This window comes from Theropithecus gelada, chromosome 1 (genome assembly GCF_003255815.1).
Source record: "Theropithecus gelada isolate Dixy chromosome 1, Tgel_1.0, whole genome shotgun sequence".
NCBI lineage: Eukaryota > Metazoa > Chordata > Mammalia > Primates > Cercopithecidae > Theropithecus > Theropithecus gelada.
The window spans coordinates 192,652,876-192,724,964 of NC_037668.1; the positions used below are offsets into that span (position 1 = coordinate 192,652,876).

General features: G+C 39.7%; 3 pseudogenes across 1 annotated transcript; 2 read left to right on the top strand and 1 right to left on the bottom strand.

Annotated features, from left to right (window-relative positions):
• The first annotated feature begins 8,466 nt into the window (after nt 1-8,466).
• On the top strand, nt 8,467-10,148 carry LOC112613313 (annotated as a pseudogene). The gene has a single exon (XR_003116940.1). The product of XR_003116940.1 is annotated as a T-complex protein 1 subunit alpha pseudogene (transcript).
• A 7,187-nt stretch (nt 10,149-17,335) lies between these two features.
• On the top strand, nt 17,336-22,635 carry LOC112633377 (annotated as a pseudogene).
• A 10,511-nt stretch (nt 22,636-33,146) lies between these two features.
• Nucleotides 33,147-33,620, bottom strand: LOC112613331 (annotated as a pseudogene).
• Between the last annotated feature and the right edge of the window lie 38,469 nt (nt 33,621-72,089).

Consider the following 72,089-nt stretch of genomic DNA (forward strand, 5'->3'; position numbering starts at 1 on the left):
ATAAGGCTTTTCCTCCTAACTTTGCTAACCTGTTTTCTATCCAAATTGCCTGATTTAGTGATTATAGATGGTCTTTTCTAATATTGTTTGTCTAATCTGAAGAAAGTCTGACATTTTGCCTCCTAAAATGCCAAGAATAAGTTTCTCGAGAAAGATACGTATTCTCCTGAAAGGACTTATTTAAATGTTTTGGCATCATTTCTCAGTAAATATGTACTCAGTAGCAAAGAATAAATGAATAGCTTCTTGGGACTCAAGCTGTTAGTAATACAAATAATAGTTACCAGTTGGTGAATGCCAGGCAGCCTACTGTAATTTACATCTGTTATTTCTAATCCTAAAAATAATGATGTAATACAGAGAGTTGTTTGAATTTAACTTTGGATGAATTCTAAGAAATGCTGCTCTTGCAGTGTCATCCATTATACTACAGAACTTTACACCACAGTGTAGCAGAATCTCAAGGTGCCAGCTGTGAGCTCCCAGGAACAAATAGTTGAACTTGTGTTCCCAGTTAAGGAGTTTGGACCTTACCACGGGGGTAGGGAGAGGGCTCTACAATCATTTTTTTCCCTTTTTGTTTTCTGGGTTTCTTTCTTCAAACTGACTATGGTAAAACTTGGTTTGGTTGTGCAAGAAGAGTACTGTGTTTATTCACATTTATTCAAATTTGGAAATATTTTTATGTAAAACATTTAATACTTAAGCTAATCCTATGAGATAGGCATTAGCCCTCACTTGGTAGAGGAGGAAATTGGGGCCCACAGGGTTAACAAATTAGACACAGAGCTGCTAGTAGAGCCCAGGCCTTTTGACTCCGAGGTGACATTGAGTTAGAACTCCATTTGTCACCTGGCTCCGATAAGCCTATGCTCAGACTGGCATATTCTAAAGTGGTATTATGAGTTTCAGGAATTAGTATTATCTCAGGGTTTGTAGCCAATATTCCCCAAAGATTTAAGGATATTTTTCAGATAAATGCTTGCAGGTCCATTTGGGTAAACTTATGGAATTTAAAGGTCACTATGATTGAGCATTCTGGCTTACATAAAGTATTTGTTTATAAGGTCCTGCTTTTTATTTTTGTAATAAAAATCACCCTAAAATCTCTCAGTTTTGTCCTTGAAGGCTCCCTGGTCTATAAGTCAGAGTTAGAGATCTCTGAGTGTCAGGCCACTGATTGCTACATATATTTCATGGTAATTGCTAGTTATCCTCACCTCCATTTAGAGGCTAGTTTAGACTGTCCAGCTGGCAGAGTGGCAGGGTTAGATTAATTTAGATTGAGGAGGAATCAGAAATGTAGGAAGAGGGAAATAAAACTGACTTTCTCAGGGAGTGGGAGGAGAGGAAGATGATTTACTAGCTCAAGACCAAGTATAAACAGGGTCACAGTGGATTCAGTGTCAGTCTAAGACCTCCTAAGGAATTTAAGGGGCATGGTAACTAGTCTTGAGAATATAGGGCTGAGTCAATATTGGAAATTTTTTTTTCTTTCTAAGGAAGATAGACTATGCTAATGGGAAAGCCATACATATGATGAATTTATATATATTCATTTGGAAATAATATTGGAAAAACTTTTTTTTTTTTTTTTTGCTTTCTAAGGAAGATAGACTATACTAATGGGAAAGCCATACATATGATGAATTTATATATATTCATTTGGAAATAATCAGAGAGAGAGCTAATCTAGTGTGCACGAGAGAGAGAGCGAGAGAGAGAGAGAGACAGAGAGAGAGAGAGAAATTTGAAGCTGGAGATAGGGATGCATAGGGACATGGAGAGGGAGAAGGAGTGGACCATAAAGTGGGGTGCTACATAGGGGAAGGACCAGAGCAAGAATGCGCTGATAGCATGATTGTCTGAAGGCTGAGAATAGAAATGTTGAATAAGGATTTTTAACATGTCTGCTGTAGTGATGCACACTTTATTAAGCAAGAGGAAAACATGACCAGTTTCATAATTTATAGTTCTTCATAAAAGAAGAATGTTGAAGACTGGGCGCAGTGGCTCACACCTGTAATCCCAGAAATTTGGGAGGCTGAGGCAGGAGGATCACCTGAGGTCAGGATTTTGAGACCAGCCTGGACAACATGGTGAAACCCTGTCTCTACTAAAAATATAAACATTAGCCTGGAGTGGTGGCAGGCACCTGTAATCCCAGCTACTCAGGAGGCTGAGGCAGGAGAATCGCTTGAACCTGAGAGGCAGACATTGCAGTGAGCAGAGATTGCGCCATTGCATTCCAGCCTGGGCAACAAGAGCGAAACTCTATTTAAAAAAAAAAAAAGAAGAAGAAGAAGAATGTTGAAATTAAGTTGCTAATAATACAATTGATAATGTATTCTGTCTTTCCACTTGCTTACGAAGTTGAAGAAATACAGTGATTTAGGTTTGAGAAGAGAAAATAATTTGGAGGATAAATTTGGTTTTGTCTTAGGTGACCTACACTTGAACAACAAAGAATAATGAGTACTTCCGTTTCATGCAATATGGTGGACTAGATTATCCATTACCACCTCTTCCAGTGCAAAACACCCAGAAGTGCCAGACAAAGTACAAGTATCCTTTTCAATGCATAGTCGAATTTATAAGGAAGAAAGGAAAAATCCCAGGGCCAAAACTTGAGGGTAAAATGAAAACTTGAAAAGGTTGTAGGTCTCAAATGCTTGGGGTTTAATGGCTTCACAAGGCCTTAGGTTCAGTGGAAATGAAATTGAAATGCCAATGCATAGAGATCTACAAAGGCAGCAACAGTAGTTAACAGGGAGAACTAGAAAATGACCACTTTTGGCTGGACGCTGACCTGAAGAAAAGTGTTTCTTAATTAATGAATACTAGTACTCTCACATAGTTTTGAGGTTCATATTTGTATTGTCCACATGCTCTAATAACATCCAAATGAAGAAATTACCATACATGCAAATCTTTGGATATCTGGTAGTAGCAAATGCAGAATCTCTCTGGAAGGAGTTACCCTTAACCCAGGCCCTACAAAACATCCACAGAATTAACTGCTAGGAATTCCAGATATTGGGATTATTCAAGCCTTTAAAATAGCTGTGTTCAAAATGAATAAATATATCAATGAAGGAGTAAAAAAAAAAGAGAAACAAAGCTCGACAAACAGAAAAGCTAGGTATATTTGAAAAAAGAATCAAATAGAACTTCTAGAACAATATAGTAGTCATTGACACTAGAAACTCAAAGGAAGAGTTATATAGCAGATTAGATGAAGCTAAAAAGAGAATCAGCAACTTAGAAAGTTAAAATCAGTAAGTTAGAAAGCTTATGAATAAAGAATAGTGCACCAGAAATTATTAAAAAGAGATTCTTTCTTTGGATAAATGAATACATCTTTTTGGGTTATATTGGACTAGAAGATCTTTATTCTCTAAGGTGACTTTTATACATTTCTGTTCTGATCCATGCTATATTATAAAGTCAGGCTTGCTTGTATGTTTTTGTATATGTGTATGTGGAGGCCCTTCACTGCAACTCTTGTATATAGCTGGCAAAAATGGGAGATCTCATTTGTGGGGGATCTCAGAGGAGTAACAAGAAAGAAAAAAAGGAAAAAGAGATAATGAGAATGGATTTCAGACTCTGAAAGAGGAGAGAATTATTTAGGTATTGAATATATTTAGAACTATTTTATTAGCTCAAAGATAAAGTGATGTTAAGAAAAGTGAAAATGAAATTTTCTGGTAGTAGTAGACATGATATTGATTTCTCTTACCCTGTCATTGGCCGATAGATACCTAAAGAAATGTGGGTGTCCCGAGCGCCTCAGGAATATCTGGAAGGGAAAACATACAGCCTGTTTTCAAGAGTGTATAGCAAAAGGAAGAGTTGGAAAGTGTAATTAAATGATGATAACTTTAGTTTTTCCTATTTTGAAATTCTCAGTTAGTGTACATAATACACTACCATTTGTAAAAAGAAAAAATATGTAATGCACATAATTATATATGCATGTAACATACAGGAAACTGGTAACAATGGTTGCCTCTAAAGAGGGAAACTGCATGCCTAGGGAACAGTTAGGAATGGGAGAGAGGCTTATTTCTCATTATATGTCAGTAGTTCTGAAACTTTTTAGTTTCAGGGCTCCTTTAACTCTTAAGAGTCACTACAGAGCCCCAAGAATTTTTGTTTATGTGAGTAAAATTCCTATCAATAGTGTATTAGAAATTAACACAGAAATCTGAAAAATATGTATTTACGGATTCATTAAAAATAGCAATAATAAACCCATTATTTGTTAACATAACATTTTACATGAAAAGTAACTGTATTTTGTAAAACAAATACTAGTGAAAAGAGTGGCATTGTTTGATGTTTTTATAAATCTCTTTAATGTCTGGATTAGGAGAGACAGCTAGATCCTCATGTTTGCTGCTGCACCCAGTCCTTTGTGATATCACACATCATGGTGCCTCTGAAGAACATTATTGTGCAATTTTGAGAGAGTTAGAGTGAAAAAGGCAAATAGCATCTTAGCCTTATTATGGACATACTTTCATCTTGTGGACCCATGGAAAGGGTCTTGGGAACCCTGTAAGGGCCCTGGACTATACTTTCAGAAATGCTACTGTATAAAATCTGTTTGAATTCTATACCTTGTGCATGGGCCACTGTGTCAAAAATACATGCAAAGTGCATAGACACAAACATACATAACATGCGTAAAAGGTGCTCTCTTCCAGGCTTTCTGGAAGGCAAAAAGAAAAGCAATTGGAGATTGGTACAGAACAGGTGTACCACAGTTTTGATGTCAGTAATACTATCTCCAGCTTTCGAAAGGGAAACTAATATATAGCTATTTATTATATAGAGCATTTATTGAGCGCTTACGATATGCCAGGCAACGTGTCAAGAATTCTACATGTTTTCTCTTGTTTAATCTTTTTTTGAGCCAATGTGAAAGGTGCTATTATTTTCTTCACTTTACAAAAGAGAAAACAGACTTAGAGAAGTTCAGTAAATTGTCAAGTATCATGCAACCATTAGAATCTCAGAATGTCCAATTCGAAAGCACATCACTCTCAAAAACTGGTCTCTGAATGGTTTTCTAATCCATCCTTCACTTTCATTCAATTCTGAAAATCATTTTTTAGCGTGAGAATAAGGTGTTTTATGGCTTTAAAATATGCTCGGTAATATGAAATAGGTTTCTTTTCTTGATATGTGAATAAAGTTAATGGTTAATGAACAATTTTCTACCATATTTCAGTTAAAAATTTAAAAATATCTTCTCCTCAGCTCTAAAAACCTGATATTTTAGTCCTGAGGGATAATATCAGGCTAGTTAGGACTCTGAACATACAGCTGACTGAGGCACTTGAAAACACAGCAATGATCTCAACTGACTATCAGTTTCAGGAAAGAATCTCTTAACCTGTCTTTAAAAAACATTAGCATGTTCCCCCTGCTTTAATGCATCTTTGCTTCTATAACAAAATACCTATGACTGGGTAGCTTATAAATAATAGAAATTTATTTCTTACAGTTCTGGAGGCTGGGAAGTTGAAGATCAAGGTGCTGACAAGTTCAGTGTCTGGTGAGGGCTGCTCTCCTTCCAAGATGGTACCTTGAATGCTGTGTCCTCATATGGGGAAAAGACTGGCCATTCCCTCCAGCCCTTTTATAAAGTATTAGTCCCATCCAAGATGGTAGAGCCCTCATTGCCTAATCACCTCCTAAACGTTCTCTTAATACTGTTGCATTGGGGATTCAGTTTCAACATGAATTTTGAAGGGAACACAAACATACAAATCACAGCATTTCATTGCTGGTTCTCCAAAATTCATGTCCTTCTCACATACAAAATACCTTCATTCCATCCCGATAGCCCACATGTCTTAACTCATTCCAGTGCCAACTCAAAAGTCTAAAGTCCAGAGCCTCATCTAAATATCATCAATATCAAACATGGCTGAGAATCCAAGGTATATTTCATCCTGAGGCAAATTGCTTTCCAGCTGTAAACCCATGAACTCAATCAAGTTAGGTGTCTCCAAAATACAAGTAGAACAGACATTTCCATTCCCAAAGGAAGAAATAGGAAAGAAGGGAGGAGTAATAGGCCCCCAAAAAGTTCAAAACCCCATGAGACAAATAGCATTAAATCTTGAGGCTTGAGAATAATCATTGACTCCATATCCTGCCTTCTGGACACACTGGGGTGGGGATTGGGCTCCCAAGGCTTCAGGCAGGTCCATCCCCATGACTTCACAGGGTGCAGCCCACACAGCTGCTCTTGGAGTTGGAGTCAGATGCCTACAGCTCTCTCAGGCTGATGTTGCATGCTTATGGCTCTACAGGTCTCAGGGGCAGCCCTGATCCCACTATGCATTACCCCACTGGGGGCTCTCTGTAGTGGTCCCAACCCCATGGCTCTCTGGACATTGACCTAGTGGGGACTGTCTGCTGTGGCCCCACTCCCATGGCTCTACTAGGCATTGCCTTAATGAGGGCTCTCTGCAGTGGCTCTGACCCCACGACTCTATTTGGGCATTACCTTGATTGTGGGATTTCTGTGGTAGCTGTTCTCTGTCTGGGCCTTGAGGCTTTCTGAGGCATCCTTTGAAATCTAGGTGGAGGTAGCTGTGCCTCCATAGCTCTTACACTCTGTGCACTTTTAGAGTTGACATGCACAGACACTGCAATGTTTACCACTTGTGCCTTCTAGAGCAGTGGTCTAAGCCACCTCTGGGCCCACTTGAGCCACAGCTAGGGCAGTTGAAGAGCACTGCACCAGAATGTGGGGAACAGAGACTTGAGGTAGCCCTGGGCATGAGCCCCAAGGTCCCACAAGCCCCTCATTTGCCACTGTTCTGCTCTAAAGGTCCTCGAGGCCTATGGACACTCTGGGCCTGTGATGTAAGTGGCAGCCTTGAAGATCTCTGAAATATCCCTGGGGTCCTTCTTGCCTTGTCTTGATGAATAACATTTGACTTCTGTCCATCTATACTAATATCCTTATCAAACGGTGACCTGGCCATACCCTAGTGTTCTCTTCCTAATATACCTTTTCATTCTTTACATGACCAGGTGAGAATTTTCCAAATCTTTAAGTTTTGCTACCCTTCTGATGATAAATTCTTTTTTTTTTTTTCTGAGACAGAGTCTTGCTCTGTTGTCCAGGCTGCAGTGCAGCAGCATGATCATCATGGCTGACTGCAACCTCCATCTCCCAGGTTCAAGCAATTCTCATACCTCAACCTCCCAAGAAACTGGGATTACAAACATGTGCCACCATGCCTGGCTAATTTTTGTATTTTTTAGTAGAGAAGGGGTTTCGCCATGTTGGCCAGGCTGGTCTCGAACTCCTGTGCTCAAGTGATCCACCTGCCTCGGCTTCCCAAAATGCTGGGATTACAGGCGTAACACAAAATCTCTACTAGCTTGTTCATGTAATAACAATTGCTGCTGGGTGCCCCTAACATTACAGAAACATTACATTGTGTCAATGACTTGCTCTGCTTTTTCTCCGCATATAACATCATCGCTAATGTTGTGGCTGTTATTAACCTTTTTAGCTATAGTGTGATGTGTACCTATTTTTTTTGCTGAGAGGGTTGCAACTTTGAATAATATTTCTTATAGTTTTTTCTTTTCTCTGTCTTTAGGGTTAAATAATGCTTTCTTCCTGGAAGGCATTATTTGCCCTTGTTATGAAAACAATTCACTGGTGTTTGGAGATTGTTGGAAAAGTTTTGATGACCTCCTGCCACTAGTTGGTAAAATTTCATAACAATTGATATCACTAGGGTCAGAGATAAATGCATCAAGAACCCAATAAAATTCATTGTTTGGAAAAAGGATTCATTGTCCTACTTCCTGTTTATACTTCCCACTTTTAGCTGCATGAGAAAAATCATTTTACCCACAGAGTCACTTATCCCAGCAAATGCAGATTTATTTAAAAAATTAGTACTAGAGTCCTGTTTGCTATTTATGCTTCCAGTTATTTTGAGTTATATAATTTATAATGCTGATTTCAGCACTATGACTATACTAAAACCAGATTTGAACTATATACCCATTTTTGTGAATTGGGATATAAGGCAGCAGAATAGAAATAATAAAAATTTATATTTCAGGCCAGGGCAGCCGGGAAGTGGGTAGGGCGGTGTTACCCAGCAGCTCCGGGGGCATCGCTCGGGTACGCTCCAGGCCGTCGCAGCCACTGCCGTGATCGGCCAGGGGCCGCGATACTGGTTGCTCGCGGTGTGAGCAGAATTCGATGTGTATCACTGCCGGGAAGATGGAGGGGCTTTGTGCGTGTACCGTGACCGCAGCACTGGGGAAGCGATCCGCTACCAGAATGAAATGGGTTTCGCTGTGTTGCCCAAGGGGTTCTCGAACTCCTGGCATCAAGCTGTCCTCCTGCCTCGGCATCTCAGTGTCGGGATTACAGGTGTGAGCCACAGTGTCCGCCCCATTTAGACTCCTATTATGGCTGCAGCTTCCATTGCCAATATTGTAAAAAGTTCTCTTGGTCCAGTTGGCTTGGATAAAATGCTTGTGGATGATATTGGTGATGTAACCATTACTAACGATGGTGCAACCATCCTGAAGTTACTGGAAGTTGAACATCCTGCAGCTAAAGTTCTTTGTGAGCTGGCTGATCTGCAAGACAAAGAAGTTGGAGATGGAACTACGTCAGTGGTTATTATTGCCGCAGAACTCCTAAAAAATGCAGATGAATTAGTCAGACAGAAAATTCACCCCACATCAGTTATTAGTGGCTATCGACTTGCTTGCAAGGAAGCAGTGCGTTATATCAATGAAAACCTAATTGTTAACAGAGACGAACTGGGAAGAGATTGCCTGATTAATGCTGCTAAGACATCCATGTCTTCCAAAATCATTGGAATAAATGGTGATTTCTTTGCTAACATGATAGTAGATGCTGTACTTGCTATTAAATACACAGACACAAGAGGCCAGCCCCGCTATCCAGTCAATTCTGTTAATATTTTGAAAACCCATGGGAGAAGTCAAACAGAGAGTGGCTATGCCCTCAACTGTGTGGTGGGATCCCAGGGCATGCCCAAGAGAATCGTAAATGCAAAAATTGCTTGCCTTGACTTTAGCCTGCAAAAAACAAAAACGAAGCTTGGTGTACAGGTAGTCATTACAGACCCTGAAAAACTGGACCAAATTAGACAGAGATAATCAGATATCACCAAGGAGAGAATTCAGAAGATCCTAGCGACTGGTGCCAATGTTATTCTAACCACTGGTGGAATTGATGATATGTGTCTGAAGTATTTTGTGGAGGCTGGTGCTATGGCAGTTAGAAGAGTTTTAAAAAGGGAGCTTAAACGCCTTGCGAAAGCTTCTGGAGCAACTATTCTGTCAACCCTGGCCAATTTGGAAGGTGAAGAAACTTTTGAAGCTGCAATGTTGGGACAGGCAGAAGAAGTGGTACAGGAGAGAATTTGTGAGATTGAGCTGATCTTAATCAGAAACACCAAGGCTCATACATCTGCATCGATTATCTTACGTGGGGCAAATGATTTCATGTGTGATGAGATGGAACGCTCTTTACATGATACACTTTGTGTAGTGAAGAGAGTTTTGGAGTCAAAATCCGTGGTTCCCAGAGGAGATGCTGTAGAAGCAACCCTTTCCATATACCTTGAAAACTATGCAACCAGCATGGGGTCTCGGGAACAGCTTGCTATTGCAGAGTTTGTAAGATCACTTCTTGTTATTCCCAATACACTAGCAGTTAATGCTGCCCAGGACTCCACAGATCTGATTGCAAAATTAAGAGCTTTTCATAATGAGGCTCAGATTAACCCAGAATGTAAAAATCTAAATGGATTGGTCTTGATTTGAGCAATGATAAACCTTGAGACAACAAACAAGCAAGGGTGTTTGAACCACCCATAGTTACAGTTAAGCGTTTGAAATTTGCAACAGAAGCTGCAATTACCATTCTTCGAATTGATGATCTTATTAAATTATATCCAGAAAGTAAAGATGATAAACATGGAAGTTATGAAGATGCTGTTCACTCTGGAGCCCTTAATGATTGATCTGATGTCTCTTTTATTTATAACAATGTTAAATGCAATTGTCTTGTACCTTGAGTTAAGTATTACACATTAAAGTACAACAAGCTGTAAAAAAAATTATATTTAACATAGGTAAGTAGTAGCACATAAATATAAGAACATATTCATGAGAAAAAAATGGGTCTCAGTTGATTGATTGTTAGTAGCAGTGACATGACATGTGCAGCCCTTATATTGTATATGCATCTTGTTGGAACATTTGAAAAAAAGAATATGGCAACATTTCTGTCAGTTGTATATTAAAAATTTGTTCCATCGCTTTTTTCTCTAAATTTGCCAGAGCACTTCCAGACTCCTTAGTAGATTGTCAGGGAACACCACTGGTTTGTGTACCTTTGAGGGAAGACCACTACATATGCTCTGCTGCTGGAAGAGGGGATCAGGGTCATGAAGGGAATCATGTGGTGGGTGAGGGCAAGGATGGTTCCTAGAATTCGGTGCTGTTTATAAAATAAATGTGTTTTTTTGCTTTAGAGCTACTATAGTAACTCTAAGAAGGTGAGAGCAATACTGTTTACTGCTCTTGGGAATACCTTTAACAACCTTTGTTCTCCCGCTAACATACACAAATGTTTATTTTTAGTGGGGCTAACCTTGACCTGCTTCTCCTGATCTCATTTACTCTACTGTATTTTTTATTTTTTTCCACAGTGCTTATCATCTTCTAATATGCTACTTTATTTATTGTGTTATCATTTATTTTCTATCTCCTTCTAAAATGTAAGTATCACCAGGTAGGGATATTTGCTGATCTTTACACTGATGGAGCAGTTCCTCACACCCTTTAGCATGCAATATTTATTCAATGAATGAATGTACTGAAAGCCAGTTATGTGTAAGCAGTGTCAAATGCATCAACTCATTTTCTTCTCACTTTGACTTACATGAAGTGGCTAGTATCCCCACGCCTACCAGAAAATGGGGGGTAAAGAAGTTGATGATGATGGTCATGATGATGATGAGGATAATAACATAAGTTGTCACTTGTTATCTTTCTACTGTGTGCCAGTTGATTTATTAATATCACCTCATTAAATCCTCAAATTAGTCCTGAGGGGTAGGCATTTTGATCCTCATTTTATACAATTGGAAACAGTTCTGAAGGGGTAAATAACATGCTCATGATGACATAGCTGGGAAATGATTGAATGAGGACTTGAATCTCTGCCCCTGTGGTCCCATTCTCTGGTTTTCTCCATAAGTTGCCTCTTTTAAGCATCTGTTTTAACACCGTTGATCTGAAAAAAAGTAATCTACAGTATGATTAAATTGCTTAATTCTCTGTGGGAATTCGAGATTTTCTTATTCAGATCATTGTTCTATTCTTCCTGTGAATAACTGGTTTAATGTTCAAATGGTTATTCCCAAAACCACAGTGTCTCTTTCCAGAATCTGAAAAGGAAATGAGGTAATCTTCAATAGTGTGAATGAATGAAGGCCAAGCTATACAAACCACAGACAGAAAAAGCAGCTTTTTCCTTTTTGCTCTCCTTTTTGTTTAAGTGTGATAAAGTAAAATTTTAAAAATGTTAATGGATCTGGGTTTAAATGATACCTCACTGAAGAAGCTATTCACAAAATTTGGTTGGTCTACTACCTCTACTCAATAAACATTACTGATGTAAAGTCCTATTTCTCTGCACTGAACACATGCACTTTTATTTAAGTAGATAGAGTTTTTCAACCTCAGCACTTGATTACTATTTTGGGCAAAGAATTCTTCCTTGTGGCAGGGGCTGTAAGGTGTTTAGCAACATTGTAAGATGTTTAGTTACATCCTTGGTTTCTACTCACTAGCAGCTAATTAGTTCCCCCCACTCCTGACCTCCTGCACCTAATTGGAATGACAAGATTTCATCCCCCAACCTATTTTGGGGATAACTAAGATGAAGGCATGAAACAGTGTCAAAAAGAGATCCCAAGCAGAGTACCAGAGCTCAAGTTTGTTTTTTAAAAAGCTAATTGCCGTTGATTTTGTTCTGCAAAGATGCAGAATTTCAGCTACTCACTTCTTAGTTTTGAGACACCTTTTTTTTTGTTTGTGTGAAAACAGTAAATCTCTTAGAATGTAGGTGATATGGTAGATATGACGTAGTCCAGGCAGGCAGGGAAAGGTCCACCTTAGGAAATGCTGATCACTGTGGGATGTGAAAAAGAATAGGAATCAGTCAGGTATTTGAAGAGGAACACTGTAGGTTAAAGGTCCTAGTTCTAGCTGCACACTGGAATCATCTGGGGAAGACTTTTCTTTCTCATGGTATTTTTTAAAAATTATACTTTAATTTCTGGGGTAGAGGTGCAGAACATGCAGGTTTGTTACATAGGTAGGTATACACTGGCCATGGTGGTTTGCTGCACCGATCAACCCGTCATCTACATTAGGTATTTCTCCTAATGTGTCTGGAATTGGTTCCTTCCGGTGGGTTCTTGGTCTCACTGACTTCAAGAATGAAGCCGCAGACCCTCATGGTGAGTGTTACAGTTCTTAAAGATGGTATGTCCGGAGTTTGTTCCTTCAGATGTATCCGGAGTTCCTTCCGGTGGGTTTGTGGTCTAGCTTGACTTCAGGAGTGAAGCCGCAGACCTTTGCATGAGCAGGTTGCCACTGCTGGCTTGGGTGACCAGCTTTTATTCCCTTATTTGGCCCCACCCACATCCTGCTGATTGGTCCATTTTACAGAGCGCTGATTGGTCCATTTTACAGAGTGCTGATTGGTGCGTTTACAAACTTTTAGCTAGACACAGAGTGCTGATTGGTGTGTTTACAATCCTTTAGCTAGACAGAAAAGTTCTCCAAGTCCCCACCTGACCCAGAAGCCCAGCTGGCTTCACCTCTCAATCCCCTCTCTAAACAGGACACCCCAACTGCTGTTGGGAATTGGGTGATGACTGCTCTAGCTACTTCCTGTTGGATAGGGGTGAAGAAGGGGCCCTGCAATTTTAGTGTCCACCAGAGGGGAACTCTTTAGGTCAGTGAAAGTGGGTCGGTCCAGGGGTCCTTGGTAGAAGTTGTGAGTTGAGCTCATTTGGAGTTCCATTTGTAAGACCATCTGTAGCTTGATGGCCTTGATCCTAGAGGAAACACATTTGACAAGGAGGTTAAAAATACAGAGTCTGAAGGCGAGTAATAGCAAGGTGGATGTCACAGGAACTAGAAAGGCGAGAAGCCATGTTGCCTGACTCCAGAGGTTGGTATAAGAGTTGAAAGGCGTTGTCTGATTTCAAAAGCCTTTTCCTGTAAATGCCGGGTGGCATCTCATACTATCCCTGACTGGTTAGAGTAAAAACAACACTTTCACTAAGAAGGTGCAGAGTCCTCCTTTCTTAGTAATGAGGAGGTCTAGGCCTTAGCTGTTTTGGAGTCACTGCTGCCAAAGAGTCTATTTGGGATTGTTGAGTAAGGATAGATTTCGTTATTTCTCGCAAATTGTCTGAGAAATCCTTTGAGAGTGTGTGGTAGCAGGATAATGAAGTAGATAAACTGGCTATTCCAGTTCCTGTAGCAGTAGCCATTCCTAACCCTATAAGTAGGGGTATTAGTTGTATGTCTCTGTGCTGACGGACTTGAGCTTTGAGGGGTACTGATAGGGCCTGATCTCCTTGGACAATGTTAATGTTAGGACTTAGAAAAACTAAGGTGCAGGTGCCTGTCCAGTTAGTGGGGAGGCAGATATAAGTTGAAGTTCCACATAAGAAGAATATACCTTGGCTGGATAGACAGAACTGGTTGTGTATGTTAAAAAGGTGTGTGAGTTTGTTGTTTTCATTTTCCCATACTCCTAGAGTGCTTGCCGAGGTAGCTTCAGTGAGCGGCTGGAAAGGGGTGCTGGGAGAAAACTGAGTGGCTTCCTGTGTTCTATTTTCCCATTGGAGAAAAAATCGTTTTGTATCTACTAGGAACCATTTGAGAGTGATTGAGAGAGGGCGTGAGGAGGCATTCAGTAGTGGTGGGGACGCTGCTGCAGGGGGTGTCCATGGGTGAATGGTCATGCATGGAGTATGTTTGCCATTACAAAACCTGGACTGTTTGTTAAGCAGGGAGGAGGTGATGATTTTTGGAGGCCCTGAGAAGCAGACAAGCCATCTGAATGGAGCTGTTTGAGTGACTCAGAAGTTACTATGATCAGCTGGGGCTTGAAGTTGTAGGGTGTAATTACACTAATGGAGTCTTTTAGCCTGACTTGGACTGGATGGGCATTTTTTGCCCTTCCAAATTGTCCTTCCAATGACCAGACTTCAGGGTTGATTCCCTCCTTAAGCAGGGGAGTACAAATGGGTAACTTTTCCCCCATATTCATGTAGATAATAGCTCCAGCTTTGGCTAATATATCCCTCCCCCATAAGGGTGTGGGACTTTCAGGCATAACAAGAAAGACATGTGAAAAGAGCAAAGTCTCCCAATTACAACTGAGGAGGTGGGAGAAATATGTGGTTACAGGCTGTACCAGGATTCCTTGGATAGTAGCAGACCTTGAGGACAGTCGTCTGGGACAGGAGAAGGCTGTGCCAGTGTCCAGGAGGAAGTCAATTTCCTGGCCCTCAATGGTTAAATATACCTGGGGCTCAGTAAGGGTGATGACATGAACTGGTGCTTGCCCCAGGCATCCTCAGTCCTGTCGTTGGATCATATGGTTGTGGGCTTCTGGCCCAGAGAACCTTTGCACTCTGGGGCAGTGCGTCTTCCAGTGATTGCCTCGGCACAGCAGACATGGACGAGGGAGCATCTTGTTTCTCATTGGACAATCTTTTTTAAAGTGTCCTTGTAAACCACATTGATAACAAGCCCTACCGGGTGATTGGCCTGCTCCATTTTCTGTCCTCTCTGAACCACCAAGGTTTGCTTGTCTGAGGGCCATGACTAAGGCTGCGGCCTTTCTCTCATCTCACTTTTCCTTTTGGGCCTGTTCCTCTTGGACCCTATTACAGAACACCAAGTTTGCCGGGTTTAATAATGTCTCCAGATTTTGTTCAGGGATCAGGGCTCGCTTTTGGAGCTTTCTCCTGATATCTGTGGCTGATTGGGTGATAAACTTTTAGGATCAATTGACCCTCAAGGGAGTTGGGTGACAGGGAAGTATATTTTCTTAAGGCCTCCCATAGCCACTCGAGGAAGGCAGAAGGATTTTCTTCCTTTCCCTGAGTTATGGTGGACATCATTGAATAATTAATGGACTTTTTCCTGATTCTCCTTTGTCCTGCTAGAACACAAGTCAGCAGATGTTTATGACTCCAGTCCCCATGATCTGAGTTGAGGTCCCAGTGGGGATCCATACTGGGGATGGCTTGCTTACTGGTAGGGAATTTGTCCCTTTCTTCAGCTGTCATTCTATCATTTACTTGACTAAGATACCGGGTATCTCCAAACTCTCAGGCTTCAGCTAAAGCTGCATTCTTTTCATTAAAGGCCAGGGTTTGACCTAAGAATAGTATGACAATTCTCCAAGTGAGGTAGAAGGTTTGCCCTAGACCCTGTAGGACATCTGTATACCTATCAGGATCATCTGAAAACTTCCCCAGGTCTACCTTAATCTGCTTTAAATCAGAGAGGGAGAAGGGCATATGTACCCGGCTTGGGCTAAATTCCCCTTCTCCTATAGCTTGAAGGGGACATAACTGATAGCCTGGGGTTTTTTGTGGTCCCTTGGAGATTTCTTTGCTTGTTTCCTTCTGGGTGGGGGAGATTAGAGGAGGCTCATCATTAATAGGAAGGGGAGTTATAGGGAGGCTAGGATATGGGGGTAAGCTGAGAGGTCCTTTTGTGGAATGTAAACTGCAAGCTTTGCATAGTTGTGTATTTTCCTTCAATGAAAAGAAAGCTTGGACATAAGATATTTCACTCCATTTGCCTTCCCTCTTACAGAAAAGGTCAAGCTGCAGGATAGTATTTTAATTTATACTTCCCTCAGGTGGCCATTTTTCCCCATCAGAGAGAGAGAATGTTGGGGCCAGGTTGTATTGCAGAAAAAAATAAGCCACTTCTTTTTCAGGGTTTGTGAGTTGAATTGGTCCCAATTGCTTAGGATGCATTTCAGGGGTGAGCCTGTTGATGCTTGAGTGTTTCCCATGTGCAAGACAAAACCACCCATGGTTTTGGTCTGTTTTTTCCCCCCACCCAAGAACTCATAACAGTCCCTGGACCCTGCTGTTCAGAATAGTTGCGCTAACTGAAGCAGCAGCAGAAACACTAGTTTTCCTCCTAGACCACAAAGAGGACTGAGGAAAGTCAGATTTAGTGGCCCTTACTGATACATTCTTGAAAACCTGCACCCTTGCCTTTCCTCTTAGACCACAAAGAGGACCAAGAAATGTCAGATTTAGTGGCCCTTACTGACGCATTCTTGAAAACCTGTTAGAGTCCTAAGCCTTTTCTCCTGTTAGTATTGGGACCTTACACTTTTCCTATAAAGATGATATGCCTCAAAATGGAGTAGAGGGCCATACCCTGAGGGATGGAAGGGATCTCCAGGGTGGGAAGAGTGATGCCTTTTGTCCTTACTTCTCATCATATAAATGGGAAAGATATCCCTCCCAATTTTGAAGTCTGTAATTTCTGAGGCTCCCCATATCCTAACTTCAGAAATAGCCTTTGTTAGGCCTGCTAGTCTGAGGAGGAATCCTAAAATTCCAGATAAGATAGTCCCCTGTCCCGATGGGGCTTTGGGCAATAATTATGTCTTTCTGATTGGTGAGCCCAGGTGCCTAAAGAAGGGAACAGAGTCCTGAAATTTATACTAGAAATCATTCTGATAGGATAAACTAGAAGAGCACCAGGGACAGAGTGTGGTTTTTAGAAACAGGACTAGCCTCGGAGAAGAGAGGTGGGAGGAAGTTTATTTGACAGGCATTAGGACCCAGGAGGCAAGGGTCAGGATAGATAGGATAGATGGGCTAGTCTTGCTTGGGTGACATAACTTCGAGAGTTCTGCTCATGGCTGCAGGGTCAACCAACTTGTTGTTAGGACCCTGGAGCTGTATGGTTTTCCTCTCTGTCGACCCTCAGCTCAGCCCAGAAGTACAGGGAAAGTGGAAGCTGTTTCCAGGCAAACCAACACTCCCAACTCTGAAGAGTCAGCGGTTGTTAGAGAGCTCTTTCCCAGAAAGCCTGAAACCGTGTCTTTAGTCTGGCAGCTGCACTAGTCACTTTTAACTGGCCAACAGGTGCCTGGTATTTAGCTCCCGAATTCTAAGGAAAAATGGGACAGAATAGCAAGTGAAAGTGGTCCAACGGTACTCACCGCATGGTGACATTCTGGACGAATGATGTGTCTGGAGTTGGTTCCTCCTGGTGGGTTTGTGGTCTCGCTGACTTCAAGAATGGAACCACGGAACTTTGCAGTGAGTGTTACAACTCTTAAAGATGGCATGAACCCAAAGAGTGAGTGTTAGCAAAGTTTATTGTGAAGAGTGAAAGAACAAAGTTTCTACGGTGTGGAAGGGGACCTGAGTGAGTTGCCACTGCTGAATGGGAGTGGCCAACTTTTATTCCCTTATTTGTCCCTTCCCGTATTCCATTTTTGTCCTATCAGAGTGCCTTTTTTCAATCCTCCCTGCGATTGTCTACTTTTAGGATCCTGCTGATTGGTGCGTTTTACAGAGCACTGATTGGTGCATTTTACAGAGCACTGATTGGTGCATTTTACAATCCCCTTGCTAGCTACAGAGTGCTGATTGGTGCATTTTACAATACTCTTGTAAGACAGAGAAGTTCCCCAAGTCCCCACTTGACCCAGCAAGTCCAGCTGGCTTCACCTGTCAGTCTGAGATGCTATAGAGACAGGTGTAGGTGAAGGAGGCAGGACCTCATAGGCCACATTAGGGTTTTGTTCCATTGGGGAATTGTTAGACAGTTCTGATGATCTTTTTCCCTGAGTGTCCTCCTAAGCAGGGTCTTATGTTCAGAGGCAGGTTTTCCATGAAGTTAAAGAAGCTTGAACTTCAGGGTCCTTCATGGCATGAGCTTCTTAGAGGGACACTGGCAGTGGGTTCACATGATCTTATGTTATCACAAAATTTTCAAAAAGAAGTTATTTTTACCCCTATAAAACCCCTGACTCTTAACACTACAACTTCTCCTCTGTCAAAAGTCCTTTCTGTTGGTAGGGTTGGAAGTGAGCACTTTTAGGAGTATATTTGGATTGTTTGAAACACAAAGGATAAATGCTTGAGATAATGGATACCCTATTTACCCTGATGTGATTATTATGAACTGTATGTCTGTATCAAAATATCTCATGCAACCCATAAATATATACACTTAATATGTACCCACAAAAATTGAAACTCAAAAATTAAAATATATATATGTCCTATAAACACAAGAATTTGCATAAATTTGATTTGATACAATTTTCTTTGAAAAGTATATGATACAGTATAACTATATATGCTGCCTAAAGAATAAATTCCTGACATAAGAGAATGGCGATTTTCTCCTTCAGCCCCTGCCCCTGAACTTCCCTCCCCAGTCTCTGGTAACCATCCTTCCACTCTCTTATCTCCATGAATTCAATTATTTTAACTTTTTGCTCCCATAGATAAGTGAGAACATGCCATGTTTGTCTTTCTGTGCCTGGCTTATTTCACTTCTGTCTATCTTGTTGCAAAAGACAGGATTTCATTCTTTTTTATGGCCAAATAGTTCTCCATGTGGATATGTATTAATACCACATTTTCTTTATCCATTCATCTGTTGATAGACACTAGGTGGCTTCCAAATCTTGGCTATCATGAACGGTGCTGTAATAAACATGGGGGTGCAGATATCTCTTCAATATACTGATTTCCTTTCTTTTGGGTGTATACTAGGACTTGGATTGCTGGATCCAAAAATATGGTAGCTCTATTTTTAGTTTTTTGAGGAACTGTTTTCCATAATGTTTTTACTAATTTACGTTCCCACTAACAGTGTACAAACATTCTCTTTTCTCCACATCTTTGCCAGCATTTGTTATTGCCTGTAAAAGACATAAATCTTAAGCAGTATTACAAATAAGGAGTCTATATATGTGTAAACTTGCATATCTTATGCATACCAATATGCTATGAAAGATCTTAGTGTATTTGATGAATCTTGTCCTGACAAAGTTTGGTGGTTCCATATGAAATATCATACAGATCATACCCCCAAACATTTATTTTACCTAAAACCCCATTATGTCATTAACAGAAAGAGGTAAATTTCATCAGAAGTAATGATCAACTCTTAGCTTGTTTGATGATTAAATTAATTAAGAGGAATTAATTATTCAAACATAACTGGAAAATAAATTTCTTGCTGATTTGACACGACATACAAACAAAAAATAATCTAAAACTCACAAAGTGCTACTACAATGAGGACATTGATGACAAATCAGTTAATGAATGATCATTTAAAATTACTCACTCTACAAGAAACTTGAAGTGCCCTGAAATTTTACAGTTGATATATGAAAGACATTTAATAGAATTTCCCCTCATTATAGGACAATGATCCTAAACATTTTACATATCATTAGCAATAATGAATTTTGAAGCACAAAAAAGCCTTTTGAGACAGACAATAATAAAAAACATATTTCCATAAATTGTGCTAAACACTAAATAATGTTTCCTCTGTAGAAAATGACATTACAAAATTCTTGTTAAAGAGCATCTAGCCAAAAAGTGTAAGAAAATAGTATTATAGAAATGTATTCTGAAAATAACAACTTCAATAAAAGTTGATATTTTTCTGGATTATGTCATTGTTGTGTTTGTTGGCTTTCTTGTGTTTTTTTTTTTCTTTTTTGCCAAGTGACTTCTCACCTGAGAATGATGCATTCCTTTTTTTCTGTTTTTTTTTCTGAGACAGGGTCTCACACTGTTTCCCAGGCTGGAGTGCAGCAGTGCCATCATAACTCATTGCAGCCTCAGTACCTGGGCTCAGCCTCCCAAGTAGCTGGGGTTAGAGGCATGAGCTATTATGCCTGGCTTGTTAGCTTTCTTGAACTTACTTTTTTGTGATTTCTTTTTTTAAATATTTAGCCTTATACCTGATTTTATATTGATAATTTTATATTCTTTTTTCTTAAAATTGTGTAATTAAAATAGCAACTTGTATAAACTTGACTACAGCCCTGCCTGATATGACATTTAGATCCCCTTGAACAATTAGTGGTATAATAGTGATGTGATGTTCCCATTTCCCTATATTTGTTGTAGAGTGGGAGAGACTGAAGAATACCAAACACAGTTTTCTTACACTTTAAAGCAATATAATTAGTTTAATTGTAATGCAATCCTGATTGGATAACAAAATATGTGCAACAAGTTTCAGCTCCCTTAAGAAGTATTTTTGTTGATTTTTAAAATTACAAAGGTAGTTCAAATTATTTAAAAATTATAATACAGAAGTAACATAGCAAAAATACCATCCAGTTTACCAGAGGAAACCATTGCTTATTATTTGGTGTGAGTTTTTTTCTTCACACTTTTTCTATGCATATACAAATTTACATCTGTGAATATATATATAAATGTATATATACACATACACCCCTACATATATGTACAAGTATATCCATTTACAGTTAAAAAATTAACTTATAACAAAAACAAGATGATAAAATACTTACTTTTTTCTTTTTCTTTGAACAATATGTTATGAACCCCTTTCCACATCAGTACATATATATATATATATCTATTCTTCTTAAGAAATGCAAAATATAGATCTAGTATAATTAAATTAATCCCCTATAGATAGACATTTAGGATATTTTTATTCTTTTCTTATTATAAACAATGCTAAACTGAAATCCATAAAAATATCTTTGTACACATTTATGAGTGTTTCTGGACATCAGATTCCTAGGAATTAAATTTCTATATCAAAGGCTTTGGGTTTAAAAATGTCTGTTATTTATTACCAAATTGTCCTTCAAAAAATGGTTGGCTTTCACATGGTCACAAAATTTATGATTAAGGCCAGATTGAGTTACGTGGTTGTCCCCAACAGACTAAGAAAGTGGCACCAGTGTGTGGCAGGGTTTTCTAAGCCCAGCACTAGCACCTTTCCCCTTTTCCATCAGGGGTTCAGCTTAGGATCACCCCTGGTGGGCAGCTCCTGAGTTGTGAAGGAGAGTATGAGAACTCAGACTGTCTCGGACCTGTGGAGGCTCCGTGGGTGGCGTTGGTCTCTGCTGCTTCTGGTTCTTAGTTCTCGAACATCTTAGCTGAATCATCAAGGCCTCAAGGAAGTACAGTTCAGCATTCTCCATCTCCATATGTAGTATATCCATCTGATAAGCCTTTCCTTAATAGTCATCTATGACACTCCCCAAATAAGACTATACTTGCCTATCTAGAAAGCAACAGCAGAGATACATTTTCTGCTCTTAAGAATCTTCAAAGTAAGATTTGATGCTTGGAACTTGAAAGGATTCCAGAAGAATAAAGTGTAAAAACCTTGTCTAGAGAAACAGTTGAATCCAAGAAAGTACTGGATGAAGATATACAGGAAAGGGAGAATTCAAAGAATGAAGAATCAAAGCACAATCAAGAATTGATATCTCAGTTGATAACTGCAGAAAATAAATGTACTCTTTTAGAAAAACAATTGGAATACATGTGAAATATGATAAAGCATGCAGAAATGGAGAAGACATCTGTCTTAGAGTAACAGGTTTCCCTAGAAAGAGAATGGCAACACAATCAAAGACATGTTTGCAGCCAACTTGAAAAATTGGATCTTTTTGAATGGGAGTATAACAAACTTTCCACAGTGCAGGCCCTAGCAGAAAGAAAAATGTAAGAGTTGGAAGCAAAACTCTCTGAAGAAGAACAGGAAAGGAAACACGTACAAACTAAGGCAGCTAAGTTACAGACTGGTCTAGAAACAAATAGACTTATCATTGAAGATAAGGCAAGTCCACATTTTCCCAGTGCAAGAAGAATTTTTAAAAAAGTCAAAACCACAAGAAAAACTAAGTTCTAGGAACTATTTTGGTGCACCAGTACATTATAGATTATGCTTGGGTGATGTGCCGTTTGTAGCTGGGAAGTCCACAAGTCTTAGCTATGCTGTGGCAGCCAGTGTTCAGCCTGTCTTGCATTGCATCTAATGAAGAAACACAGTAAAGCTTTGTGCAACGATCGGTCATTAGTGTTCCCTTGGCAAAGCAAGTATCTTCATGAGTGTTAAAAGTAAGAAGTTGTCAGTAATACCTCCCTCCTCTGACAGCATTAATGAGGAGTTGTCAGAAGTCTTACAGAGTTTACAGATGAATTTGGACACAGGAGCTGTAATCATCAGCGGCTTGCAAAACTTACCCAGGAGTTGCCAACTGTTGAACTGAAAGACAATTTAGTATGTGAATTGGAGGCATTAGTGGAAAAGATGGAGGCAAAAGGCAACCAAATAACTAAAGTTTGAAAATACCAAACTGAGCTGGAGAAAGGTAAAGAAGTAGAAGAAAGAATTAAAAGCTACCAAAAAGACTCTGGATGAAGAAGGAAAGAGCAACAGCCATTCTTCTGGACCACAAATAAGAAGGCATATAGTATGAGTGCAACATGAACTGTACACACATTGTTATCATGTTGATGTGAATCATAATTTCAACTAGATGAAGCCATGGTAACCTTTTATAAATTTACTACTGAAGTCAATAAAGCAATTTTTTTAAAAAAGAAAGCACTGAAACTTTCCTTAACAGCCTCTTTGTTGCGGGAAGTCAGGGACCCTGAACTGAGGGACCGGCTGGAGCCACGACAGAGAAATATAAATTGTCAAGATTTCATGGACATTTATCAGTTCCCAAATAATACTTTTATAATTTCTTATGCCTGTCTTATTTTAATCTCTTAATCCTGTCATCTTCATAAGCTGAGGATGTATGTCACCTCAGGACCATTGTGATAATTGTGTTAACTGTACAAATTGATTGTAAAACATGTGTGTTTGAACAATATGAAATCAGTGCACCTTGAAAAAGAACAGAATAATAGCGATTTTCAGGGAACAAGGGAAGACAACCATAAGGTCTGACTGCCTGCGGGGTCAGGCAAAATAGAGCCATATTTTTCTTCTTGCAGAGAGCCTATAAACGGACTTGCAAGTAGGGAAGATATTGCTAAATTCTTTTCCTAGCAAGGAATAGTAATAATTAATACCCTGGAGAAGGAATGCATTCCTGGGGGGGAGGTCTATAAACAGCTGCTCTGGGAGTGTCTGTCTTATGTGGTTGAGATAAGGACTGAAATATGCCCTTGTCTCCTGCAGTACCCTCAGGCTTATTAGGGTGGGGAAAAAACTCCACCCTGGTAAATTTGTGACCACACTGGTTCTCTGCTCTCGAACCTTGTTTTCTGTTGTTTAAGATGTTTGTCAAGACAATACGTGCACAGCTGAACATAGACCCTTATCAGTACTTCTGATTTTGCCCTTGTCCTGTTTCCTCAGAAGCGTGTGATCTTCGGTCTGCCTTTTGTCCTTTGAAGCATATGATCTTTGTGACCTACTCCCTGTTCGTACACCCCCTACTCTTTTAAAATCCTTCATAAAAACTTGCTGGTTTTGTGGCTCAGGTGGGCATCACGGTCCTACTGATATGTGATGTCACCCCCAGAGGCCTAGCTGCAAAATTCCTCTTTGTACTCTTTCTCTTTATTTCTCAGCCAGCTGACACTTATGGAAAATAGAACCTACATTGAAATATTGGGGGCGGGTTCCCTGATACCTGTTAACAAAGACTTTCTTTGTTATAAACTCTCAAAATTGCTTTTCTAAATAGAACATGAATGTATTGATGCTAAGATAAAACTAGTAATTTAGTATTTAACTTATTTGCCATTCTCATGCTTACATAGAAATTAAGACCAAGAAGACTGAATTTCCTCATGGTATATGAGAAGATACTCCAAGAGTGCTAATGGACATGTTCACCACATATTAGAGGAATTCCTTTATATGGCCCTCTTAGAACTGATCAAGATAGAGTTCTAGGATTGTATCCAGATATCCAGCATGAATTGTCATAGCTACCTAGCCACTAGGCATGTCAAATCTTTCTATAGTTAGAGCTTTTAATTTAGGATCCTTAAATAGATTTTGGAGTATTTGTGAATCTCCAGAAATTATATGTAAACTTTTGCTTTTGGGGCCAGTTTTCTGATGAGTAGGTTTGTAGCTTAATCAAATTCACAACAGTGAGTCCGTAGACCCAAGGAAAGTAAGAATCAGTCCTCTGGTCACATGGTAAATATGTGTCTCAACCATCCTTTTAACAATTAAACTTTTGTTATCTATTTGTTTGGAAAAGAAAGTGGTACCTATGCATTCTTTTTTTTTTGAGATGGAGTCTTGCTCTGTCACCCAGGCTAGAGTGCAGTGGTGCAATCTTGGCTCACTGCAACCTCTGCCTTCCAGGTTCAAGTGATTCTCCTGTTTCAGCCTCCTGAGTAGCTGGGGTTACAGGCACATGCCACCACGCCCAGCTAATTTTTGTATTTTTAGTAGAGATGGTGTTTCACCATGTTGGCCATTCTGGTCTTGAAGTCCTGACTTCAGATGATCCTCCCACCTATAAGTTGTTGGTCATACTCATGAAGAAGGGTGGCTCAGTGATGTGTGACAAAAGGGCAGAAAGGCGGGGTCTCTACAGCAGAGCTCTGCTGCTTCTCTGTCATCCCAAGCAATTCTGCTCTGGTCCAAATTTGTAGACTCACTCAGCAGATCAAAACCCCTGCAGTCATCTGGACCCACCTATTTTAAAAGGCAGTTTAACAAACATCTGGTGTTATTCAAGCATGCTTTTAAGGGGATTTCACCTCCCACTTCCTCCTTCACAAGAAGTTATCAAATTATTCCTTGTAACCACATTCAGTAAGCTGCACGAGATGAGTCCTAGTACACATAATTTTCTTCATCTCTCTATCTTTCCAGGACTGTTGTCCCATGGTTAGTTTGGCTAATCCCTTCAGTTTCTCTGCCCATTTTCCATCACAGGGCTGTTCAGGCACCTCATCTTGGCAGCCCGTCTGAAATGCTCCCTTTGCCTATCAGCAATGCATAGCGTAGGTATGTGTTGCCTTGCACCTTTTCTTGCAGCCTTGTTCTTGCTCACATGATGACTTTAATAATTTATGTGGGTTATTACTTCCCTTCCACCACCTAATTTCTCACAAATGGGTTCCTTGCCCACCCAGTGAGTCCTGCCCTGAAGTTTCTTTTCCACAAAGGGCCCCTCAGTTTAGCTTCTTGTTTAAGTTCTTCTCTATTTCTTTGGACATCTTCCTGTTTCTGTCACTTGCAGTACCATAGCTAAGTCTGCTATCCCCAGCTATCCACCTTTTGTAATTCAACAGTAAAAGCCAAAGTCATGAAAGCAACAAGCTGGTTGGATCTTCACAGCTAGTCTCAGGATTTCTAGCTCTCTTTGGTAAATATAGATCAAGCATGGTAAGTGGAATTAACCATATCCCTTTTGAAGGCAGTCCTTGTTCTTCAAAATTGTCATATTTATTTTAACAACATGCTTAGCTATTGCAACCCACATGTAGTGGGAGGAAATGTTTGAAAGGCTTTTCTGCAACAGTCAGCAGTGACTTGTCAGACAAACAACTTCTGAGGTGCAACTTTGGTCCTGACAGCTCTCATTCCATTAGGCACAGTCCAGGAGAGTGGGAAGCCAGGAGATTTCCGAGAAAAGGTGTCTGTTTCATGGGCATATATTCTTCACCTGTCAATAGACACTTTTAAAAAAGCCTCCAAACAAAGGAGATAGATATAGTTCTCTCTCCAAGGGTAGAATCTGAACTGAGTCTGTGTTATCAGCTGGCTAGTTGGAATGGGGAGAGGCCAAGGGTAATGACTGGCAGTATGGCTGCTGGCCTGTGTGGCCATCATAGCAAGGGTGGACAATATGATAGTAGATATTGACCCTATGGTCATATAATCAGATCAATGTCCTTAGATCAACAAGCTTCTCACTATGTTTTGTATAAAATACTGGTGTGCAGAGAACAAGATGTTGACTTCTTAATCCTTTGAGCCCAGGCAGGACCTGGAGCATCAGGGAACATGTGGGCTGTTCACCTTTGGCCTCAAGTAGCCTCTCCCATTTGCCCTAATGTGCAGTACAAATAACATCATTTTCTCTATGTGTCCTGAAATGGAAAGATTAGAAACATTATCTTAGCAGACCTGCCCTTAAAGGCCAGTGGTTTAAGAAAGTATAAGGTTTAGGATAGATAGAGCATCCTAAGAAGGAAGCATGAAGGAAAATAAACATGAGAAGGAAACATGAAGGAAAATAATCCCGGAAAAGTGTAAACCAATATGCTGAAATATGTGAAAATAGTAAGGAGAGGAAGGGGAATGCCATTGGATGGCCAAGGAAGTCAGCAGATGTAGTTTTTTTATGTGTTTTTTTTTTTTTTCCCAACTGGTAAAAAGAAAGTCCTTGAATTTTCCTTTTTTCTGTTTTTTTTTTTTTAAATTTAAAACTCTTAGACTCTGACTGTCTGACTAGCATTTGTTTGTGCTTGTTTAAGAACTGTGTTTTAAAATCTTTTTATTCCAAACACCTAACACAGGGTCTATCACATACAAGTATTTATTGATCAAATGTTTGTTGAAATGACCAGGCATGAAGTGATTGCAAAAGAAGAAACTCATTCATTGATTCAACTCAGCAAACATTTACACATTTTCTAGTTACTACTATGGGCTAAGCTTTGGACATTCAAATGAATGAGAAATACCATAGTTTTCAAGGAATTCATAGTTTAGAAGAGAAGAGAAGGCATATTGATAATACATTATTACATATGGCATAACAGAGGCTGCACAAGATAAAGTTAAGTACCAAGAAAGGATAATCAATTTTATCCTGGAGAGTGGTTAGGAAACCAGAGGAATGCTTTAATTGAGTTTAGTTTTAAAGGTTGATTGAAATGTAATATACACGTATAGTAAATGTACCACTTAATAAAATTTGAGAAGTTGAACATACCATGTAAGCCAGGTGCCTAGAAAGATCCCTTAGTTTTCTTCCTAGTTACTGTCCACCAAAAGTAAGACCTATCTGACTTTAAACAGCATATAGCAGTGATGCCTGCAACTAGTGCCTTGTATAACAGGAATGGCACAATATGTACACTTTTCTGTTTGGCTTCTTTCAACAAACATTATGTCTGTGACATTCATCTATATTATTAGATATGAGTAAAGATCAGTCTCGTTGTATGATATTCCATTGTCAGAATATGCATGCATTCATTCCTCCATACCTACTGTTTGGTGGACATTTTTAGTCTCTGACTGTTACAAATAGTTCTGCTATGAAATTCTAGTACATGTGCTTTAATGAATGTATGTATGCATTTTTGTTGAATGTATACCCAGGAGTGCAATTGTTTGTTCTTATGGTATATTAAGATGTATAGATACTTCCAAATAGTTTTCCAAAGTGGTCGTACTAACTTACACTCCCAGTCGCAGTCTATGAGGGTTCTGGTTGCTCCATTTCCTTGCAAACAATATTTTTTCTTTTCATTTTAGCAATTCTCATGGCACCATATTGTAGTTTAGCAGACTTTTGAAAGATGCATTCTATTTTATTAGGCAAATGGGGTAATAGAGCGAGTCCTGGGGTGGATCAAAAAAATAAGAAAGGGGGAGCATGTAGGAGTCCTCAGCAGCTCTCCTTGGAGGCACTAGGGGAGAATCTATTTCCTTGTGTTTTTCTAGCTTCAAGAGGCTGCCCAAATTCCTTAGTTCCTGACCCTATATCATTCCAACTTCCTTCCATCATCATGTCACCTTCTCTGACTCTGACTCTCCTACTTTTCTCTTGTAAGGACCCTTGTGATTACATTGGGTCCATCTGGCTAATCCAGGATAACCCCATCTCAAAAGCCTTAACTTAATCATGTCTGCAGATTCCTTTATCATGCAAGTTGCATAGTTACAGGTTCTGGGGATTAGAACATGAACATCTTTTGGAGACCCTTTTTTAGTCTACCATGATCATGTTGTAGCCTCACCTTATCTATACCATAGTATGTGTTATTCTTATTTATGTGGGCCAGGTGCTAAGCAGAGTGGTGTGATGGAAGAGGCTGGGTACGGTGGATCCTGCCTGTAATCCTAGCACTTTGGGAGGCTGAGGTGGGCAGACCACCTGAGGTTGGGAGTTTGAGACCAGCTTGATCAGCAAGGAGAAACCCCTTCTCTACTAAAAATACAAAAATTAGCCGGGTGTGGTGGTTTATGCCTGTAATCCCAGCTACTCGGGAGGCTGAGGCAGGAGAATTGCTTGAATCCAGGAAGCGGAGGTTGCAGTAAGCTGAGATTGTACCATTGCACTCCAGCCTGGGCAACAAGAGCAAAACTCCGTCTCAACAACAACAACAACAAAAAATGCTGGTATGGAGTTAGCACACCAGGGAGTCCCAGAGCTGCTTCAGAGCTATGAGGCCTTGGACAAATCATTTAAATTCTCCTGGTTCTCGCTTTGTAGTTTGTGAAATGAGGCTATTGGACTAGGTCAGGGAAGGCAAATTCTTGCTGGGCACGCTGTCAACCTTCTTCCCTCCCACACCCATGGCAGAGATTACTACTTGTTCAAGGCTCTTTCTCTTGTGATCTTGTGTCCCAGCCTAACCTTCCAAACAGCCACTACCAGATGGCATGAGATAATACTGAGATGAAATCTACTTTCTCTCCTCAAAAAAGATCATCTATGAGGCCTACATCTTAAGCTGTTAAAACAACATAGACTCCTAAAACTCAATTAACCTTATCATGGATCATCGAATGCCCAAAGTCAATTGACTTCCTTTCTATTCTATGTTTTCTTCCCCAAGTTTTCTCTAACTTATTAACTTGGCTAATCAGTATTTTATATATCTTTGCTTCTCCTCTGAAGGGAGCAGTTAGGAACAAAAAGAGAAATAATAGGCCGAATGGGTCCCCAGCTGTCTTATCATCAACGCGGTATAAATAAGAGTTGCCTACACAGAAACCCTGCACTGCCACCACAACCATGGCAATACATGTACTTATACTTACACTTGTAACTACACTTACATTTAAAAGCCCATGTCACTTTCTCCCACACACATTGATTTCTACATAGAATTTGCCTTTTCCTAATATACAGAGAACACAGCAACAAATTACACTGTTGATTGCCAGACTCATGAGCTAGAAAGAACTCTCTCAAAAGTAATTGACAACCAGGCATGACCAGGCATGTGAAACATCTCTCTGAGGGTGAGTGTGAAACATTAACATTAAAGACATATATAGCTTGGATCATGAGAAAAGCTATGAGACAGGATGTGAACTCACTTCTACTGGAAGGAGTAAAATGCAAAGAATACTCAGGGGACTTAAGTTGAGCACAAGAATCAAAGTCAGATACTAGACCCAAAAACCAGAATAGTCAAATGATCACACTGTCTTGTGATACATGGTTTCTGGAATGCATTACGAAAAATGAAAGAGCACTTTTCTATTGAGATAACTGTCTCTTGTCAGATTCTACCTAGGTTTGCTGTAACCTGATGCTTTCAACTCTATTTGTGGTTTATAAGATTTTCCAAAGAAGAGACACTTTTTCTTCTTAATCTAATACCCCTTCACATCAAAATGGAATTTTGAGTTGCTTCATTTTATAACCACAGGACAGAGAAGATGCCTCTTCTGAGATCTGAGTTCCTCACTGGAAATTCTTGGTAGAGACAAAGATGTGTGGTGTCCTGGAATGGGTTGCTTTCCCTGAAAAGCCAGAGCATCCCTCCCCCACATTTAAGTGATTACCCTCACATAGGCCTGCCTTACTTTTCTCACAAAATGTGTCAATATCTGAAATTATTTTATTGATCTGTTTACCTTGGGAATGGCAGCCCTGTAAATGATGAATTGGGGATGCTGATCTAAGTGGCAGGCTTGTTTTCTTTGGCCAGCATAGTGGCCATAGATCAATTTTGAATTGAATGTCTTTAGACAAGCAGAAACTCTCCTGCTCAACATAATCACCACTCCCTGTATTCTCACCCTTGACTGCTTCACACATGTGAGTCCTCTGCATAGCCCAGCAAGGCATTTGAGTAGGGGAAGTGTGGCTTCCCTGCAGCAGGTCTCCTGCCCTGGAATATAACTGCATGGCAGTAGGACCTCATCTGTACCCCAGCATGCATAATGGAAGGGATTCAACAAATACGTGTTCGCTGGTGTATAAAATGAGAGGTTTTATTTCTGGCTTCTTCTAACTTGTTGTACGTCAAAGAGGGGGCGTTCTGCACTTTTCATACTTTCACTTTCTCACCTGTGGGAGGTTTGAGTGGTACAATGTACATGGAGTTGAGAGGGAAATGGGTAGAGGCCCTGTTAAGATTCTTTTGGAGACACCCCTCCAGAGTCAGCACTCTCTAGACAATGAGAAACTCCCTTCTAGCCAGGCTTTTGCAAAGAACTGAGATGCTTCCTTAGACGGGAACAAAGGTTCACAAGTGTTATTGTAAGTCTCCTCTCTGTGAGAAATGAGATAATGACGAGTCAGCCAGTATGGTGGACAAGATAATGCTCCCCCACCCCACAAAGATGTTCACATGCAAATTCCCCAACTTGTGACTTTGTTACCTTATATAGCAAAGGGGACTTTGCAGATGTGATTAAGTTAGAGTCCTTGAGATGGGGAGATTATTCTAGATTATCCACCAGGTTGGCCCAATATCATCACAAGCATCCTTATGAGGGAAGGAGGAAGGCAGAAGAGTCTGAGTCAGAAAGAGTTATGTGATGACAAAAGCAGAGGTAAGAATAATGCTATTGTTGGTGGGGGAGCATGAGCCAAGGGATGTGAGTGACCGCTAGAAGCTGGAAAAGGCTGGGAACAGATTATCTCCCAGAGCCTCCAGTAGGAATGCAACTCCAACTATGCATAGATGTTAGCCCAGTGAGACCTGTGTGGGACTTCTGACCTTCAAAACCATTAAGATAATAAACTTGTGCTGATCTAAGGCATTAAGTTTGTGGTCATGTATTATAGCAGCAACAGGAAGTTAATACAGTGAGTCAGTATTTATTGAGCATCATTTGTGAGCTAGGAACTGCATAATGTTCTCAGAATAAAAGATAGATATGGTCTTCAAATGTAATTTTGTAGGGAGGGTAACCTTTTTTTAAAAACTTTTAAATTCTACTTTTCCAAACTTTTTTTATTTTTTATTTTTTGCATTTCAGTAACTTTATTGAAAGGTATATCCCTTAGTACTAAAACATAATGGTAGTTGGTTAGTTTACCTCTGCCAACTCAAAATTAACGATATATTCAAAATGTTGAAATTTATCAGTCTTTTGGGAAAACTAAAAAGTTATGCATAAACAGGATATTGGCCTGAGATTTCCTTTTTTTGTTGTATCTCTGCCAGGTTTTGGTATCAGGATGATACTGGCCTCATAAGATAAATTAGGGAGGAGTCCCTCCTTTTCAATTTTTTAGAATAGTTTCAGTAGGAATGGTGCCAGCTCTTCTTTGTATATCTGGTAGAATTCAGCTGTGAATCCATCTTGTCCTGGGCTTTTTTGGGTTGGTAGGCTATTTATTACCGCCTCAATTTCAGAGCTTATTATTGGTCTATTCAGGGATTCAGTTTCTTCCTGGTTCAGTTTTGGGAAGGTCTGTGTATCCAGGAATTTATCTGTTTCTTCTAGATTTTCTAGTTTATGTGCACAGAGATATTTATAATATTCTCTGATGGTTGTTTGTATTTCGGTGGGGTCAGTGGTAGTATTCCCCTTATCATTTCTGATTGTGCTTATTTGAATCTTCTCTCTTTTCTTTTTTTTTTTTTTTATTATACTTTAAGTTCTAGGGTACATGTGCATAATGTGCAGGTTTGTTACATATGTATACTTGTGCCATGTTGGTGTGCTGCACCCATCAACTCGTCAGCACCTATCAACTCGTCATTTACACCAGGTATAACTCCCAATGCAATCCCTCCCCACTCCCCGTGATAGGCCCCGGTGTGTGATGTTCCCCTTCCCGAGCCCAGGTGATCTCATTGTTCAGTTCCCACCTATGAGTGAGAACATGATCTTCTCTCTTTTCTAATTTATTAGTCTAGCTAGCAGTCTTATTTTATTAATTTTTTTTTTAAACCACCTCCTAGATTTGTTGACCGTTTGAATTTTTTTTGTATGTGTGTGTCTCGACCTCCTTCAATTCAGCCCTAATTTTGGTTACTTCTTGTCTTCTTCTAGCTTTGGGATTTGTTTGCTCTTGTTTTTCTAGTTCTTTAGAATTACAGAACATGTACACTTTAATGAATTTCTTATTGCTATGAAGAGGAGGAACACTTAGAGACAATTACATCAATACAATACATACTGATTCCACAGAATGCTTATACATGCATACATTTTCCTCCAAACGAACATGTTTTTCACAGATTTAAGTGACAAATGATTTATATAGGATTCTCCAGATTCCAAAATATGTACAGATTTTTTTACTCTACAGAAACTGATGAGCAGTGGTTGAAAAAGGGTTGTTTTGTCTAACATGGCTCTTATGAAATTCTGTATCAATACACATTTTTCAGTAACCACACATTTTCCTTTTAATTGTTGAGTGAAATTCTGGACATATCAGCATGCGGGATGAAACTGTTCCATTTCCAAACACTGTTTCAGATGAGATCACGAGTGACTGACAGCATGACTTAATTTTAACCGTACACACATGCACACGCACACAGGAGCACGTACACACACAGGCACATGCACACACATGCACCATCCCCAATCTTCTCTGTGACTTTTGACTAACATGGCCACAGCAGCAGTGGAGGAGATCACATTAGGAGAAGACACACAAGTTAAGAATAAGGTGTCCCCACTCCTGAGAACTCTGCCTGAGCACTGGCAGGGCTGCGCCCGCATGGATGTGAGTGAGGAACCCAGTGTCTGAGGTCCCTCTGGTTTACCAGAGAAAGTGAGCAGCTATGGCAATGACGGTCACCAGTGTGCCTAGAACTCAATGGCCACCATGAATACATATATTTTTTCTTCATTTAAAATTTTAATCAAAGCTTGTATATAAGATTACTTTATTCCTGCATCTCCTCAATTTTTTCTTCCTTGTATTTGCCCTTTTCCTTTCCTACTTGGCGAGATTTGACTTTCTGTTCAAGGATCTTTTTGTGGTCTTTGTCCAGTTTTAGGCTAGTGATAACCACCTTGCTGGGGTGAATGCCTAGATGGACAGTTGTGCCATTAGCCTTTTCCCCCTGCACCCATTCAGTGTAGATGACATATTTCTTCCTATAAATCTGGACTACTTTATCAATTTACTGACCTTTATAGTATCCTTGCACAACCTGAACTTCATTATCCTTTCGGTTAGGCATGGATTGAACATTGTACTTCTGTCTCAGCTCTTTGGAAAAAGGGGAAGACATAATCTTCCTGTGAATGTGGGAAGGTGTACTGAAATGTCTTTTGCGGTTCTTGCTTCGGTCAGAAGTCACAAAGGGATTGAACTTCATTTTGGCTGTTCCCACTTCGGTCTAGGTTTTTTAAAAGCTTCAAAATTTTTTAATTTGGCAGAGATGTGGTTCTTAAGTTTGATTTAGCTATTTGCAGCCATTTCCCAATGTTCCTAAACATCATTCTAAGACTCTCAGACTTTCAAAATAAACCATGAGGAACCCAAGCAGGTAGCCTGTGCAGTGGTACCCCGAAGCCACGCTGAGCTCAGGCCTTTGCTTGTGCAGTGGAGGGAGAGATCTGGCAATCAGACCTCTTGCCATGAGAAAACGCAAGGCCCCGGAAACATCTGGACACCTCACAGCACTCCATCAGGCAAATTCGTTCAGGGCAGCTAGATCTGAAACCTGAGGAACCAGGCTGACTCAGTTTTCAAAACAGTGCAGTCAGGAAAACATGTCAGATAAAAACACATTTTTGATCTTTAAAAACAAAATGGGTCAGGTGCGATGGCTCACGCCTGTAATCCCAGCACTTTGGGAGGCTGAGGCAGGAGGATTGCCTGAACTTAGGAATTCGAGACCAGCCTGGGCAACATGGTGAAACCCCGACTCTACTAAAATACAAAAAACTATCTGGGTGTGGCAGTGTGTGCCTGTAGTTCCAGCTACTCGGGAGGTTGAGGCAGGAGAATTGCTTGAACCCGGGAGGCGGAAGTTGCAGTGAGCCGATATCATGCCGCTGCGTTCCAGCCTGGGTGACAGTGCAAGACTCCGTCTCCAAAAAAAAAAACCCGAAAAACACAAGAAACAAAACAAAACAAAGAACCAAACCAAAACAAAATGACTCTAAAGTATTTGCAGTTTGTCCCTTAGCCAACTCAGATCCATATTATGTCATTATCGGTTACTCTTGGGCCCCAGGCTGTCAGTCATTTCAGAATCATTCTGAGAATCAATCTAAATCATCTAATCATGATGATTTAGATCTGAAGTTCCTAAGACCAGCACTTGAATACCCAAGTAACCAGGTGCCTCTCACTCTTGGTAAGCTCCACTGAAGGACGGTCCGAATGTCCCTGGTCCTACTATATCTGTGCCTACCACTTACCAGGTGGGTTCCCTCCCATATCACTGCAAAACAGGGCAAAGCACAGAGTCTAGTTCTTCTAGTGGTGATGTTAGTTTGTTAACTTGAGATCTTTCTAGCTTTTTGATATGGGCATTTAGTGGTATAAATTTCCCTCTTAACACTGCCTTAGCTGTGTCCCAGAGATTCTGGTACATTGTATCTTTGTTCTCATTAGTTTCAAAGAACTTCTTGATTTCTGCCTTGAGGGTAAATGTTAAGTAAATAGATGTGTGAGAAGTGTTGTGACAGAGTAATTCAGGGTGCTATGGGACCATAACACAAAGAGAAACATAGCCTAGACTGGCATGATTGGATAGGGATGCTTAGGTTGAGATCTGAATAATGGGTAGCAATAAGCTAAGAGAAGAGACCAGCTAAGAATGTTCCAGACAGAGGGAACAGAATGGGTGAAGGCCCAAAGTGAACATGATATGTTCAGGGAGAAAGAAAACTCAGTGTAACTGGCAGACTGGATGTGAGGAGAGAGGTGAGGTGAGGCTGGAGAGGTAGGCAGGTCCAGATAATATAAGGCTTTGATGATCACATTAAGCTCACGTTAAGATTTTGGACTTATTGTTAGTATTTTTTAGCCATAGAAAATGCTCAGAGTGTGTACTTTTCCTATGGGCTGCTGGGTGACAGAACTGGATTTTCTTTCTAGTCTTTAGGTAGACAGAGAGTCATTTTGGCAAGGGCTTTTGGAGCTTATCCATACCCTCATCTTTTCTTCTCTTACTGGAATAGGAGACTGTTTCACTTCCCTGTCTCTTTGCAGGTAGCAGGGGCCAGGTGACTACATCTGGCCAATGGGTCATTAGTAGAAGTAACGTGTTATTTTGAGGATGACTCACTTAATTACCGGTGTGAGACCCTCTAGCATTCTTTTGCCCTGTTGTGTCAGCCTGTGAGGCTGCATGTTTTAGATGTTGCAGCTAGAGGCTGGTGGAGGCACCAAGAATCTGGATTGCAGAGTTGTTATATGGAAGAGTTGCTCCAAAGTCTCCTGGACTCACAGCAAACTTCGAGTTAGAAAATAGCCTTTGTTCTGTTAAGTTCTTACTATTTTGATGGTGTTCCTGCTTAGCTTGACTTTTTTTCTGATTAATTCAGTCATCTAATACAGTAGCTTCTTATCATCAGAATGAAACTGGGGAATAGTTTAAACATAGAGGATGTTGGACACCCACCTGCCTTGTTCTGATATGGGCCTCAGGTAGAGCCAGGGGACTTACTGGTATGTTTTATATGGAGGAAGTACTGATTCTACTAGTCTGTCTTAGCCAGGATTACAATAACTGGGCATGTGAGTTGAATTGTGCTGGCCTGCCCTGGGTACATCATATGTTACTTAAAAAACTCATTTTAATAATGCCAGTTGTTGTCTTGGGGATCCTAAGACATTCTTTGAGAAAACAGTATATTTCAGGAATGTCAGCAAAACCAAGCTTCAATAAAGCACTTTTGTTATATGCAACCTTCAAACAGAGGAACTCGATGCAGGGATGGAGGTATTTTTAATTAAGAGAGGAGCTACATGATTTATAGTGTGATGCATCTGATCCACACAGTTCATTTATAACTTAGGTGAATATATACCATTTATTTTCTACAATAAATATATTTTTGCTATACAATGTTCTACTTGCTTCTGTTTTGAAGATTACATTCAACCTAGTTTACACAGGAACTTTTTATTCAATGTTGAATGAATATTCTAGGAAGGAGTTGAGAGCTCTTGAAAAGCTTGGTAAATGATTTGCTTTTTCTTAGCAAATATATCAATAGGTATAACTGGTTTAAACCTAGATCCTTTCATACATGTATATAATTTTGTTTTAAATTAAAAATTTAAACATTTTTTTTGGTTTTTGGTCACTGGTCATTCTCTGAGTTTCTTATGCTCCTGAGATCCTGGAATATAAATATTTCCCCCAGACTTTCGCTTATCTTACTGAGCAGCCTACAGCTTAAAAGAAATTAAGTACTTGTGGATTCTTTATTCCCAAGATTTATATAGAGTCTTTTGAGTTTAACCAAGGCATTGTCACACTGTCATGGGAAAAGTGAGACTGGGGAAATCAGCGAAGCCCACTTCGTCAGTTAGAGACAGAGCTAATACTGCAGCCTGTCTACCTTACAGGTTATTGCAGAGCTAGGCTCCAAGTGCATTACTTCAGAAAAGATGATAGTATATAGTATATTTATACTATATTTATAACAGAGTTCAAAAAGTCCATTGAATACATTTAGGACTTCAATGGATTTCTGATGCAATATGAGGCAGAGCTCTATTGTAAAACACCAAACAAAAACAAGCAAGGGGAACTTAAAGTGAAAATGTGAGAAAAGTTTTCACTGCTCACCTTTGTTCAGACCTGTATTGGGGAGATTAGTTTGTCAGTTAGGATAGGCTAGATTGTAATACAATAACAAACAATTCTGAAATCTCACTGGCTTAATATAGCACAGGTTTATTTATCACTCACTGTATATGTCCAAGTTTTGCCTGGTCCTGTGGTTACATTGCACATTTCATCCAAATTTTTTATATTCATGGGTTGTTCATTTTATCTTCTTATGGTGTTAATGTTTTAAGATTTGTAGTGGTCTTTTTCATGCATGATACTAATAATTTTTGCCTTTTTTTCTTGATCATTCTTGCTAGGGGTTTATACATTTTATTAGCTTTTTCAGAGGACTAGCTTTTGGCTTTGTTGATTTTCTTTCTATTGCATGTTTATTTTGCATTTTGTTGATTTTCGTTCTTATCATCATTATTTTATTTCTTATATTTGATTTGGGTTTACTGTGCTTTTGTTTTTCAAGCTTTTTGAGATAGGTACTGTATTAGTTTGTTTTCGTGCTGCTGATAAAGACACACCTGAGATTGGGCAATTTACAAAAGAAAGAAATTTAATGGACTTACAGTTCCCTGTGGTTGAGGAGGCCTCACAATCATGGTGGAAGGTAAAAGGCACGTCTCACATGGTGGCAGACAAGAAGAGAGAGTGAGAATCAAGTGAAAGGGATTTCCCTAACCATCATTCTCAGCAAGCTATCGCAAGAACAGAAAACCAAACACTGCATTTTCTCACTCATGGGTGGGAATTGAACAATGAGAACACTTGGACACAGGAAGGAGGGTAAATGTTAAGTAAATTGATGTGTGAGAAATGTTGTGACAGAGTAATTCAGGGTGTTATGGGACCATAACACAAAGAGAAACATAGCCTAGACTGGCATGATTGGATAGGGATGCTTAGGTTGAGATCTGAATGATGGGTAGCAATAAGCTAAGAGAAGAGACCAGCTAAGAATGTTCCAGACAGAGGGAACAGAATGGGTGAAGGCCCAAAGTGAACATGATATGTTCAGGGAGAAAGAAAACTCAGTGTAACTGGGGTGTGGGGTGTGGGGAGCGGGGAGGGATAACATTAGGAGATATACCTAATGTAAATGATGGGTTAATTGGTGCAGCACACCAACATAGTACATATGTAACAAACCTGCATGTTGTGCACATGTACCCTAGAACTTAAACTATAATTAAAAAAAGGGAGTTCCCTTATAAAACCATCAGATTGCATGAGACTTTTATTCACTACCACAAGAACAGTATGGGGGAAACTGCCCCCATGATTCAGTGATCTCCCACTTGGTCCCTCCCACAACATGAGGGAATTATGGGAGCTATAATTCAAGATGAGATTTGGGTGGGGACACAGCCAGACCATATTAGGTACTTAGATTATTGATTTTCTTTCTCCTTTTCTACATATTTCAAGCTCTGTTTTCTTCTAAGTTCTGCTTTAGCTGCATTCCATGAATTGGAAAATCACTGCCTTAGACTCACTCCCAAGGTTACACCTTAGGCCAGTGATTCTCAACTAGGAGTGATTTTGTCCCCTTCCCCTGCCAGGAACATTTGGCAATATCTGGAGGCATTTTTGGTTGTCACACTTGAAAGAAGGGAGCTACTGGCATCTAGTGAGTAGAGGCTAGGCGTGCTGCTCTAAATTCTATAATGCACAGAACAATTCTTCACAGAAAAGAATTATCTGGCTCCAAATGTCAATGTTGCTGAGGTTGAGAAGCCTTGTGGGCTAGACCTACATTGCCAGTAAAAGTTGCACACCCCCTTGCCATAGTGCCCTCTATGTGACTTGTTTCTCGTTTTTTCAAATTCCAGAGATGCTGTCTCTGATAACCCTGTACATATAACTCTGCATAAAATAAAATGATTTCTTTTTGCCTGCCTTCTTCCAATAGAATAGAAGCTCTGTGAATGCAGGACTTTGTCTATTTCATTTACTTTCCTTTCCTAGTATGTAGAACAATGTTGAATGAGTTGATGCTTACTGCATGATTGAGTGCATTGCTGCATGGGAAAGAGTGTCTTATTCCCAGTGTGTGGCACTGAAAATGCAGTGATAAATAAGGAAGAGGTAGTGTAAGGTTAAATTCAAAAAGAAAAAGTTTTCCCTGGTGCCAGAAGGGAAAGAGACTGACTTACCAATTTCCTTAGAACGTTTACTTTAAATAAAAATTATATTTGTGAGTTCTCTCTGATGCTTTGAGATGTCCGTAAGCATTTTTAAAAGCTAAATAAGAGGTCTGCAAGTTTTACAACGAAGGGATCCTTTCCTCAAGGACTTGGGAGCTATCTCATTGAAATGGAATCATTCAAGGAGATAGCGCCCCATCTCTCAGACTCTGGGAGAGGGTAGGAACCTAACTTCAGTAGTGCGCCTGACTCTAAGTTGCTAACCTACTTCCATCACAAGTATGCAAAAAACTTACTTTTCCTCTGGATAAAGTCAATTAGCAAATATAGTGGCTACATCAATTATCAGGTGGATTTGGGAGGAACTATGTATGACAAATGTTGCCGTCAAGTCATCTTACTTGAGTACCAGTTATTGTCTATCTTGAGCACATGTATGGAATGGGTTCCATCTTCTTGGCTGTATAAATGGATGAGATTTCTTTCTGTTTTTGCAGTTTCTTTAGTTTACCTAAAGAACCAGAATGTGCACAACACATTCTGGTTTAATGATTATTCAATAATATAATGGCTTTCTTTTTCTTCTACTTTTGTGGAGAGGTTTTTCTGGGTGGGGAGGAGATTATTTTTAATTACATTTCCCCAACAGTAGTTATTGCCATACCAGGAAGGTGGGTTAATAATTTAAAATATGCTCCACTGCATCTTTTCTTTTGAAAACTAACACCCTCCTTATATTTTCTTTATCTCTCCCTTGGTAGTTGTTGTCAGAGCATCTGTACTGCTGAATCTTAGGGAGACTCTCATTTCCATCAGTTTCTTCCCCCTCCACACCATCTAGGAATGCTTTCACATGGTATGTAAAGTGCTATGTAACTTCAGCTTCCAGGTAGGGAACAAGCAACAATTAATACATGGATGGACTCTCCTTTTGGTCCTTCAGTGGGTTTGTTTTAGACCTCTCCTTTGTGGGAGTGGGTACAGAAATCAGAGGGATTTAAAATTTTTTCAGGTATGTGGTCCTCACTGGTTGGTACTGTGGTCTAACATTCCACAGTGGGGTATGCAGGTATTTTCCCTACAACTTGCTCTGATCTGAAGGCTTGTGTCTCTTTTCTGGATAGCATATGTATTTCTGATGATGTTTAAGCAACTGTTTTACTGAAGACCTTGCTTAAGTGTCCTAAAGCAGTGCAGAGTTGAGGGTGGGGATGAGCGAATGATCAGTGGTGACTTTGAGCTAACTCCCTCACAGTGGGTGGGGAGTGGTGGATCAGGCTTCATTTTAGGTCTTCAGGAAGGTGAGCCACATGCATAAACTTCTTCCAGTCCCACCCATTCCCTCTCATCAGCCCTCTCCTTAAGTCCTCTCCAAAGTCCCTGGCCCTACCCTCAGGGTCACTCTTGCCCTTCCTTAGGGGTAATGAAATAACAGGCTCAGGTCATTCCTAGGATATACCACTCTGTTGCCTCAGGCACCACTGGGATCACACTGAGTCTTCCTCTATCTGGTGGCCCACTGACTCCCTTTGTCAGGGGGGCCCCAGGAATGGTAGTTGATTTCACTTCAGTTGGATCTCTCTCTGTTGGTGACTGAGACTCTCTCCTTAACCAACCTTCAGTTATGCTTCTCCAAGTCCTCTTTTTGATTAGGCCTCACTCTTGGACTCTGTCCTTGGTCCATTTAGTCCATCTTTCAAGAATTCTGCTGGGTCAGTTTAGTGAAAATTCTTTACCCTTGCTATCTGATCAGATTCCTCATTCCCCAACCTCAATGTCTGATCATCCTAGCCTGTCTTCAGCAAGAGTCTTATCAAATCAGTTTAGCCAGAATCCTCTTTATCTTTGAGAATTTTCTCTGAATAATTTTCTGTCTACAGACCCCCAGCCTGATTTTTGGCTGTAAATCACTTGTTGTTGTCTTCAACTCAACCTTGTTGAGTCAAGGTATATCTATACTGAGGTCTCTCTTTCTCTGTTGCAATGGTTACAGAATAAAATTAACTTCCCAGTTTTCTTTGGCATTGGCAATGCCAAAGCCAATTTTTCTCTTAAAATACTTGATGGCCAACACACTTTTCCACTGGACTAATTAATGTGTTCCAGAAAACTTATTGGTCTCTCCTGTGTGAGGTGTTTGTATTATTCCTCGTATTCTTTGACCCTATTCCTTGTGAAACAGCAAAAAGACAAAAATCTTGGTTTTGTTATGCTATAGGCACATTTTCCTCTGTTCTTTTATCACAAAAGTCCTCTGCATTAACTGGACATTACCTCTGCCTAACTTTTCGATCTACATTCAAATAATATGTTTAATTCTGATTCCCCAAATTCTCCTGTGGCAGATATGATTGAAATTTCAGTAATACTAACATGTAAATATTCAGTATTGAAACTTAGACTTGCAGATATAACAGAGAAGAACTGTTCCAATGAGAGAGGTTGCATGAACTCTTTGAGGAGAGATATTTACTATAGATGACTTTGCCAATGATTCAATGGAAATATTTCAGTAATTGTAGAATCCTGTCTAATTGAACATTAGATGTTTGTATAACACTTCTAAAATTATTTTTATGCTGAATATAAAAAGTAATTTGGTATCTGCTTTATTCCGTCTTGTGCTCTCATAATGAACTTGGTCTCCAGATATTGAAGTTGGAGGTGTTTTCTTAGGGTTATTAAAACGTCAGTACAGAGTATAATATAGAAGACACTAAATGTAAGAATGATACTGAATGCACGTCTGAAAGTGAGACTGATGCAAATTTTGAATCCCTGGGATTCACGGTGCAACCTTGCCACTTGCTGAACTTTGGACCACGGGAGAAGGAAGCCAAATGATATTGCTAAAGCTCCTAGTATCCTAAGGTGTTGTGCTAGTTGTTTACCCATATGTTATCCCTTTACATTTTATTACCAACCATACAAAGTATGTTTTATTGTCTCATTGTTTGCAAATGAGGAGAGCCAAACTTAGAGAGTTTAAATGGTTTTCTCAAGATTTCCTATATTCAGGTGCCAATCTGGAATCTAAGATTACTTGACTTCAAAGCTCTTACACTTTCCGCCATGCCATACTGCCAACTTCAGGAGTCAAAAGTTCTTCAGGTACTATTTACTGCTGTACAATAGTGCCCTACAATGTTACTTCAGCATAGTGGGATTGTGGCCTTGCTTTATATGGTCTTGTGCCCATATTTTATATTCCTTTGACGGGAGAGATCATGACTTATTTAGCTTCGCCTTACCAGTACTTAGCACAGGGAATGAAATTTAGGAAAAATTCAATAAAGGGCTGTTAAAATGGATGAACAAATCAGACATGGCCCATCCTAAGCCTTTTAGTTTTCTAGAACCTGTAGGATCATTTAAAGTTCTTTTTCTCCTTGTCCACTTTAATATTCATAAAGTTGCCAGATACTGTCATTTTACTTCACTAATGTCTCTAACACCTGTCTGTTCCTTTTTATTTCCATTGTCAGTACTTCTTTTCCAGTTAGCTTCAATTAGTGTCTTTACTACTTTCATTCACTTTCCATTTCATTCCATCTATCCATTCATTGATCCATCCATTCATCCATCCATCCGTCCATCCATCCATCCATCCATCCATCCATCCATCCATCCATCCATTTATTCCTTCAACAAACGTTTTGTGAGCACTTATTAAGTACCTGAAAAACATGTTATCAGAATACAGTGTATAAGTTCCTTAAGAAAAGATTGTTCAGAGTGCCATGAGGGTGTGAAAAAGGGTTACTCTTATCCAATTTGGAGAGGGATATTCAGAGAAGGCATCTTGGAGGAAGTAGCATCTAAGCCAGATCTTGAAGAATCAGTTGAGTTAGGAAGGCAAAGGGGATAGAGAAGGGAAAAATAATACCCGTAGCGTCTCTCCCTTGCTGCATCACCATATCCTTTCCCATTTCTATTTTTCTCCGTGTTCCTTGAATGCATGTTGGGCTGTCTTCTGCCTCAGAGTCTTTGCACTTGCTTTACCCTCTGCTTATAATGGTTTCACAGATATCTGCATGGCAAACTCTTCCATTTCCTTCAGGACTTACATGTCACCTTTTCAGAAATGGCTTCTCTGACTATCCTATTTATAGTTGCAATGACTCCCCTCCCTGACAGAACTCCTCATCCCCTGCTTTTGCCTAGCAAATATCATCTTCTATCATACCACATATTTATTTATTTCATTTACTCCCCTAGTTTTGATTACTGCTTTCTTCACTACCTACATGAATGCTGGCACATAGAAATTTCAGTAGTTATTGATCATATGAATGAATGAAAAGTTGGGAGATAGGAATGCAAAGGCAAGGATGTGAGAAATTTTAAGGGAATGTAAAATTAATTTGGCCTGATTCCTTCTGAGATCCCTTATTGCACCACCATAGAGCATTGTGACACCTTTTCCTTAGACTCTTGCTGAATGCTGACTCTATTAAGGGTAAAGAAGAATGTTTTGTTGACTTTCCTTCTCCCTTCCAGATAATGTTGCTTTGTGCTTTCACCACTACCAAACGATCACTTCTAGATTTCTCAGAAGGGCTTTTCTCTTTGGCCAAGACACAGGGCTCTTCTGCAGAGCTATGGACTTCCTGGTTCCCGTTTGTCATCACATTATAGACATTAGGAGTGGAGGAGAGGGAAGTTGGAATTTTTGGTTAATGGCTTCACCTTCCTTAGTGTGTACGAAGTTAGGTCATCTATTAAGAGGGAGGGGGGAGGATGAAATCTGGAACCTTTACTGATGGGATTAGGACAGGCAGTTGATAAGAGAAAATAGAGTTGTTGAACAGAATAAAGTGTTTGAGAAATGGATATGTCCATAAGATGTTTGTATTTTTTTTTTGCATAATGCATCATTAGTGTTGTGGTTTTGTTAAAAAGGAAGAATGAAAATTTATTTCCACTGTTGGGAAAATAACAAGCAAGGTGTAATAACATGCTGTGATTTGCTTATGGGGAATCCTTGTTATCCTCAAATTATGTGAGCTGCTTAACCTGGGAAAATCCACTGGACAGCCTAATCATCAACATGTATAAAATAATCAGACATCCAGCAAGTATATGGGGAAGGGGTAGCCATGTAGGAACACTGGGCCTTCCAGAAGCAGATTTCGTGGTTATTTCCTAGTCCCAGGGAGATTAATGATTAACCCTGAGGCTATGATTTACCAAGGATTCCTTGTGGGATCTGTGACTAATACTGGTCAAAGCTGCTTGAGGGACATCCAAGCTCATAAGATCATACAAGTCCCCTCCCCCTGGCAGTAGGAGAGGCTGTTGGCAGCTAAATGCCCTTGCTCTTATCTTTATCAGATCACCCTAAAGTTAGCAGAAAGTCCAACACTGTGCTAGACCTTTTCTAGGTCTAGAAAAGCAGAATAGAAACAGAAGGACTCAAATAAAGGGAGGAGCAGGAATTCTAGAGGGTACCTGGAGCCACTGAGACTTCCAGAAGGGGTGAGAGGACATCTTCAGGATGCTAGACTTGGGGTCTGGGACAGGGATTTTAGGGTAGGAAATGGTAAGGATGCTTCTGCAATGGAGCACAGAGCAATCTTTCACCAGAATGGAAAAATCAGAGCCCATACCAACAGAAAAGGAAGGAAAACAACATTTATAGGGCAGTGACTTCATCTGGTATTTGTCTTAGGCTTATTGCATACCACTAACATATGTTACTTACACCTCATAGCAGTTCTGTGAAAGGATTGTAATGTCTCCTGTCTGAAAGTGACAAAATTGAGGTCTAGAAATGCTCAGGAACTTTCTTAGGGGCACAAGCTAGTAAGTGGCCAAGCTGAGATTTAATTGTGTCTCCTAACTCCACATCCAGAGCTTATTAGCTCATCCCATTTGGGGAGGAGGTTGTGGCAGTCAAGCCACTGGGTGACCAGGCCTTAGTCATATTCTGACAAGGGGGCCTGTGCTAAATACAGTTGTTAAATGTCTGTTGACTAATGAATACAAAGACCTGCTGTCTCTTTTCAAATTTTGGAATTACACTCATTATTCTGAGCCTCCTCTGTCTTCTTTCATAGCTCATTGACTCATGGTTTGATCTTTTACACTGCTGTGGGCTCTGTTTGTCTCAAGCAGATAAGAAGGAAAGGTATTTCTTCTGTTTGCCAAGTGTATTAGTCTGTTCTCATGCTGCTATGAAGAAATACCTGAGACTGGGTAATTTACAAAGAAAGAGGTTTAATTGACTCACAGTTCAGCATGGCTGGGGAGGCCACAGGAAACTTACAATCATGGCAGAAGGGGAAGCAAACACGTCCTTCACATGGCAGCAGCAAGGAGAAGTGAAGAGTTAAGTTAGGGAAAAGCCCCTTATAAAACCATCAGATCTCGTGAGAACTCACTCACTATCACGAGAACAGCATGGAGGTAGCTGCCCTCATGATTTAATTACCTCCCATTGAGTTCCTCCCATGACATGTGGGGATTATGGGAACTACAATTCAAGATGAGATTTGGGTGGAGACATGGCCAAACCATATCACCAAGACTATGCAGCACTCACAGACAGGGCATCTTATTGTTAGTAAACCTGGCAAACAGATAAAGAAGGAAAGCCTACCCATCTATTTTATCTCTTCCTCCTCATTTCCATTCTAAAACCCTCTTTATTACTCTCAGGCCATGGCTGGGGAGAGAGACCTCCAGGGAAACCAAAGCATTCACTCCTGTCTGCTTCCTTGTTTGTTACTTGAAAATATCTAGATTTCTTGAGGTCTGCCCCAATCTCTCCTCCTTTTCTCCTTACAAATCTATCTGCCCTGGGGACCTGGTTGGGGCTATAGGCATCTAAAAACAAACTTCCTCACCCATTAAATTGCTTAAGCTTTTCTTAGAGGGTCAGGCTCATCACCTCAAATGGTCCATCCTTAGTGCTGCTTCCTGCATTTTGCTCCTGCTACACAATTTCTCTTTCCCTACTATAGTAGTCAGGGTTCTCCAGAGAAACAGAACTAATAGGACGTGTGTGTGTGTAAAGAGGTTAGATACATAAGGAATTGGCTAACACAATTATGGAGGCTGACAAGTCCCAGTGCCTGCAGTGGGCAAGCTGGAGATCCAGGAGAGCTGATGGTGTAGTCCCATTCCTGAAGATACTAGGCTCGAGACCTGGGAAAAACCGATGTTTCAGTTTGAGTCCAAAGACAGGAAAAAACTGATGTCTCAGTTCAAAGACAGTCAGACAGAAGGAATTCCCTTTTACTTGCAGGAGATTTAAACTTTTTGTTCTATTGAGGTCTTCAACTGTTAGATTGGGGCCCACTCACATCATAGTAAACGGAGGGCAACCTTTACTATGTCTACTAATTCAAGTATTTTATCTTATCCAGAAGCACCTGTACAGACACACCCAGAATAATATTTGAGCAAATATCCAGGCACACTGTTGCCTAGTCAAGATGACTCTTTAGGCTATCACAAGTCTACTCCTGATTAACTTGGCACCTATCTGCATCTCCTTAAAACATACTTAATGTCCAAATAAAGACAAAAGCAAAGTCATATTTTGCCCTAACATGATACAACTATCCTATGTACAACAAAGAGTACACTAACCATTCATCAGGAAAAGCAGGTAAGATTCTTGTGTGATGTTTATTCTTCTCCTTGATATCCCATAAGTTAACTACTATGTTGTAAAATTAACAATACTTACACACTATGATATAAAGTTACTATATCTTATGTTGCATGAGAAGAGAATAAGAAAATAAATATATATATATAAATTTTACTATGCATACAATCATATTCATAACAAAATAAGGATGAAATATGTCAATTACAGTACTGAATTCTGTAACTTGTAACATGGCTATAGCTGGTATTTGTAATTACCTCCTTCTTTCACTACTCATTCTGCACTTGTTTTGCCTTTAGCTGTTTTTTTAATTTTAATTTTAATTTTTTTGATACAGGATCTCTTTCTGTTACCTAGGCTGGAGTGCAGTGGCATAATCACAGCTCACTGCAGCCCCTACCTCCCAGGCTCAAGTGATCCTCCCAACTTAGCCTCCTGATTAGGTGGAACTACAAGCATGCACCACCATGCCTGGCTAATTAAAATTTTTTTTTTTTTTTGTAGAGACGAGGTCTCACTGTGTTGCCCAGGCTGGTCTCAAACTCTTGGGTTAAAGTGATCCTCCTGAAGTGCTGGGATTAAAGGCGTAAGCCCCTGCACCCTGCCTGATTGTGACTCTTTTTATTTATTTATTTATTTATTTTTTTGAGACAGAGTCTCGCCTATCGCCAGGCTGGAGTGCAGTGGCGTGATCTCGGCTCACTGCAAGCTCTTCCTCCCGGGTTCACGCCATTCTCCTGCCTCAGCCTCCCGAGTAGCTGGGACTTCAGGCGCTCCACACCATGCCCAACTAATTTTTTGTATTTTTAGTAGAGACAGGGTTTCACCGTGTTAGCCAGGATGGTCTCGATCTCCTGACCTCATGATCTGCCCACCTCGGCCTCCCAAAGTCCTGGGATTACAGGCGTGAGCCACTGTGCCCGGTGATTGTGGTTCTTTACCTAATGAGATGACCCAAACCATCATTCCTGAGGGGTCTGGGTCATTAGTAGTCGTGCCTGAATTGTGGTGTTGTAGTTTTCCACTGACCTTAATCACAGGGCATAGTAATACTAAGAATGCCTGAAGGAATCTCTTGTATTCCAGATTTTACCTCCATCGTGGAGTGGTAGTCCAATTTCCTTTTGGTAGCCAGGTTTAATTACCCCAGCCAACACAGTAACTTCCTTTTTTACCTGCTGGTTCAGAGCCAGGATTCCAAAGTGGCTGGGCAGCAGTGTTAACTTCCAATTCAATGGAATCATTGTAGCATTCCACCCCTGCAAATAAGACCTCTGGGCTGGCAGAGCATAAAGTTGTGGGAACAGGAAGCAAAAATTTTGCCAGTGGGTTACTGACAGTAATAATGAGTGGTGCCTCTCCCATTTGCATTCTTGATTTCTGGACCCATGACTCCTGGACCCTAGCTATGGGAGAAACAGCACTGTACATTGGACACTGATTTGGAGCATATACAGTGTTCTGGAGAACCTTGCTCTAGCCCTGCAAGGTATTGGTACCTAGCTGGTGCTATAACTGAGTCTTCAAAAAGTCATTCTACCATTCTGTCAAACCAGCTGTTTCAGGATGGTGGGATACATGGTAAGATCAGTGAATTTCATGAGCATGGGCCCATTGACACACATCATTTTCTGTGAAGTGAGTTCTATCATCAGAAACAATGCTGTGTGAAACACCATGACAGTGGATAAGGTGTTCTGTAAGTCCACAGATGATAGTTTTCGCAGAAGCATTGTGTTCAGGGAAGGCAGATCCATTTCCACAGTAAATGTCTATTTCAGTAAGGACCAAAAGCTTTCCCTTCCATGATGGAAGCCATTTAGTATAATCAGCCTACAACCAGATCACTGTCTGATTCCTCTGGGGGAATGGTACCATATTGGGGACTCAGTGTTGGTCTCTGATGTTGGCGGATTGGGAAGTCAGCAGTTGTTGTCTTCAGCTAGGCCTTGGTGAGCAGAAGTTCATGTTGTTGAGCCCATGCATAAATTCATCCCTGCCACTATGGCCTCTTTTTTCATGATCCCCTTGGGCAATGTCAGGAGTGGCTGGAGAGGGAGGCTGACTATTACCCACAGAACAAGTGATCCTATCCAATTGACTATTAACATCCTCCTCTCTGAGGTCACCCTTTGGTGAGCATTCACATGGCACACAAATATCTTCATGCATTTGGCCCATTCAGAGAGGTCTGCTTCCTCTCTAAATTTCCTTGTCATCAATTTTCTAATCATGTTTCTTCCAAGTTGCTGACCATCAGCCATGGCCACAACCCATGAATCCATATATAATCACACGTCTGGCCATTTCTTCATTCAAACAAAATGAACAATCAGGTGCACTGCTCAAAGTTCTGTCCACTTGGAGGATTTCCCTTCACCACTATCCTTCAGTAGTGTTCTGGAAAAGGGCTGTAGTGCTGCAGCTGTCCAGTCTTGGGTGGTGCCTGAACATTATATAGACCTGTCTGTAAACCAAGGCTGAGTTTTCTTTTCCTCTGTCAAATGGTCATTGAGAACTCCCAGTGAAGCCATAGGTGCAGACTAGAAGAGAGAGGGTAGTATAGCAGAAGTGGGGGCAGCAGACATACTTGTGCCTTCAGGACCTGCTTGGGCCTGACCTCGTATTTACCATTTCCCTTTGATGATAGAGTGCTGCTTTGCACACCCAACTTTATGGCTTGGTGGATCAGATAACAGCCAATTCATGTTGGGGAGCTTAGGTTTCATGGTAACTTGCTGGCCTATAATTAAGCAACCAATCTTTACTAAGGCCAATAGCAGGCCAAGAGTTGTTTCTCAATAAGAGAAGTTAGCTGTGGAGTATTGCAGGGCTTTGCTCCAAAATCCTAGAGGCCTGCACTGCAATATACCTATAAAAGCCTGCCAAATCTCCAAACAGGATTCCTATCTGTCACCAGCATTTTAAGTATGGTTGGATCTGTTTAATCACCTGGCTCAATAGCAGATTAGCTTTTACATTAGCCTGGATTTATTGCAGAGACTTTTTTTTTTTTTTTTGGAGCCCCACTCAAAACTAGCAGCTTTTTAAGTCACTTGGTAAATAGGTGGAAGTAACACACCTCAATGAGAAACATGTTGCCTCTAGACTCTAGCGGCCTAATAAGCATTGTGCCTCTTTTTTTGTTGTAGGAACAGCTAGATGCCATGACTGACCTTTACTTTTTGAAGCAACGTCTCCCATATGCCTCATACCACTGTATCCCTAAAAATTTCACAAGTGAAAGCACCTAAATCTTTACTGGATTTATTTCCCACCCTCTGATGTGCAAATGTCTTACCAATAGTACTTCTTCTTGATCAGTAGTTCCAATTGGCACAATGTCATCAATGTCATGGACCAATGTGATATCTTGTGGAAGGGAAAAGCAATCAAGATCCCCACAAACTAAATTGTGACACTGGGTCAGAGACAGTTGTTATGCCCCTGAGGTAGACAGTGAAGGTAGATTTCTGGCCTTGTGGGCTCAAACTGCTTGAAACTGCTTCTGGTGGTCCTAGATAATAGACATAGAGAAAAAGGCATTTGCCTGATCAATAGCTGCATACCAGGTACCAGGGAATGTGATGATTTTCTCAAACAATGAAACCACATCTAGTACAGCAACTCCAATTGGAGTCACCATCTGCATAAACTTAAAATAATCCACTGTAATTCTCTGAGATCCATCTGTCCTTTGCACAGCCAAAATAGGCAAATTGAATGGGAGTGTGGTGGAAATCACCATCCCTGTGTCTTTCAAATCTTTAATTGTGGTATTAATCTCTGTAATCCTTCAGGAATCCAGTATTGCTTCTGGTTTACTGTTTTCCTAGGTAAGGTAGTTTCAGGGGCTTCCACTTGGCCTTTCCCACCATAATAGCCTCGTGGGGATTTGGTGAGCTACTGAGTATGTCCATCTTAATTATGCATTCTAGAACTGGGAAAATAACCACATGGTGGGGTCAGGACCCACTGTGCCCACTGTGAGATGGACCGGAGCTACAACAGTATTGATTACCTTATCTTCATAAGCCCCTACTGTGGCTGAGGGATCAAAGTCATGTTTTGGGTCTCCTGGAAAATTATTGTCAGTTCAGAGCCAGTGTTCAGTAGTCCTGGAAAAGTCTGATTATTTACTTTCCCCCAATCTATAGTTACCTTGGCTAAATGCTGTAGGTTACTTTAGGGAAGGCTGGTAGAAATAGTAACAGTATATATTTTAAGCAGTGTACCAGAGTTCTTCCTCTAGAAGACCTGCCTCTTCTTAACTGAAGGGATTCTGGTCTGTTAACTGGTTTAAATCTAGAAATGATGGAGGGGCCATGACCCTGTGTTCTTCTGATTCAGATTAGACTTTTGTTCACTTGACCTAGAACATTTCTGCTTATATAGATCAAGTAACAATTTACTCAAATTTAGTATGTTTCTCATCTATTTCATTTCTAGTTGGTGCCTGAGGTGTGCCTTACTGCTGCCTTGACTCCGCTGTTTATTATGGTAATCACATCCCCCTTGCCTTTGGCTGCTGACTGCCACCCCAGGATCCATTAGCTCCATTGCATTTAGGTATCCTAATCCAGTGGGGGCTGTTTCTACTGTAATGTCTGGCCCACAGAGAAGAATGATCACAGAGCTCTTCAAAGATGCCAGGGCTTCTCTCACAAATTTATTTCTCACAGTGGTAGTGAAAGATGTGTCTTCTAGAGCCTCTGATTATGGGTGAGTAGATCTTAAGTAACACATCCACTCTAACTTTCCAATCTCCTTAAACCTTTGAATCTCTTCCTCTACATTGAAAGAAGGCAGGTCTGGCATTTCCACCTTGTTCTCTGTGGGCCACTGGTCCATGTTTCATCTAACCAACTAAGCAAGCAGTTAGAGTCAGAGAGTTTCTTAACTCCCTGAGCTGCAACATTAAATGAAGAATCTCTGCTTGGTGAGCTCATATCAATAAATTTGGCCTGATTCAATTTATGTTTCCTCCACCATTATCCCACAACCTCAGTATCCATTCCTACACATGTTCCTCTGATTTCTGCTTGTATAAATGAGAAAACTTGAGTAGTTCTTTTGGAGTGCAGACCGCCTCCTCTTGGGTCATACTTTGTACTTCACCTTTAGGGGCCTGCTGGGATTTAAGTCTAGTTACAAGTCTAGAAGCAAAGAAGTGGTGGGAGTGGGTCCTCTGAGGGGAACCAGGATTTCTTGAAAGGCAACTGCCTCAAGGGGGACCATTACAATTTTCTAGGCAATACAAGGATAATTCTCTCATACTGCAGTGGAGATACCTCCTCCACTGGCAAAGAAGACTCATCAGTTTAGGGGCCTAGTGTCCCAAGCTTCATCAGGGTCTTCTCATACATCCCCATTCCAACTTTCAGGATTTCATTACTTCCTAATCATTTTAACAGTAGACACCCTATAGACCTGAAAGTTCAATTTGTGTTGTAATTCAGCCAGTTGTAGGATGAGATTCTATGCTTAATTTTAATCAATCTCAGCTCTGTGACTATAGAACATAAGGAACTCTCTTAGGGCAAATATAGAAGCTTTTACATTATTTGCACAGTTTAAGCAGAGAACTTAGGCTCATCGTTTTCTTTTACGTTGGTAGGATCAACTCGCCAATGTCATTGTATTCTTTAATTTGAGAACAATACCTGAAATATGTAGTCACTTAGATCCTTGCATCTTATAAGTGGTGATCTGGGAGTATTTAATGAAGATATTTTGTGTCTCTCTATTGCCAGATTATGCTATGACTGTTAGTCTTCTCTTTACCACTAAAAATAGTCACTAGCATCTTTAATCAGATTAGAGAGCCAATTCCAGAAACCGCACAACCAATTAAGAAAATTAATCCTCAGCGTTCTGTTTCCTTAGAACCAATCTTAGTACCAAAATTCATTTCTCAGGGTTCACCACAGAAAAAGAACTAGTAGGATTGATTAATTAATTAATTAATTAGTAGGAATTTTGCTCACATGATTATGGAGGCTGACAAGTCTTAAGATCTGCAAGGTGGGTGAGTTAGCAAGCTGAAGACCCTGGAGAACCCTGAACCCTGGAGAACCCTGAACCCTGCTGATATAGTTTCAATATGAGTCTGAAGGTCAGCAAACCAGGAGAGCTGATGTAGCTGGAGTCCAATGGCCAGCAGACTTGAGACACAGGAAAAGCCTATGTTTCAGTTTGAGTCTATCTTAGTCAGCTCATGCTGTCATAACAAAATACCATAGACTGTGTGGTTTAGACAACAGAAATTTTTTCTCACTCTTCTGGTGGCTGAAAGTCTGAGATCAGGGTTCCTGAATGGTAGGGTTCTGCTGAGAGACCTCTTGTTGGCTTGTAGGTGGCTGCCTTCTGGCTGTGTCCTCACGAGTTGGAGGGAGAGGGGTTCTGGTTTCTCCTCTTCTTATCTCCTCTTCTTATGATGGGAATAGAACACTATTCCCATCATGGGGGCCGCATCCACATGATCTCATTTAATACCCTCTCAAAGGCCCCACCTCCAAAGACCATCATATTATGGGTTAGGACTTCAGCACATGAGTTTTGGGGGATACCAACATTCAGTCTATAGCAGAATCTGGAAATGGGAAAAACCGATGTCTCAACGTGAAGGCAGCAGGTAGGGAGAATTCCTTCTGACTTGCAAGAGGGTCCGCTTTTATGTTTTTTTCAGGCCTTCAGCTGATTGGATGGGGCCCGTCCACATTAGGGAGGGCAATTTGCTTTATTCAGACTACTAACTCAAGTGTTAATTTATCCAGAAGCACCCTCACAGACACACCCAGAATAAGGCTTGCCAGAATATCTGTGTACCCTGTGCCCAGTCATATTGAAACATACAATTAACTACACCTACCCTAACCACCCTTCCTTTGTTGCCCCTTGTGTCCTGAAGACCCTTCCATTTCTTCTGATCCATATCTTTATCCTGGCCACTGCATGATATCACATGTAATTTTGAATGAACAGAATTGTCTGGGATTCTTTACTGGTTATTTGTGTTGTGTCATTTACTAAATTCTAAACTTGTAGATGGTGATGGCAGAGATTTTATCTACTAAACAAGAGATGTATATTTTCTATATCCTCCTCAATGGAAAGCAAGTGGATGTGCAACAAATGTTTATTTGTGTATTTATTTATTTTTTGGAGACGGAGTCTTGCTCTCTCGCCAGGCTGGAGTGCAGTGGACTGATCTTGGTTCACTGCCTCCCAGGTTCAAGGGATTCTCCTGCCTCAGCCTTCTGAGTAGCTAGGACTACAGGTGCATGCCACCACGCATGGCTAATTTTTTGTATTTTTAGTAGAGATGGGATCTCACCATATTGATCAGGCAGGTCTTTAACTCCTGAGCTCGTGATCCCCTGCCTTGGCTTCCCAAAGTGCTGGGATTACAGATGTGAGCCACTGCACCCAGCCCAACAAATGTTTATTTTATTTTAATTAATTAATTAATTTAGAGACAGAGTCTTGCTCTGTCACCCAGGCTGGAGTGCAATGGCACGTCTCAGCTCACTGCATCCTCCGCCTCCTGGGTTCAAGGAATTCTCCTGCCTCAGCCTCCCGAGTAGCTACACATTCAATCCATTTGGAGAGCATGTTTTTGACCAGTTGGTTTCCCAGGAAGGCAGCTAGGGAAAGTGAGTGTTAGTAAGTTTGAGTCAGACAAGGGTTTCTTAGTCTTTGCCTCAGCCCTTGTGCAGCAACTCACTCCTGGGGCTATGGGCTAGGACAGAAAGGGAAGGACTACTTTCCTTCCTCACTCTTGCTGAGTGAGAGGAGCTGAATCAGAGGACAGTGAACTTCCTCTCAGGATTACAGTCATTCAGGCATACCTAGGAGATGTCCCTAGGCCCCAGACATTGCTTGAGAAGCTGGGAGTAGCTTACATTTGTCTAAGGCAGGGTTTCTCAACCTTATCACTATTGGCATTTGGGCTGGGTAATTTTTTTTGTTGTAAGAAGCTGTCCTGTACATTGTAGGATGTTAAGCAGCACCCCTGGCCTGGACCACTAGATCCAGTTACTAGATCCACTGGACCAGGTGCCAAGTAGCACCTGCACTCTGAGATATGACAACCAAAAATGTCTCCAGATATTGACCAATATGTCCTGGGAACAAAAGCATTTCAGAACCACTGATCTTGAGCTTTGTTATTTGCAAAGCAGTTTCACCTGTTATCATGTCGGAGTGACATTATAGCTTTGTGAATCAGGCAGAAATCTGTTCTTTTCTCTATTTTACACAGTTGGTCAAGTGGCAGGAAAAGAAACGGAACTCATATCTTCTGACTGCAGACTTTTTCTCTTTATCTTAAGGCTCCTAGAGATAAGTAAGTAAAAGTGATAGTAACTTGCCTCCGGAAGGAGATGCCAATTTTGAGTTGAAGAACAAAAATCTTTGTTAAATTTCAAAAGTTTTGACGAAGGGACACCATTAACCACTTTGCTATTTTCATATGTTGGCTCTTAACTTTATTTTGATGACCTTTCATTTAGTCCTTTTGAAAGGAAAGTAATTTAGATTTCCTTTCTGAAGTGCCTAGTTTTATTTTTGACTACTAAGGTTTCCAAATCTTTCACGTCCTAATAAAAGGTGTTCACTTCCTCTTGAAGATGCGTCATTGTGATAACAGTGTGTATGTACCTTCCCAGTGGTGTTTCCCAAGAAAACCAAAATACAATACTGCTTTTAAAAACAGAAGTTTGCAGTAATTGTTATTGAGACTCGATCTGAAAACTGGAAGTACTGAAATACGAGTTTGAAAGGCACAACATTTCTGAGACTATAAATCTTCTACTTTCTGTGTTTTGAAAAGAAGAAGGCTGGGCACAGTGGCTCATCCCTGTAATCCTAGCACTTTGGGAGGCTGAGGCAGGCGGATCACCTGAGGTCAGGAGTTCGAGATCAGCCTGGTCAACATCGTGAAACCTCGTCTCCACTAAAAATACAAAAATTAGCTGGGCGTGGTGGCAGGTGCCTGTAATCCCAGCTACTCAGGAGGCTGTGGCAGGAGAATCGCTTGAACCTGGGAGGTGGAGGTTGCAGTGAACCAAGATCGTGCCATTGCATTCCAGCCTGGGCGACAAGAGCGAAACTGTCTCAAAAAAAAAAAAGAAGAAGAAAGAAGTATATTATTTTAAATTGGTATCTGGAGGTAAAGAACTATAATTTGCTAAGTAGGGGTAAGAATATACTGAAGTTTGACATTTTGGTAACTAGATTAAAACACATCTTTTCATATCTATATTTCTTCTCCTTTGCAATGAACTTTCACTATGCTTAGATATCAGATTTAAAATTCATGATTTTGGAACCACATTGTTAGTCATAATTAATAATTATTAATATCCAGTTAGGACCTACTTTGTGCTCTACTGTATTTCAGGAGCTTCAGTTTTTCAGGGAGGCAGGGTGCTGAAGCACAGGATATGATTTAGCAAGTTGGCAACATCTGCTTTTTCTGTTAGAAAATGCTTTGACCTTTTCCAGATGCTGGACATTTTGCAAATTATGTAGCCTCTTTGAACCTCAGTTTTATCACTTATAAAATTAGGTATTAATTATTTTGTGAAAACTAATGAAAAAATTATGTGCAACCATATTAATATTAACTTAGCATCAATATAATTTATTAACAAAAACATAACAATATATAATACGTAATTAATATTGTCAATTATTAATTAATACTTAGTATTAAAATAGTGATGTGAAATAAAAGTAAAAATTAGTGAAAGCATCATTAATACCAATATTAATTAACATTAATAGTAATGATTATTTTTGAGTATGTTGAATTGCTTTTGAACACTTATGAACATTTCTAGTCAACAAGATGGGTTGCTATTTGAGGATTTCCCTATTTTTCTCCAGATTGGATTTATTTATTTTTTATATTTTTAATTTGTGGTTTTATTTTTGAAAGTACCAGCGTTACTCCCCTATGGCCTGAACAAATCCTATGGACAGGCGCTGATCTGTTTACATTACACAAATGACTGGAGAAAGGGTAGAGTTTATGCATCACTGATTACATTTATTTTGGGAAAAGCGTCTAGACTACAGGTGATGATGCCGGCATTTTTAAGGAAGTGCACAACTAAATTGTTGAGTCTGGTATATCTCAGTAAAATGTTCCTGCGCTTTTTTTTTTTTTTGTGGTTGAGACTCAAATGTCTCATGATTAAAAAAAAACACATGTTTCTTCTTGAAATTTCTTAGCGGTAACACAGAAGACTGTTTACAGATAACAGAACCTCTCCTACTGCCTAACATCTATTGGGTCTCAATAATTGCCTATTGAACTGAAGAAGGTGCTCATGTTACATGAAGTTTGTTACAGTTGTTAAGTTTGTTTTCCACTTGTATATGAGGTGAAAAAAATCCCCTAAAACCATGCCCTAATAGACAACTATATCTAATTTTGTATTGCTTTTCTTTTTTTTGGTATTTTATACATTATTATAACCACAGTACATTCTCTGTTTTCACTCTGCTTTTGTAGTTGACCCTCCTTAACCATGGGCTTTGCATCTGTTGGTTCAACCAACTATAGATAAAAAGTATTTAAAAAAAATTGCATCTGCACTGAACATGTACAGGCTATTTTTCCTTGTCATCGTCATTCCCTAGACAATACAGTATAACAAGTATTTACATACAATTTCCATTGTATTAGGTAGTATAGGTAATCTAGACATGATTTAAAGTATATGAGAGGATGTACATATGTTATATGCAAATACAATGCCATTTTATATCAAGGACTTGAGCATCTGTGAATTCTGGTGTCACTGGGAGGTCCTGGAACCAATCCCCAAAGGATACAGAGGGACAACTGTACTTTAATATTACAACATAAGCATTTTTGTTGTTCGTTCAGGCATAATTTTAAAAAGATGCATAATAGTTTATTTAGTAGATACCCTACACTTTGTATAATTGTTTATCTGTTATTGGGCACTTGAGTTGCTTTCCAATATTTTTGATGTTACAAAAATGCTGCAGTGAACATATTTACATAGAAGGCAATTTTCATTAGTATTTCATCATCTTTAGTTAAAATGGCTTTCCATGTGTGGAATTACTGGGCCAAAAGGCAAAAAACATTTTTAAGGTACAAAACATTTTTTTTTTCTGAAGCACAAAAGTTTCTAATTTTAATTAAATTGAAGTTTAATTTATCTGTTTTTTTTTCTTTAGCTGTTTGGGTTTTTGGTATCATAACACAGAGAAAAATGGACTAAACCAAAGTCATGACAAAATACATCTACGTTTTCTTCTAACAGTTTATTTATTTATTTATTTTTATTTTACTTTAAGTTCTGGGATGCATGTGCAGAATGTGCAGATTTGTTACATAGGTATACTTGTGCCATGGTGGTTTGCTACACCTATCAACCCATCTTCTAGGTTTTAAGCCCCACATGCCTTAGCTATTTGCCCTAATGCTCTCCCTTCCCTTGCCCCCTGCCCCCTAACAGCTAATGCATATGGGGCTTAAAACCTAGACGTTTCCCTCTGTGTATCCAGGTTCTCATTGTTCAACTCCCACTTATGAGTGAGAACATGTGGTGTTTGGTTTTCTGTTCCTGTGTTAGTTTGCTGAGAATGATGGCTTCCAGCATCATCCACGTCCCTGCAAAGGACATGAACTCATTCTTTTTTATGACTGCATAGTATTCTATGGGTGTATATGTGCCACATTTTCTTTATCCAGTCTATTATTAATGGGCATTTGGGTTGGTTCCAAGTCTTTGCTATTGTAAATAGTGCTGCAATAAACATACGTGTGCATGGGCCTTTATAGTAGAATGATTTATAATCCTTTGGGTATATACTCAGTAATGGGATTGCTAGGTCAAATGGTATTACTGGTTCCAGATCGCTGAGGAATCACCACATTGTCTTCCACAATGGTTGAACTAATTTACACTCCTACCAACAGTGTAAAAGCATTCCTATTTCTCCACATCCTCTCCAGCATCTCTTGTTTCCTGACTTTTTAATAATCACCATTCTGACTAGCGTAAGATGGTATCTCATTGTGGTTTTGAGTTCCATTTCTCTAATGACCAGTGATGGTGAGTCTTTTTTATATCTATTGCCTGCATAAATCTCTTCTCTTGAGAAGTGTCTGTTTATATCCTTTGCCCACTTTTTGATGGGTTTTTTTTTTTTTTTTTGTAAATTTGTTTAAGTTCTTTGTAGATTCTGGATATTAGACTTTTGTCAGATGGGTATATTGCAAAAATTTTCTCCCACTCTGCAGGTTGCCTGTTCATTCTGATGATAGTTTCTTTTGCTGTGCAGAAGCTCTTTAGTTTAACTAGATCCCATTTGTCAATTTTGGCTTTTGTTGCCACTGCTTTTGGTGTTTTAGTCATGAAGTCCTTGCCCATGCCTATGTCCTGAATGGTATTGCCTAGGTTTTCTTCTAGGGTTTTTAGGGTTTTGGGTTTTACATTTAAATCTTTAATCCATCTTGAATTAATTTTTGTATAAGGTGTAAAGATATCCTGCTGATTTCAGTTTTCTGCATATGGCTAGCCGGTTTTCCTAACACCATTTATTAAATAGGGAATCCTTTCCCCATTGCTTGTTTCTGTCAGATTTGTCAAAGATCAGATGTTTGTAGATGTGTGGTGTTATTTCTGAGGCCTCTGTTCTGTTCCATTGGTCTATACATCTGTTTTGGTACCAGTACCATGCTGTTTTTGATACTGTAGCCTTGTAGTGTAGTTTGAAGTCAGGTAGCACGATGCCTCCAGCTTTGTTCTTTTTGCTTAGGATTTTCTTGGCTATGTGGGCTCTTTTTTGGTTTCATATGAAATTTAAAGTAGTTTTTTTTCTAATTCTGTGAAGAAAGCCACTGGTAGTTTATTGGGAATAGCAATGAATCTATAAATTACTTTGGGCAGCATGGCCATCTTCACAATATTGATTCTTCCTATCCACGAGCATGAAATGTTTTTCCATTTGTTTGTGTCCTCTCTTATTTCCTTGAGCAGTGATTTGTAGTTCTCCTTGAAGAGGTCCTTCACGTCCCTTATAAGTGTATTCCTAGGTATTTTATTCTCTTTGTAGCACTTGTGAATGAGAGTTCACTCATGAGTTGGCTCTCTATTATTAGCGTATAGGAATGCTTGTGATTTTTGCACATTGATTCTGAATCCTGAGACTTTGCTGAAGTTCCTTATCAGTTTAAGGAGTTTTTGGGCTGAGATGATGGGGTTTTCTAAATATACTATCATGTCATCTGCAAACAGAGACAATTTGACTTCCTTTCTTCCTATTTGAATACCCTTTATCTCTTTCTCTCGCCTGATTGCTCTGGCCAGAACTTCCAATACTATGTTGAATAGGAGTGGTGAGAGAGGGCATCCTTGTCTTGTGCCGGTTTTCAAAGGGAATGCTTCTAGCTTTTGCCCAATGCCATGATATTTGCCATGGGTTTGTCATAAATAGCTCTTATTATTTTGAGATATGTTTCATCAATACCTAGTTTATTGAGAGTTTTCAGCATGAAGGGATGTTGAATTTTGTCGAAGGCCTTTTCTGCATCTATTGAGATTATCATGTGGTTTTTGTCGTTGGTTCTGTTTATGTAATGGATTACATTTATTGATTTGCGTATGTTGAACCAGCCTTGCATCCCAGGGATGAAGCTGGCTTGATCGTGGTGAATAAGCTTTTTGATGTCCTGTTGAATTCAGTTTGCCAGTATTTTATTGAGGATTTTTGTATCCATGTTCATCAGGGATATTGGCCTGAAATTTTCTTTTTTGTTGTGTGTCTCTGCCAGGTTTTGGTATCTCCATCCAGTTTTGTGCCCTCGATGAAGAGGAGTTGCGATCATTTGGGGGAGAGGAGTTGCGATCATTTAGAGGAGAAGAGGCATTCTGGTTTTTGGAATTTTTAGAATTTCATGCTGGTTTTTCCTCATCTTTGTGGATTTATCTACCTTTGATCTTTGAGGTTTATGACCTTTGGATGGGGTTTTTGTGGGGGAGATCTTTTTTGTTGATGTTGCTGTTCTTGCTTTCTGTTTGTTAGTTTTTCTTCTAACAGGCCCCTTTTCTGCAGGTCTGCTTCAGTTTGCTGGAGGTCCACTCCAGACCCTGTTTCCCTGGGTATCACCAGTGGAGGCTGCAGAACAGCAAAGATTGCTGCCTGCTCTTTTCTCTGGAAGCTTCATCCCAGAAGGGCACCGGCCTGATTCCAGATGGAGCTCTCCTGTATGAGGTGTCTGTCAACCGCTGTTGGGAGGTCTCTCCCAGTCAGAAGGCATAGGGGTCAGGGACCCACTTGAGGAGGCACTCTGTCCCTTAGCAGAGCTGGTGCACAGTCCTGGGAGAATCACCCTGGTCAGGATCAGCTGCTCTCTTCAGAGTCAGCAGGTACGAAAGATTAAATCCGCTGAAGCTGTGTCCACGGTCGTCCCTTCCCCCAGGTGCTCTGTCGCAGGCAGATCATAGGTTTATCTGTAAGCCCCTGACTGGGGCTGCTGCCTTTCCTTCAGAGATACCCTGCCCAGTGAGGGGGAATCTAGAGAAGCAGTCTGGCCACAGTCTCTTTGCTGTGCTGTGGTGAATTCTGCCCAGTCCAAACCTCCCAGACCCCTTAGCACTGTCAGGGGAAAACCGCCTACTAAAACTCTGTAATGGCGAGTACTCCTCACCCCACCACGCTCGGTAGTCCCAGCTTGACTTCAGACTTCTGTGCTGGTGGTAAGAATTTCAAGCCAGTGGTTCTTATCTTTCTGGGCTCCATGGGATTGCGACCCACTGAGTGAGACCACTTGGCTCCCTGGCTTCAGCCCCCTTTCCAGGTCAGTGAATGGTTCTCTCTCACTGGTTTTTCAGGCGCCACTGGGGTACAAACAAACTCCTGCAGCTAGCTCAGTGTCTGCCCAAACAATGTCCAGTTTTGTGTTTGAGACCTAGGACCCTGGTGGTGTAGGCACATGAGGGAATCTCCTGATCTCAGTTGGAAATGCAGAAATCACCCACCTTCTGCATTGGTCTTGCTGGGAGCTGCAGACTGGAGCTGTTCCTATTCGGTCATCTTGGACACCTTCTCTGGTACAAAACATTTTTAAGTCTTTTGATGCATATAGCCAAATTGCATTCTGAAAGGTTTTTATAGCTATTCATATAAATTATTGCTTTCTTACCCTTACCAGAACTAGGTATTTCCATTAAAGTTTTTCTGGTATATAGAAATATATTCCAATATTTTAGTATGCATATTATTAAATATTGATGAGGTTGAAATTTGAAAAGTATGTTTTGTTGATCATTTGAATTTCCTTTGAGAATTTTCCATTCTCTTCCCCCATATCCTTGACCTTAAGAATGCCTACCTTGCTCTGCTCTATTAGTGAACTAATGGCTTTAGTAGTGAATTGTTCATAGAGGAAGGAAAGGGAAGAAGGAGAGAATGAGTTTTCTATTTAAAAATGAGAAACAGACCTCATCTGGAGATTTTATAGTTATGTGTCTACTACAGGCGTGTGCCACCACGCCCAGCTAACTTTTTGTATTTTTAGTAGAGATGGCATTTCACCATGTTGGTCAGGCTATTCTTGAACTCCTGACCTCGTGATCTGCCCGCCTTGGCCTCCCAAAGTGTTGGGATTACAGGCGTGAGCCACTGCACCCAGCCAATTCTTTAAACAATTGGTAGTAATTTTATTTGCCTAATATAAAGACTGGAAATGTATATATTTACAAATGGCCAACCAATTGTCCAGCTACTACATGTTGAAGTGCCCTTTTTTCTTTCTCAGTGATTTGTGATCTTTCCTTTATAAAGTTTGTGTGGTGTGTATTTTTGAGCCATTTGTTCTATCCTAATGACATTTACCAGTATTCGTAATTATTGTAATATTTATAATTTGTACTGATGGTGGTGTTAGTTTCCCTTTACATTTCTTACTTTTCAGAGATAACTTTTCAAAACACTATAATTGCCTATTTTTTCTCTGGGATGGACATCAGAATATTTTTTAAATTGCCCTCTCTCACTGAAAAACCCTATTGATACTTTAATTGGAATTTTGTCAAAATCTACAGTTAGTATCAGAATTGAACTTTAAAAATAGAATTTGGTTTTCCTATCCAGGAATAATATATTTCTTTCCATTCATTACAGGGCTTTTTTGTATGGTTTTGTGGTTTTATAGTTTCTTCATGTGGATGTTTTGTTCAAACTATTTCTTAAGTATTATATTTTGTTGCTATTTTAAATTAAATGCCTTTTTTTCTAATCTAGTTTCTTTCTTTTAAATACTACTGTTAATTACACATGTAATAATTAAAGACATCCCCTGGGTGGGGTGAAGGACCATTGTTACACATAAGGGTATATCTTTGACTCTCCATTGTTAATCCTAGCACCATCACCAGATATGCATAGTAATCACACTTGATCTTAGCCAAAAGGCCAAGAAGCGTATTGAGTAATCAAATGACCATACAGATTACCATACAGGTATCATCATGCTGTTTCCTTTGGATTTGTATTGTATACTTATAGAACATATTTAACATGGTGTTGATGGTGGTATTCAGCTGGTGGATGGGCAGTCATGTATCTGGCTCCTTGGTAGAGATGCCTAAAGTCTAGGCTCAGTTGGAACAGTTCACCAGAACATATACGTGGCTTCTCCAGCACAGTGGTCTCAAGTTATTTGACCTCTAACATGGCAGCTCAAAGCTCCCAGAGAGGGTTCCAAGAGGCCCAGAAAATGCAACGATTTTTATGACTAGTTTCAGAAGTCGCAGAATGACATATAAGCAACATTTTGTTGGTTATGTAAGTCACTAAAACTAGCCTAGATTCACAGAGGTGGGACTCTCAATGAGAGCTGCAGCAAAGAATCTGGGCTATCTTCATTATTCCAGATGGATCATAGTCCTAAATATTAAAGATAAAACAAAGCTTTTAGAGGAGAACATGGCAGAAAATCTCCATGACCTTGTAAAAATTTCTTTTGTCTAGTACAACAATTACATGTCAGTTTTAAGAAATATGACCTTGTAAAAATTTCTTTTGTCTAATACCATGATTACATGTCAGTTTTAAGAAATAAATAAAATATTTAAAATGAAAAAACTAAAGCCACCACATTTTTTTGGTCTACTAATTTGTTTTTCTTGTATTTTGCAAATATATAATGGATTGGGGGAAAATGGCCTTTCACCACAGATGGTTTGAGAAACATTGATGCATACCACATTGAAATATAATAAATCCTTGGTAGATGTTTATTTTAACACATAAAGTAATCATGGTGTGGTCTGGCAGGAAGTTGCTTCACAAGTTTTCTTCTAGATCTAAAGTTTTTTTTACTTGGAAAAAGTCTTTGTTTTGAAATATCTCTGTATATTCTGTGTTATTGAGGAACTTCTGAGTACAAAGTATTTTAGAAAAAATTGGTACAATCTTTTCATCCCATCTAACCAAGTTTTCCCCTTTATTATAAATTAATTTATTTAAATACAAGCTATGTACATTTAAGGTGAAAACGATGTTTCGACATACATATCTACAGTGAGATGATTACTAGAATTAAAGTAATTAATATATTTATCTCAAGCATATATGGTCAACTTATTTTTGACAAGGTTGCTAAGCATACACAATGAGGAAGGGTAGTCTTTTGAATAAGCAGTGTTGAGTAAACTGGATATCCACATGTTGAGTAAACTGGATATCTACATGCAAAAGAATAAAATTGGAATTTGATCCTACATCAGATACAATAAACTCAAAATGGATTAAAATCTTAAATGCAAGACCTAAAACCATGAAACTACTGGAAAAAACAAGAAAAAAGCTTGACGTAGGCCTTGACAACAAGTCTTTTGATATGAAATCAAAAGCTCAGGCAGCAAAAGCAAAAATAAGCAAGTGGGACTACATCAAACTACGAAGCTTCTGCACAGCAAAGGAAAAAATCAACAAAAGGAAAAGGCAACCTATAGATTGGAAGAAAATATTTGCAAACCATCTGTTAAGGGGCTAATATCCAAAATATTTAAGGAATTCAAACAACTCAACAGCAACAAAACAAACAATCTGACACAATTTTGGTAAGCTATTCAGTGATCAAACTCTAAGTTTAAATATGATTAATCCAGAAAGACAGAAGTATCTTTCCTGCTCTTAGAAAATTGCCAAAGATTCCATTTTCTCACGCAAAGTAGCCTCCCTTTAATTGTGTGTCCTTACAATTTAGGGTATACTTGAATGATACTTTTTTTTGCCTCCACATATGGTTGCAGTATGATTTCATGGGGTTTTCTAAATCTTCAGTAGTCTTTTATTGAAGTAACAAGCTGTGGTTAACACAAATAGACGAAGAACTCCCCTGTGACTTTTTTATCTGATATTCTTTTTTCTTTGATGTCTAGACTTTACCCTTAAAGATGATAATACTTTTATTCTATAAGGAAATAAATGGAATGTCTGATTTATTGAAACAGCTTTTATGGGGATTGAAATAGGGAGGTATTGAAATAGCAGACTGATTTTTAAAATCCTCTTACCATCCATTCCATACATGTGACTGTAGTGAATTTTATATCTTAATTGACCTAACTCAGCAAGTACTCAGGCTGGCCAGAATTTTTTATTGATCTAAATCTTGGTAATTTCAAATCACAGATGAAGAGCACAGAGAAGACTGAGGTCACACGTAAAAAGTGGAACACAAAAATATTAGTCTCTAATGACCTTGTTTTCTGTTTTCATCTCTCATTGTTCCTTATATTTCTTTGGCATTACATACTGTTGAAACCTTCCACCTTGAGTTTCCACTGTGTTGGTCCACCCTGCTGCCCTTGCCCCAATTCTCCTACCATTCAACTGTGGCCATAGCTAATGTTCAGTGCTATGGCCAAACATTATACCAATTGTACTTCACTTGGGAGAGAGTGGCTTTGACTATCAGATGAATGGCTCTTTGAGGGGGTTAGTATCTCCAGCTCTGATGCCATTCAGCACTCTTTCCTCTGTGTCTCTGTCTACAAGTTCAGCATTGCAGCATGATGCAAAGAAATACTGGAGTTTCCTGATTATCAAATATTCAATAATTTAGCTTAATTGTTTTCTTTTTTCAGCAGTGACTGCATCTCTATCTTTTGCCTTCCAGGGCCTGTGCCACATAATAGAAAGAAAATAGAGATTACAGAGAAAGTAATGGCTCTCAAGGAGCTCAAATTCCAGTGATGCATGCACAGAATGAAACACGTTAGATAATAGAAGTATGCAAAATGGGTGTGCTGTGGAAACAGAGAAGGAAGTTGGACATCATCAAATGGAGGGCACTGAAGGCTGATAGAATAGTGTGAGCAGAGGCCGTAGCATATGTAGCCTGCTTGAGGACTAGCAAGTATTCTCATGGTTTTGTAGACTGAGAAATGAAACAAAATTAAGAGCTCAAGAATGGGAAAAATGGTGTAAAATAGAAATCACAAGTAGTAAATTTTAGAATTTTTACCACGATTATAAAACAAAATGTATGCAGTAGTTCTTAGATACGTAATGTAAGAAGAAACAGAATAATCACTGGGATCAGAACATTCAGTTAGAGGTTTGTGAGACAGGCAAAGGGGAGGTCACCATATTTCACAGATGGAAATCATTTTAGATTTTGATTTAGAAATGTGGGTTTAAGTGTATTTATTGTAATTTTTATTATGTAAAGATGACAATAGGATATGTAGAACGTATGACTAAGAAATCACTAGAAAAGAAGAAAAACCTAATACAAGTCAATGCAGCAAAATGTATGATTATATATTAGGGAAAAGGCAAGAAGTAAAAAAATAGAAAGCATATAATAATATGATGGTAGTCACATCTGACATATCACTTGGAGGAACTAATATGAATATTTCAAATATCCCTATCATAAGACAAGTATTCCCAGGCTGGGCTCTAAGCACAAAATTCAAATATTACTATTTACATACAATAAGTATACCTAAACCTAGGTGACTAGACAGTTCAAAATAAGGTGTGAGCTTGGCCTTTTTATAAAAGTGTGGATAATATATGAAGAGAGAAGATACGCTTTCCATGAGTGATGAAAATTGACAAGTAATTAAGAGAAATATTGATAATCTATATAAAAATATCTTGGATCCTCAGAGAGATTATTGAAATATTGATAATCTATATAAAAATATCTTGGATCCTCAGAGAGATTATTGAAAGGAGTATGCTCCTTTAGAAAAAGAAGAAAAACCCAGAGAAAATCTAAAGCACTGGGAGAATTTCTTGTAAATAAAGAGTGTCTTGTACATTTTTTGGAGAATAGAGCTATGAAGCATCACTAACATATGAGAGATGATAAAATATACCACTATAATTAAATGTGTTACTGCTTAGGATGTGGCAAAATTAAAGGTATTTGTAAATCTGATATTCCAAAAAAATTCTCAAGCCAAGTAGACACAGCATGCATATAGTTTAAAACAAAACTGAATTGCCTTATTCAATTGAGAATGTTAGGTTTTATTTATGTTCCTAATGAATTATTTATTATCTTTAAACTTTCTATTAAAATGCTAAATATCTAATATATCCATATAAAACATCACATAAAAACTGGATGGCAAATGATAAATCAGAAGAAAAAAGTAGATTGTATAATGGGCAATGACTTGATATCCTTAATGTATCAAGATCTTTTATGTAGGGGGGACCATTTTCTCCTTCTCCCAAAATCCTGACATTGATTACTAAGGTAGAACTTTCAACTATTTAGTAGAAAAATGAAGGGAATGTCCACTGCTACATTCTGAAACCTTTGGGGAGATTGAGAGAAAGAATTGTGATGCAGGGCTGCCACTTGCTCAGGGCTGTGCATCTGTGCCTGCAAATGGGGCTGAAACTCAGCTGAATCTGCAGGCATTGTGTCCTAGAAAAGAGCTAGTATTTACCTGGAGGAAAGGGCAAAGATGTTGGTGTCCCCAAGCCTGAGGGCCTGGATCCACGTGTAACAGGTACTTCTTTCTACAAACTTGCCATTTGGGCTGGCTGGGGGCCCTGTGAGCATGTGTGTTTTAGTCTCTTCTGGGTTCTTTTCCATTTTAGATAAGCCCCCACATCTGGGATACTCTGGTCTCTTCTTCTCCATATGACAGACTTAACTGTCTTCTGAATTAAGAGGCCCACAGTTTATGCCTGAGCCTGGGGGAGAGGGACTGGTGATAAGTCTGATCAATTCAGAAGCAAACTTTTAGGAAATCGATTTGGCTTCCTCAACATTATCTTCATTAGTAAGAAAGCTGATAATTTGATTTGTTTTTGAGTCTTTGTCTATTTTCTCTCTTGGTTTAGGATTTCAGAGAGGAAAAAGGAGGATGTTATTCTATTACTGATCTTAAGCCCCACATTAATCAATAAAAAGAGAGAGACAAGAAATTAAAAAAAGGGAAGAGGACAGGAAATTCATTCAAACACAAATACAACAAAAGGCAACACAGAAAGGCAGTCAGTTTGTATGAGTAAAAATTCATAATGTCTCAAGCAACGGGTGAAATGAAAATTGAAATGCTGATAGACAATTTTCACCAATGCAATGAGAAATTTAGAAAATTTTAACAACTTATGTCAAGGTGATAAATAGAGGCTCTCACAGTTGCTCTTCAGTATTTCTGAAGGCAGGGATGGTACTATACATGAAAAACCTTAGAATTTTTTAGACACGTCAACACAGCAACTTTACTTCTAAGACTTATCCTAAGAAAATCATCATGGATATGCACAAATGTATACTTACCAGATAATTAATACATGTCACAAAAGTAGCATATAAGCCAGAATCAAGTAAATGGAGTTAAACTGTTTTAAGATCCTTGCTCAGTGCCAGAAGAGGTTGAAAGCAACAAGAAATATTAGACATTGCTAATTCAAGGATGCCTATTATAATTTCTAAAGTAGCCACCAAAAAGGAGTAAAATAGTAAAAAGCTATCAGAGGATGTGTCCATTACCAATTTGTTGCTCATCTCCAAATCCACATTTTATTGCCCTGCTTGAGGAACTGATCATTTCTCACTTGCCAGTTGGCATGATGGTAAGCTTCATCAGTAGAGGGTGTGGGAGAGATGCTGGAGGAGGAAGGGGCTCTTCCTGGTTCTGGTGTGCTCCACCTGGCTGACTCTTGTATCCCACAGCACTTCCTCCTGGACACCTTACTCTCCCACCCCAGTGCCTGGTTTTCAACACAATGAAATGCTTCATCTGCACCCTAGAGGGTGGCTTCCCAGTTCCACCAGTAAGACCTCAGTGGTCATCTCCACTGTCTAGTGGGCTATGGTCATGCTGTCTCCAGTGAGGTTTGAATCTCAGCCTGGTGAAGGAGAGGGGTCCTTCAGATTTATTCGTTTATTGTTTACTCTCACAGCGCTGGAGTAGTGGCTCCTCCCTTTTATTGGTACTGCATTTTATCTTGTATCTATATCTGACTCCTGTATAATTTAGCATTCTCTTAACTTATTAGCAAATCCCATATTACTTCAATCTCCTGTTATAGTTAATACATCTTTATATTAAATCTTGCCAGCTCAAATGGCTGTATGATTTCTGTTTCCTGATTGGACTTTGATGGATACACAGGAAAGAAAGGCAAATTATAAAAAATGGTCAATCCGGGCCCGGCATGGTGGCTCACGCCTGTAATCCCAGCACTTTGGGAGGCCGAGGTGGGCGGATCATGAGGTCAGGAGATCGAGACCATCCTGGCTAACCCGGTGAAACCCTGTCTCTACTAAAAAATGCAAAAAATTAGCTGGGTGCGGTGGCGGGCGCCTGTAGTCCCAGCTACTCGGGAGGCTAAGGCAGGAGAATGGCGTGAACCCAGGAGGCGGAGCTTGCAGTGAGCCGAGATGGTGCCACTGCACTCCAGCCTGGGCCACACAGCCAGACTCCGTCTCAAAAAAAAAAAAAAAAAAAAAAAAGTCAATCCAAATGATGGCAAATAGGAGTGATAAAAGAACACAGAAGAGGCATGACAATGAGACAGCAAATATTAAGACCCAAACTGATCACTAAGAACATTAAATGTAAGTGGACTAAATGCTTTAATATACACAGAGATTATTAATTTGGTTTAAAAACTTAAACATATGATGTTTACATGAGATAATATAAAATATGAGAATAAAATATAAAATACGAGGCTGTGAAAAGATTAAAATTACATGATGCTAAATATCTACCATGCAAACAATGAAAAGAAACCTGATGCAGCTATATTAGCCAACGTGAACTTTAAGTCAAAACATTATTAGAGATAAAAAGAGGAAGGCTCAATAAGTTTCAACTTACCATGAAGAAATAATTTTAAATTTGCACGCACCTAATAATGTAAGTATTAAAATATAAGACAGAATTAGCAAAACTGCAAGGAAAATAGACAAATCCACAGACTTCATAGAAGGTTTTTATTATTTATTTATTTATATTATTATTGTACCTTAAGTTCTAGGGTACATGTGCATAATGTGCAGGTTTATTACATATGTATACTTGTGCCATGATGGCGTGCTGCACCCATCAACTCGTCAGCACCCATCAACTCGTCATTTACATCAGGTGTAACTCCCAATGCAATCCCTCCCCCCTCCCCCCTCCCCAGGATAGGTCCCAGTGTGTGATTATGGAAATAATGGTTGAACTAGTTTACAATCCCAGCAACAGTGTAAAAGTGTTCCTATTTCTCCACATCGTCTCCAGCACCTGTTGTTTCCTGACTTTTTAATGATTACCATTCTAACTGGTGTGAGATGGTATCTCATTGTGGTTTTGATTTGTATTTCTCTGATGGCCAGTGATGATGAGCATTTTTTCTTTTTTTTTAATTTATTATTATTATACTTTAAGTTGTAGGGTACATGTGCATAACGTGCAGGTTTGTTACATATGTATACTTGTGCCATGTTGGTCTACTGCACCCATCAACTCGTCATTTACATCAGGTATAACTCCCAATGCAATCCCTCCCCCCTACCCCATCCCCATGATAGGCCCCGGTGTGTGATGTTCCCCTACCTGAGTCCAAGTGATCTCATTGTTCAGTTCCCACCTATGAGTGACAACCTGCGGTGTTTGGTTTTCTGTTCTTCGATAGTTTGCTGAGAATGATGGTTTCCAGCTGCATCCATGTCCCTACAAAGGACACAAACTCATCCTTTTTTATGGCTGCATAGTATTCCATGGTGTATATGTGCCACATTTTCTTAATCCAGTCTGTCACCGATGGACATTTAGGTTGATTCCAAGTCTTTGCTATTGTGAATAGTGCCACAATAAACATACCTGTGCATGTGTCTTTATAGCAGCATAGTTTATAATCCTTTGGGTATATCCCCAGTAATGGGATGGCTGGGTCATATGGTACATCTAGTTCTAGATCCTTGAGGAATCGCCATACTGTTTTCCATAATGGTTGAACTAGTTTACAATCCCAGCAACAGTGTAAAAGTGTTCCTATTTCTCCACATCGTCTCCAGCACCTGTTGTTTCCTGACTTTTTAATGATTGCCATTCTAACTGGTGTGAGATGGTATCTCATTGTGGTTTTGATTTGCATTTCTCTGATGGCCAGTGATGATGAGCATTTTTTCATGTGTCTGTTGGCTGTATGCATGTCTTCTTTTGAGAAATATCTGTTTATGTCTCTTGCCCACTTTTTGATGGGGTTGTTTGTTTTTTTCTTGTAAATTTGAGTTCTTTATAGGTTCTGGATATTAGCCCTTTGTCAGATGAGTAGATTGCAAAAATTTTCTCCCATTCTGTAGGTTGCCTGTTCACTCTGATGGTAGTTTCTTTTGCTGTGCAGAAGCTCTTTAGTTTCATTAGATCCCATTTGTCAATTTTGGCTTTTGTTGCCATTGCTTTTGGTGTTTTAGACATGAAGTCCTTGCCCATGCCTATGTCTTGAATGGTATTACCTAGGTTTTCTTCTAGGGTTTTTCTGGTATTAGGTCTAACATTTAAGTCTCTAATCCATCTTGAATTAATTTTCGTATAAGGGGTAAGGAAAGGATCCAGTTTCAGCTTTCTACTTATGGCTAGCCAATTTTCCCAGCACCATTTATTAAATAGGGAATCCTTTCCCCATTTCTTGTTTTTGACAGATTTGTCAAAGATCAGATGACTGTAGATGTGTGGTATTATTTCTGAGGCCTCTGTTTTGTTCCATTGGTCTATATTTCTGTTTTGGTATCAGTACCAT